We start from the raw sequence: 72089 nt of genomic DNA, 5'->3' as shown, positions 1-72089 counted from the left end.
TCGCGGCACGAAGCCTTTGCGGGATGCGTTGAGCTTCTGATAGAACTTGCGTGTTTCTTGAGAACGGCACAGCTGTTCCAACTCCTCGCACTCCGCTTCTTCCACGCGGCGTTTCTACTCCTGAAAAAGGCGGGTCGGCTGTCTTCGCTTCCGTCTATAACGTTCCACGTTCTGCCGGGTACCTTGCTGCAGCGCGATCGCCCGCGCTACGTCCTTCTCTTCCAGAATTTTTCTGCACTCTTCGTCCCACAAATCATTCCGTCATGCTGAAGTTGAAGAACCGGCTTTTGATCTTCAACCTGCACATTCTCTCGTTGATCAGCCACCACCAGATCACGCGCCTTTGCATATCGCCCATCACTATGAAAGCTGTTCCCAGCTCGTGTATGTTGCCGCAGCTCTAGTAGATGGTATGATTACCTCTAAACGTTAGCACCATTGATTCCTTCCAACAAACCTCCTGCAGCGCTACGATGCCGAATCCACGGTCCTTGAGCACATCGGCGAGTATGCGTGTGCTCCCGATGAAGTTGAGATATTTGCAGTTCCACGAACCGAGTTTCCAATCGCTAGTCCCTTTTCGTCGCGGTGGTCTTCGCCGATGGTTCCGGTCCGTACTCTCTTGTTAATTATTCGTTGCGTAAGTTTTTTTTAAGGCTGGCTTGCATAATCTGACACTAAACTCCCTAAATTTCCGGTGGACCATGGTGCACAGTTTCACTTAGAGTCCCTCGCTGGTACTCGGGAGATAATCAGCCGCCCCTAACATGGAGAACAGACGCTCAGTAAGATTTGCACCTCCGGAGAGGAGCAAATCCCCCTTCCCTATCAGCATACGACAATAGTTCCCACCGGGATTGGTTACCCGATCTTCCCTAAGGTTGCTCGTATCCCGGCCAGCGTCACCAGGAAGTAGGTATAGGAGTTGCTGGATAAGAGGCTCAGGACCACGAGATGGGGTCTATTTTATTCCTTCAGATACGCGAAGTACCAATGCAATGGAACGCTTTGCCCACACACTTAAAAATATCCTTGTAAAATTATGTCATTGAACTAGAAATACTAGAATAAGAGATCGGCGAAGACGCCATCTTGTTTCCAATCGAACCGTCAAAAGCGGTTCCAATTCGACTTGTTTACTTTTTGCCTCCATAAGAAGCAGGCAAAAAGTTCAAGTGCTGCCAGCATTATTTTCGCGATTTCATGCATTTTCATACGTTGCCAATTCGACAGTTTTTCACTCCGCCGGTCTCTGGTTATAGGGTTGCTACATTGAACATGCACATAAAAAGAGCGGTCGATTTAACATAAATTTATGTCAGCCTTTAAAATTACATGGCGACCAAAAGTCAAAAAAATACACGTCATGACGTAAAAGTGAGCTACTGGAGTGATGCTCACTTCTACTTCACGACCTGTAATTTTGTTTTTGTGTTTCTATCATCACGTAGGTTGCTTTCTATAGATCGCAACGTATAATTAATTGTTTTCATATTTCAATACCTGCCAACGATGAAATTGTGTCAGCCACAAATCATAAATGGACTATCTGCGTCGTTTAACGATGTGTCTTTCCGCATTTTCAAACCACTAGTCACTACACTCGAAAGACACTAGAATCGAATGGAATTGGAAGATTAGGGTTGATTCAATGCATGTACTGCTGTTTTCCGTTTTGCACTTGTTTCTTATTAGTCTCAGTTCTAAATCACCTCCAAATAAAGCTGAATCTCGTTCGGCATGTTTATATTTTCAACAGCAGCTTACATCAGTTTGAAAAAACCAGCCGCACAAGCACTTACAAAAGACATCCCCAGCATCACATTGTTTGCGGGTCAAATATTTAAAAATCGCGTGGAACATTAACGAAACAACAAAAAAAAGGTCGACATCGATTAAGTTTTTCGCGACCGCGCACCTACCAAACGATCAGACTACTGACTGCTTGATGTTTACTTCTAGCTCAGTTAAGAAAAAAGAACGATGCATGAAGAGAAACGTAAATTTAAGTCTCGTATTAGATTAAGGGCCGATTTCTTCACCTCCGCTTAGTGCTTAAACCCGGTTTAATCGTATGGGTAAGCACCGCTTAAGAGTTAAGCGAAGGTGAAGAAATTGTCCTTAAGTCTTCAAAAAGTTAAATGCGTTAATGATTCAGTCACATGTATATTTCATGATTTTTTAGTGTGCAGCATTTGTTGTTCCGTTCTCAAGATATTTCTTCGATTATAAAAAGAATTTTAAGAAAATTTTGAACATTTATTCGGAAATTCCTTTACGAATTCTTTAAGGAATTCCTTCAGATTTTTTTAGAAAATCTTTCGGGTTTCCCTTCGGGAATACTAAAAGAAAATTTATTCAGGAATGCTTCCGGAGATTCCTATAGAAGAATTCCTTCTGGAATTTCTCTAAGAATCCCTTAGGAAATTCTTTCAGGATTTTCTTTGCAAAGGTTTGGGATTTTTTCCAAAATATATTTCAGGTATTCTTCCAGTAATTTCTCAAGAAATCCCATCGCATTTTGAATTCATCTAGACTTTCGTTTCGTTAACTATGGCAAATATGATCCGATGCGGTCTATGTCCACGCGTTTTAACAAATTTTACTCACTCTTCAACGGCATCACATCATCTACATTCAGAAATCGAGTTCAACAGGAAATACTGGATCGAGAACAAGGATCTTGGATGTCATTGACCTCCTCTTTAATGTTGTTATATGAGTAGTTTTGTATCCAGTTCTAGATTTTACTTAATTTTATAAGCTTATTTGAAAAGTTTAAATGTCCTGTTATTTTTTAAAAGATATGGGGTTTTTGCACCTTCTCGAACTCGGCAAAATGTGGCTAGTTCAAGTGGGCTTTTTCCCATCACACAAATTCTTCATAGCCGCATATAATAAAATCGATTGAGACCAGCTACGGCAGCTTATGCTTGAACACGGATTTCCAGATAAACTGATAGGGTTGGTCAAGCCGAAGATGGATTGGGTGATGTGCGTAGTACTAGTTTCAGGGGTATCGTCGATTCCTTTTGAAACGCGCAGAAGGTTACGGCAAGGGGATGGACTTTCGTGCCCGTTGTTTAACGTTTCTTTCGAATGGATAATACAAAGGGTAGGGATTGACACGAGTACGTGGTGCGATTTTCACGAGATCCGTTCAGTTGTTTGGTTTCGTCGACGACATTGATATTATGGCGCGTAACTTTGAGAAGATGAAGGAAGACTACATCAGACTGAAAAGGGAATTTAAGAGGATCGGAGTAGTCAATCGTTAGGCGTTAGCTACAATCACGAGTTTGAATCGTTGGTGACGAAATCAAGGCGGTTGAAAAGTTCGTGTACGTTTCCTCGAAAATTCAAAAGAATTTTTGGTTCAGTTTTCAAAAAATTCAAGTTTGACGATGTGTTTTTGGAAAGTTTTAAATTTGCTGAAATAGAAATTATAAATTTGCCAATGCCAAGCTCGAAAATGTAATAAATATAGTGTGTAAAGCCTTTCTGTGCCGCTTGTTTTTACAAAGAATGGAATTCAACATCGTCGATATCTTTCTCTCCCATACAATTGCATCATCATTGAGGTACTGTCGCGCTTAAGTACTTTCGTCAAGATCACACGAAACCCATTTAGACACTGCACAATGCAACTGTAAGCACACGATCCCACCGCCCGTGAAATGCAGCAATTATGCGCATGCCTTATTTTCCACATGGCACAAACTTCACATGCATATTAGATTGCAGCACCGCATCATACGGTTCGATAGTCCGCCTCGGTGGCGAACAGCTGTTGGGCTTGGGCCACTGCTGAAGAAAGCCTATTCACGAGGAAGCGTTTGAACTGGATTTTAATAAAGCAGTAGTTGCTCCATTCATCAGAGTGGACCAACATATATGTGTGATCGATATTTAAATTTTTCGCAAAGACTCACGTGCAGAAAATGTCGACCGAAATTAAAATGGAAAGTGCAGGGGAAAAAAGCATCGTGCAAGCCGATGCAGCAACCCATTACGCAATAGATCTTCACCTATGAAAGGCCCCTTATTGGTGGCTGTTTATGTGCGGACTAGGTAGCGAATTTACGCGATTTGTTGCATAGACCGAATCGACTCGATTCACGGTTGATACGCATTTTCTTACAAATGGTCCCGTCTTGCATCGTCTTGCCGTTGCAGTCAGTTGGAGGAAGTCGAACCGGTGTCGATGGTCGTCTCCCGCTATGTGTATACCCGTAGCCAATGATGGATCAATTGCGTGCTGAATCACAAATTAGGCGTCTTCGCGCGCCAAACGGCTCGACTCTTGGACAGGCGCCTTAGGAAACTAGTTAATGCTTTGAATTGAAAAAAGTTTACCGCACGATCCGTAGTGATTATCGTAGTCGCATTTAGTGATACTCTGATTTGATTAGCGCATTGGTATAATTAGCCTGTGGTGTGTTTCGAAGAGGAAAATATACACCATGCCAACAAGTGTCAGATTTTCTAAATAATCCTGCATAAAAACCGTATTTGCGTATGTAATTGTAGGGCACAAGACAAAATTAGTTTCTCATCATAAAATCTAGGATTTTCATTCTTTCGTTAAATATAAATGGCGAGGAAAATGTCTAGTTGATCATTAAACATTGATGGATATAACAATATCATTAAGATTTTGGTTCTATTTATCGTAGATAATCCAGAAATGACGATTTACTCAGGGATATATTTTGGTAGCTTTTGAATATTGAGCACTCTTCATCTGTCAATCTTCGTATTTTCATGCCAACTGCTAGGCAACAAGCACCAATTTTGGTTGCAGTAACAATCGTAACAATAATAGATTATACCCCATTCCTGGCATAACATGCGTAGAGCTGCATTGTTTAATTGATTTTTCTCGCAGGAGGCAATTAGGAGAGGAAAAAGTTCGACACTCATTGCTCAAGATGAATCCTCTGCATCTCCGTGAGCGCCACAGGAAAAGGATAGTTGGTTAGATGAGAAGGTAATTTATAGAAAGTCGTTGTACGAAGTTATGTCAAACTAATTTACTCACCCGCACAAATCAGAACTAAGCGTTCCGATTATCACGCGATCGTTCTGCGTCCGATAGAAAAGACAAGCACTTACTTTACGCTTATGGATCCTGTACACCTCCGGCGGTGAAAAGGGCCGACTTGAAAGATCTCCATCCTGAGCGATGTCCAGCAATCGCTTTAACCTATAGCCAGGTTAGATTTCGGTCAACTTCTTTTATTTCTTTGAGACTTTGCCCCCATGATCCTCTGGGTCTGCCTCTGCTGCGATGTCCCGCGGCTTCCAGTCTAATTCTTATTTACAGATTTCGATTCCGCCCCTACGTAGAATGTGGCCGACCCAGCCCCACTTTCAATCCCGAATTTCTGTTGCTATCGACCTCTGGTGACAACGACGATGGAGCTCGTTGTTTGAGATCCAGTTGTGTGGCCACCAGGCCCGAATTATATACCACAGGCATCTGTTGATGAACACCTGCAGCCGTTAAGTGTTTTCCACTAATACACACCATGTTTCGCTAGCGTATAACAACACAGGTTTCAAAATTACCATGGCAAGTTAGTATTACTATTTGAGAGTACAAAAACGAAAAATAATATGGGAATATCTAAAAACTTTGTTTTTGACTGTTGGCCAGGATTTGCGCTGAAATATTCTTCAGTGCGTCGTGAGATATCGTAGAGGAGGCGAATCTCCCCGGCTGCTGCGGCTCTCTCTCCTTCGTCGGCCAGAGAGTCCGCCCACGCTCGCATGTCCCGTCAACATGAGCGTTTTACTTCCTTCTCCAGAGTCGAGTATCGTTGTCGGGCTAAGACTTTGGCTCACCTGGTTTTTGGTCGCTCTATCGCGGTTTTGGCTTCTCTTCGTGATTAAAAAGTATACTGCCAAATACTACGGATTAACGGGTACGGCTTCGCATTAAGATCTTCACTTCAGAGTTTGTGTTATACATTCTGATTGATCAAGCAAAGGCATTTTTTTTTATCATACTCGATATAAAAATGACAATCATCCTTTCTGCGTGGTAGGATAGAGGAAGCAATTGGGCTATCAAATTCAGCTGCTGTTCTAGCTCATAATTCGTTTACATGCTAAAAATGAAATTTTTACTCGTTTGCTTAAGAAACTATATCCTAAAAGTGTATCTTATCTACCCGGATGTACCTGGTTGGCTACAGCGTCGATACACCTATGACTGGCGTATTCTAGAGCTCCATAATCGTCGGTCTTGGGCGATGCTCCTCTAGTTTCCCGGAACGTTCAGGGTCCCCAGGTCCGATTCCACTGCGTGCAGCCAGCGTGTTCGTGGCCTTCCACGAAGTCGCCGGCCCCTATCTGGTTCTCTGTTGAATATTGTTTTCGCTATTCTTTCTTACGACATTCGCACTAAGTGACCAGCCCACTGAAATCTGATCTTCTTCTTCTTCTGATTGGCATTACATCCCCACACTGGGACATAGCCGCCTCGCAGCTTAGTATTCATTAAGCACTTCCACAGTTTCGAGGTTTCTAAGCCAGGTTACCATTTTTGCATTCGTATATCATGAGGCTAGCACGATGATACTCTTATGCCCAGGGAAGTCGAGACAATTTCCAATCCGAAAATTGCCTAGACCGGCACCGGGAATCGAACCCAGCCACCCTCAGCATGGTCTTGCTTTGTAGCCGCGCGTCTTACCGCAAGGCTAAGGAGGGCCCCCACTGAAATCTGATACAGCTCATGATTCATGCGTCGGCACCACAAACCATTTTTTAGTTTCCCTCCGAGTATAGTACGCAGCACTTGTCGCTCGAAAACCCCGAAAGCTCTTCGGTCCGCCTCTTTTAACGGGAAACGTCATTGTCACATGTCACAAGCGTTCTAAGGTAAACAAATTCTTCCACAACTTCAAACAGATCCCCATCAAGCACTACCTCAGCACCAACACCACTAGGTCTTCCTCTATCTCTACCTGCCACCATGTACATTGTCTTGGTAGAGTTAATAGTTAAGCCTATCCTCGCCGTCTCTCTCTTCAGTGGGACAAAAGTCTCCACTACTGCTCTGCGATCGATTCCAATAAGGTCAATGTCGTCCGCAAAGCCCAGGAGCATATGTGACCGTGTGATGATAGTGCCGTTTCTCTGCACGCCAGATCTCCTAATAACGTCTTCGAGTGCAATGTTGAACAATAAATTCGAAAATGCATCACCCTGCTTCAATCCGTCTAAGGTCACAAACGAGGTTGACACTTTGTCTGCAATCCGAATACTTGATTTCGAGCCATCCAGCGTTGCACGTATCAGTCTAATCAGTTTCGCCGGAAAACCATGTTCGGGCATTATCTGCCACAGCTCATTTCTTTTCACTGAATCGTACGCTGCTTTGAAATCAATGAACAGATGATGAGTCTGCAAGTTGTACTCCCGGAATTTATCAAGGATCATCCGCAGGTTAAACATCTGTTCCGTCGTTGATCGGCTCTCACGAAAACCTGCCTGGTATTCGCCGACGAAGGACTTCTCAAGCGGTCTCAGTCTTTTAAACAGGATACGCGACAGGGACAGGATACGCCGATCAGAAGGGTGATCCCTCTGTAATTGGCACACTCTAGTCTGTCCTCTTTCTTATTTTTTTAAAATCTTCTTTAAGGTGTTTTTTAATCTACAGACTAAGTTCAACACCGGAACCCCTCTTTCTTATGGATTGTATAGAAATATGCAACTTGATGCTATCCTTGTCCACCTCGATCAGCAGCGATAGGAACGAGAAAATGACGAATATCGGATGTTTCTGCGGCACTTAAGGAAACGTGAACGCGCTAAGTACAGCTTCCTTTCAAACCCGCCGACTTTGTTCAGACAAATCAGACAACGGTCAACCGATAACACTCTTATGAGTGAACATCAAAGATAGCTCTGGATCCTCGTTTTACGACCCTCAAGGTAAATTATTTTTGAAACAATTTAATATATACCTGTTAAATAGTAGCAAAGAATATTTTAACGGCTTCCCACGCTTTTCCCATGGTAGCTTTTTTTCTGCAGCTACCCGGTGACAGATAGTTGTGGGTTGCCCGATACATTATTTTTTCCGTCAGTGTTGCCAAAAATATGAAATGTTGAGGTTTATTTGTTTTTTAATGTTGTTTTGAGAACTTTCGCTGTAAAAATCACAATACAAAGTAACTTCAAAATGAATTAATGTAAGCATTAGACTGAAAAGTTTTACCTAACAAACATTGGAAGTTAATAAAGCACTTATTCAAGGCAAAATAGTTTTCTAGCTAACTTGCTTATTCAGCTAACATTGTTTGTTGGGTAGCTCTCAAAAATACCAAATTTTCCTTACTTTTGAAATGCAATCAGAAAATGTTGGAATCCCAACTTTTTTCGCTCTGTGTACAAAACACGCGCAATGGACTAAACCACGATGACGTCACGCGTCGATTTTCAGTAAGAAGAAAACCTCATCTGAGGGCAAAGTTTACAAAAAATGAACATCAAATGTTCATCGGCCCGCAGCGGATGTCATTTTTACGAGCGAAAAGAAGAAGAATCGTGGAAAAAGAAGACACTTGCGGTTAAGTCCATGATTCGAACGTATCACACTGTGTTTCACGAGCCGGTGACAAGCGTGGTGACATCATCATCAATGGACATAGACCGCTGTCATCATTGAAACGCAGTATGAAAAAAAATTTAAAAAATGATGGCCTGGGGCATCCTGGCTACGATCCGGCGATTGGCTGAACAATAGCATGTCAATAGCCTGGTGTTTAATGACGTTTTTGTGACAAAAAAAATAGCGACACCGAAATTTGTCATATTTTGATTTTAGGTATTAAGTTATAGTCCCAACAGTTTGAGAAAATAAGCTCAAGTATCAAAAAGCATTAGGAAGCCAAAAATGGACAAGCGTGGAAAAAATCTAGGGGCTGTTCACAAATTATATAACGCTATTAAGGTAGAGATGGGGTCAGGATAACTATCGAGCATGTACTGAAAGAAACGGCATAGTAACGCGTACCATACTGAGGGTAAAATTAAATACATTTTACCACTTGATTTCGGTAGAACGTATAACCTATTTGATACTACTATGTTTGTAGTCAACGGTACTATGCTTTTCTGAGCTAGGTACTCTAGGCTCTAGCATGATTGACAATATTAGTTGTTAAATTTACTATGCATGCAATGACATGAACATGGTAAATTGAACTATAACAATGGTTTTCCATAGTATAGGTATGGGATGGTGATAATTTCGGAATTCTTATCAATCAACACTAATTTAATTTTCATTTTAAATGAGATATTTTTTTATTATCTTAATTATTATACATTAAAATACATATTAATTAGATGCCGAGATGGAATAATGCGCGAAGACTTAAAGCATATTGATTTGCCAGTCGTGTTGTGGTTGGAATCAATCAGTATCAATCTTGCCATATAGACTCAAAGTGAAATGCTCGGGATGCAGGAACTTCCGCATGTGTTGTGATTGTCTTGTCCGGTTGAATGTAATTCCAGCAGGTGGAAACTATCCATAATTTCCAACTGCAGGAATGATATTGAGGGTTCCTGCTTCCCGAGCATTTATTTTTGAGTCTACGGCGGGTCTACGCATTGATTCCAACCGCCAGACGACAGGCAAAGCAATATATTTAGCGATCATTGTCAGCAAATTCTTGACGCACCCGAGGACGCACCTTCATCAGAAGCAGCATAATGTATACACACGGGCAAGATAATCGATATGCTCCCGGGAACAAGATTTTTAAACCGTATTTCTTTCCGCACTGAAAATCTGCAAGTAATTCAAAAATACATTAGATTAGATTTGTATATCATTCACTTGTTCGAACTACTTACTGCAATTTATATAAAATATCCGAATAAAAGTTGGGAGCCGGAAAAGAACTACTCGCACAACGAAAAATGGCAAATGAACAATTTCACTTCGGAACAGATAAAAGAAACACAAATGAAATTTGACTATATGTTGCATTGAATATAACCATGAATGGTCATGGTAAAATGGTTGATTCAAAGTGCTATTTATGAAATGTATAGTTGTGATTACTACATGGCGCATGGTAATCGGTCCGATGCCTTTCCATAGTAATGTCAACTAAATCGTAGTCATCTTCACATTAGATTGTCGTTATCCCAACTGCGTTATTGCATGGTAAAGCTAAACAGGTTTGCGTTGTTGAATTTACTGCTAAATTTTTATCAGTGTGACGAGCATGACGTTTCTTTATTAGTTGGAGTGGAAATTTAGGGCTGAGAAGTGAGAAATGAGATATTCAAAATGAGTAATACGTGCATTAATAAGTGAGAAGTGAGTAGTGGGAAGTGAGAAATGAAAATTGAGTATTAAGAGATGAGAAGTAGGAGAAACTTTTGAGAAACACAAAAGCAAGAGGTGAAAAGCGATTTGTTTAGAAGTGAGAAGTGTTTAGAGAGATATAAGACAGATAGAAGATGGAAGAACGTTGAAAGAAAAAGGAAAAAAGGAGAAATAAGATGGAAATGGAAAAATTAAGAGGGAAGAAGAAAAAATGAAGAATTATGAAGAAAGAAGAGAGTAAGAAAAAGTAAGGAAGAAGAAACATAATTAGAAAGAAGGGAGACGAGAAAAGGTAGAAGAAAGAAGTAAGAAGGAATATGGATTAATTTCACAATTTTACATTCTCACATCTCACTTTTCACATCCCACTTCTCACTTGTCACATCTCACTTCTCACTTCTCACTTTTTACTTCTCACTTTTCACTTTCTACATTTTACTTATCACTTTTCCCTATTCTTTTTTCGCTTTTCACTTTTTACTTATCTCTTTTCACTTATCACTTTCCACTTTTCATTTTTAGCTTTTCACTTTCAACTTTTCACTTTTTACTTTTCATTATTCACTTTTCACTTCTTATTTCTCTCTTCTCACCTTTCCCTTCTCATTTCTAACTTTTCACTTTTTGCTTCTTACTTTTCACTTCTCTCTTCTCGCTGCTCACTTCTCACTGCTAAGTTTTATCTTCCCACTTTTTAATTTTCACTTCTCACGTCTTATTTCTTATGAGATGTGTGTAATGTCTCATTCTTCACCTTTCGCTGTACACTTCACGCAATTCTAATTACTCACTTCGCATTGGTCGTGACTTTTCACTACTGTTAACCCGTTAAACATTATTTTAGATAACTGTCTAAGACGAGTTCATTTAATTCCACTACGTTTTGTATTTCGTATTTCGACCTCAACTGTGAGCCTCATTGTCTCGTACTTGACTCGACTTGTCGGAATACGTATCTGGAAAGATAACAAAATGTAGTGGAATTAAATGGAAAGTACTAAGGTCGTCTTAGACAGTTAAAGACATTCCACTAAAAGAACTTAAATATTTTTTCTATTATTTTAGAGTTATTCAAATAAATTTAGTTGAAATTGATTTAGAATGACCACTAAGAGCAAAAGTCCACGTGAACATTTGTCATACCCGTACCGCCTCCCCAAGAACAAGCGTGGACTTCACGGTGCTCCCTCCATCCCCCAAAGTTTTCCACATTTTAGCTCTATTATCCTTTTCTATCTCCAGTCTCCAGTAGCCTTACGAGCAAAGGTGTACACATTCAGTTTTTATTTCTGCAGCTCGGCAAAATCCGCACAGCCGTGTGCCCAGCAAAATAAAAATACTGATATCCCGTCAAAAATGAAGTTTGTTAGCTGGGTTTCGGCAAATTATTTGCTGATTTTCAGTAACTTTGACATATCTCTGGGCGAAAAACATGTTTGCTGGGGCTCGACTGTGCGAATCTCGGTAAAAGTTGAACAAATTGCTGAGACCCCGGTAAAAAATATTAAGTCTGTAGGATTTCCAATCCGGAGCTAGCGAGTTCGATTCTTGGTCCGGACTAGGATGTCTTCGGGTTGGAAACTTTCTCGACACCCTGGGCATAGCGTATCCATTGTAATTATCACACAAGATACATATTCATGCAATGGCGGGCATAGAAAAGCATTCAATTAATAACTGAGGAAATCGAGTCAAGTACGAGACACTGAAGACGACCACATAGTTGCGGTCGAAATACGTATCTGAAAAGATAACAAAACGTAGTGCAATTAAAACTTGTCTTAGATGATCGAATACACTCTACTAAAACGAGCTTAAAATATTTTTTCTCAACTGAGGAACTGCTAATAGAATACTAAGTTGAATAGTAGACCAAGTTCCAGTTGGAATGTAGAGCAGAAAAAGACTCTTATCTGTATTTCAGCTTTTGGAATCAATTTCAAAATAGATTTATATATAAATAGTTTATACATAAAAAAACTCTGATTAATCCACCTAGTGGTGATGGTGCCTTCCACGTTCAAAAAGAAAAATACTGGAAAAAATGAGTGAGTGTTTTTTAGCGTGTTTTGCGCATAGAAAATAGTATTTTGGCCATAACTTATGGTCCCATAGTCCAATCTGGCCAATTTTCAATAGAAAACAATGGGACAGGATTATCAGTCGAATGGAACACATTGCGAGTAATTCGGCCAATGCTAAGTTCCGAAAAGTGTGTCTACAAAATTTTATACACATACACACATACACACACATACATACATACACACAGACATGGGGCTGCGAAATGGTGAGTTGACATCTGGGTAGGAGCGACCTACACAGCTCTTGTCATCACAAGCTCCAATCTCACGCTTCCACGGGTTTCCTGATGACAATCGACCGCCAGCTAATGGTTTTGTACTTAGCTGGTAGTGCAGCCTGGGCATTGTTGTCCTTCTGACATCAGCTAGAGTGAGGGGGTGCGACCAAAGGGACCATCGTCCCTAACCCCTATTCCCAAGGGGTTAAGCGTGCCGAGGGGATGCATGGCCAGGGTGGTGAAATAATGAGCTAGGCCTCTAATGGAGCCTGTGGGGTACCTGGGCACCCTCCACAGTAATTGTCCCTTACCGCGTCATGCTGGGCTCTGGTGTGGTGGACCTCTTTTGCCGATCAACTCGTGGGACCATAATGGAAAACCAAGTCAATTATTCAATTAGTGGTAGTAGTGTAGGCGACAACCCCTTCGCAAGAGGTGGGTTGTTCAGGTCTCCTCCTAGGAGGCCAGAGGCAATAGTCGGCAGCTCAGTGCGCAGCGCCAGCGTGGGTCACTTAACCTTCTCGGCTAAAACAACGCCGGTAGAGGTTATTGACGGTCAATGACTTGTGGAGGCGATGAACCGCAAACGCGATGGGCTTTCGGCCTTCGAGGTGGCGACGGAACAGCTGGACGCCATCATCGACTTTGCGTCATCGAAGCATAACATCAGTAAGGACCTCAAGAGGAGCTTGCTGAAACTTCGAAAGTCGATGTTGGACGCCAAGCTGGAGAGGGCGTTCGGGACGGCCAAGTCTAAACCCGTGAAATCCGTGGAGTCGAGGTCTACCCAGACTGAGGCCCAAGGATTCGCGGACTCGGGCAAGGTCGAATCGACCGAGGGCGTGCCAGCGAAGACGGTGGTGCCAAAGTCTACCTAGACTGAGGCTCAAGTATTCGCGGGCACGTCGGGGGTCACTGCTCCAACGGAGCAGACACAAAAACGGGGGAGACTCCAGGCGATGAGCTTCCTGGGGGCCGCTCCAATACGCGGAGGGTTACTACCCCGAACAAAGGTAGTGGGCTGAGAAGCTGAACCCCGGCCAGGTACCTTCAGAAACGGGGGAGGAAAGACCTGTAAAGCGAATAAGACGTACCCGGATGGGCGAGATGATCCTCGAGCTGAAGCGGGGCGTCTCGCAAAAGGGCGAGCGAATAAGCGAATAAGACGTACCCGGATGGGCGAGATGATCCTCGAGCTGAAGCGGGGCGTCTCGCAAAAGGGCGACGCCTACAAGAAGTTGGCGGAGGAAGTCCTAGGCGAGATGGTCAAAGTGAGGGCATTCACGAAGGAGGTGAATCTAAGGGTTAAAGACCTGGACGAGATCACCGAAGTAGAAGAGCTCGTCACGGCACTGCGGCGACAGTGTGAAGTGGAGACGCCCACCGCAGCCGTTCGGCGAAAGGTCCGGCAGGGACACAGGTAACATTGGTTCGGCTATCTGTAGTGGATGCCCCCAAGGTAGTCAAGTTAGGGAGCGTCAAGGTGGGATGGTCGGTGTGCCCTGTGGGCATATACGAGCAGCCCGAAGTTTGCTTCAAGTGCCTGGAAGCGGGGCACAAGCAATGGGACTGCAAAGGCCCTGACAGAAGCAAGCTCTGTCGACGCTGCGGATTGGAGGGACATAAGGCACAATGCTGCATGAACCCTCCCAATTGTTTGATTTGTTCCAGCAAAGCTGTGAACAGCAAGCACCCCATGGGGGGTTCGAAGTGCCCGACATTTAAGCGTGCTGCAAATTCACAGTGCAGGTAACGTAGCTGGCTTGATCAGCCTCGCCCGAGTGTATGGTGTGCGCAAGTTTAGAGGAAACGGCGGAACACGTGTTGTTCGTGTGCCCACGTTTTCGCGCAATGAGTGACCACATGCTTGCCACATGTGGTCTGGACACTACCCCGGACAGTCTAGTTCGGAGGATGTGTAAAGATGAAGTTGATTGGAACGCCGTTTTATAGGCTATCGTCCAAATCGTCTCGGAGTTACACAGAAAGTGGCGCGTGGACTTAAGGATGGCTAGTTCAGGCGCAAATAAGAGGTGGTCCAAGGGATCGGAGTCGGCTTCATCGGTCATACCTGTGGTCATGCCCTGTGGTCGAACTCGATCCTTTTATCGAACAATCGAACATGTGGCCGCGCGAAGAACAACATGGTATCGTCGTTTTCGCGGCGATGGTCAACCGGGCGGGTTCCGAGTCCGAGGACGGAAAGGGCTCCTCGTCAAGGCTGGGGCAGGCGTAGGCACCGCACCGGCAAGTCCCTCTGTGTGTTGGCGAATAGACCCTATCGCAGAGAGATCAATTTGGGGTGCACGCGGCATCATCATTCTTGATACCAGTCGTGCAGAGGGAAGCAGGCGCGAAGTCGACCCTTCCCACCTTCCGAGGATATAGGGCGTGGTAAGGCCACCTGGAAAGCCGGCAATGTGCTGGTACGATACCATGGTGTTCTTCTAAAAAAGCGAGTCACGATGTTCGATGCTGCAAGGACACGCAGCTAACCTCGAGGGTGCATTGTGCCCCCCTTTGAAGCATTACTTTCTGGTTGTACCGAAGGGACTATGGGCTTGGCAGCAATGGAAACGGTTTAGCGGGTCGGGGATGTAGTCCTGCCTCCCTCGTTTGCCGTTGGAGGTAGTCCCTAACCCCGCACTTCCTGGATAACCCAGGATGTCTGCTGAGCAGATTCCCCCTCCATTGCTTAGGAAGAAAAAAAAACGCAGACATTACTTATTACTCGTTTTTCAATTTGTGATTTTGTCTTTATGGAGGGTCTGAAAACAAAAGTCGAGAAGAAGGCATTATTTTTTTAGTTAAGAATGGAGCTAAGTATGAAAACTGATTCTGCTTATGCACTCAACTTCTCAACTACATGCATTACATAGCATATGGCACGACCTAAGACTAATATGAGAAAATCGATTTACTTGAGTTATAAAATTTGTTTTGAACTGCACATGGAATATTTGGAATTGGCCGGCATGTTACTAAAGATGTAGCTAGAACATAACAATGTATACAGACAGATGCAACTATTTATAGTACAGGGATAGGGTTAGTAGTGAACTCGTGATCATCTGCTTATGAGGCAGAAGCAGAAACTGAAGCTATTCGGCTATCGGTCCTATCACAATCTCACAATAGAATCTAATATTGTCAACGAAAAACTAGAAATTATGTGCCTATATTCAATTTGAGACAGCGTTCAGTTACGCCAACATTGACTATGTTTATCAGTTTCGCAAAAAAAACCTTAATAAATAATCTTTACCGCAATTGGCATGGGACTTTTTCCCTTCCATAATCGTGTGCGAAAACGAGGAAAAAGGAAATTGAGTAAGCCCCCGCGGAGTCCACTCACTTTAGTGGTTTTTCCTTCACAGTTTTACAAGTAGCTTATTAGGCAGACTGATTGAACTGGAATGGAGTGGAAGCGCGTGCTTAAACCGGTAAGTATTTAATGTTTGTCTGCGATCATTCGTGCAACCGATATCGATGGGCACGTGCTTGACGGAGTAAGTGCCCATTGGCTATGCTTGACTGGAGTACCTATCTATGCGTGGCTCATGTTCGTCGTCGTAAGTCAATAATGTATGTACCTGGTGTGAGAATGTTGTGTCATATGAAAATGATATGCAGCACGCACGTTTGACCACAGTGTCAAGTTCAATGCGATTTGTTCTTGGGATAATGCGGTTGGGTCTGATCGGCATTACACTTTGATGATAAGGTCTACTGCAACTATCGATTATGTTCCGGTTGTTCATCTCATAGCTCTCATAATCATCTAATCAAAAACAAATGAATGAGAATTTATTTTATTCTTACTTTTTGTACCATGATCTGATCACGCATGTTATTTTCTTATGAATTGTGATGGATTTGTAACAATGACATGAAAAATGAGACGCTTCTTAACTGTTCCTATTTTTATTCAGCCAATTGATTTGTATTATAAGCAACAGGGAGGGACCTTCATTGCCTAGTGGAAAGATGTGCTGCTATAAAGCAAGATCATGCAACCCAACCACAGGTTCAATTCCCGATCCAGCCCTGGTAGCCTCGAAAATTCACAGTTAATAAGAAAAAAAGCAACAGAAAAGAGCACGTCTTGAAAAATTCAAAGTGTTTTATATAAAGACAACTAACTAATGGAACTTTACATTCCCCTACAAAGGGGATTGAACCACATAAATTTTATAAGTCTAAAGAAGATCAAAATATAATAAAATGACAATCCTGTTAAAAGGTGAACAAGCCCACAGGACATGGACAATGGAAGCATTACACATACTTGAAGTTTCGACTTCAATCCAATCGCGGGCAAAACATTCAAATCTTCAGTTTCTTTCTACTGAATATATGAGATATGAGCAAATGCGAAAGCTCCAGTACTGCGTTCACAATCCCAAACCGAACTCTTTATCCCCTCGCCACAACTAAGCGTTTGTTTTCGAGCAATTTGAACGAAGTAATGTGGCTGCACAACACTAGTGTTAGCGCTAACTGCTACAAGCACTCAGTTATATGGTAAAAGCTTTTGAGCGCTTTAAGCCATTTTTGTAGCGGGTCTCTGCCATCCGAGAGGTCTTCCAGAGCTTTATCGGTTTGGATTATGGCAAAGTTGCGTTATGAGCAATGTGGCCAAAGCTAATATGATATAAACTCATTACGGACGAATCCTTCAGATGGTAGGCTACCATAATCATACAATATCATAAGGCTTTTCATATATTGCAAAAAAAAAAGAATTGCGACGCTAAATAGAACCAATGAGTAAAGGCTTCCAATCACAATCCGGATACTTTCTGAGCATTTTTGGAAGGCCTGAATATTGACTTTCAGTGAGCAAATGCATTCGTTTTCATTTCACCAGCATTTTGTTCAGTGATATAGGTACTGTCACCAGTTTATAAGCCGAATTAGTGCTGTTGTGGATTGTAATTCAATTTCTAGAGTCAAGACCGGGACACTGAAGGCGAAAATAGCTTCATAGCTTCAATGTGAAAATACTTATCGTAAATTTATAATCAAATTGTGGTAATGAACAAATTTGTAGTGCATGATCTTGATTTAATCGTGTGAATTTGACTTTCCCAAACTCGCAAGATACAAAGTATCGTCTCCTGGCTAATGTTGTGTTCAACAAACGTGCTTTTTCCGATGATGTCGTGCTTTTCACAATGCATTGTAATGGCTCAGTTAGTTTGATTTTAAAATCACTGTAGAGCTTGATCTTGTTTTGCCATTTCTGTCATGTTGCAACTACTTTTTACCACTCAGGATAGTACCGATGAAATCAAAAGAATTTATGTCATCTTGTTTAAAAACAGTTTTCCCTAGTTCCTTGTAAAATGTTTCGAAAATATGCAGCTGTGGCTTCTCAAATGATTAATTCAGTATGTATGTATTAAAATAAAGAGGCACGGTAAATGCTTGATAAAGCGTACCATTGGTATTCGTACCTTCGTATACATACTTAGGGTGGCTCAAAAAACACTTCTTCGAATTTTTTTATGGGCCGCCCTCTTATTCGGTTCTATTTGATACCCTGATGCTCTGGACAAAATTTCAGCCAAATCGGTCAACGTTTAGTCAGTGCTAAACTTGTTGAAAGTTTATATGAAAAAATGTATGCAGAAACATCCAAAACAGTGATTTGCAGCTGGATGTCATAATTTACGATCAAGAACCATGATACTCATTCAGTTCTTGAAACATAAACTACGGAATGTTATGTTGAAAACCGCGAGAAGATTAGAGTTTATTACGCAAAGATATTAGCATTTTGTAGGGTGAATTTATTTCTTTTCAAAGGTAAAAGAAACGAAATTTGCTCAAACCCCACTGCAGAGAAATGCTAATAACTTAGCCGGGCAAACTCGAATCTTCTCGCGGTTTTCTGCATAACATTCTGTATTAAATTCTCTAAGATCTGAATAAGTATCATAGTTCTTCATCGTAAGTTGTGTAGTCCAGCTGCAATTTACTGTTTTTGGATGTTTCTGCATACATTTTTTCATATAAACTTCCAACGAGTTTAGCACTGGCCAAACGTTGACCGATTTGGCTGAAATTTTGTTCAGAGCATCAGGGCATCAAATAGAACCGAATAAGAGGGCGGCCCATCACAAAAATTGATCAAAGTTTTTCCCATACTAATTTGAGACACCCTAATACATACCCATACCTTCGCGTACCTAAAGGAATAAAATAGACCCCATCTCGCAATCCTTAGCCTCTTACCCGGCAACTTCTATCCCTACCTCCTCGTGGTGCAGCCCGGGAAACAATTAATATCAGGGAACCGATAGAAACTATGGTCGTATGCTGACTCATATCCAGTGAGGCAAATCCGATAGAGCGTCTGTTATCCATGTTAGGAGCGGCTCACAACAGCGTCTGTTCCTCGTGTCAAGGGCGGCTGATCATCGTCAGATTGCAATGGTCCTCCGGAAATTTAGGGGGTTTGGTGTCAGGCTCTGCAAGTCAGCCTTTAAAAAACCCAGATTATTCCACCTAGCGGTGATGGTGCCTTTCTCGTGCATTATAAAAATAGTATTTTGGCCATTACTCTTGAGCCCATAGTCCGATCTGGCCATACATACATTGCAAAAAAAAATTCAAAATATTGTGCCGCTAAATAGAGCTAATGAGTAAAGGCTTCCAATCACAATCCGGATACTTTATGAGCATTTATATTGACTTTCAGTGTGCGAATGCATTCGTTTCCATTTCTCCAGCATTTTGTTTAGTGATATAGGTACGGCTGGATAATTTTTCCGATGATATCGTGATTTTCACAATACATTGTAATGGCTCAGCTTGATTTTCAAATCACTGTAGAGCTTGATCTTGTTTTGCCATTTCTGTCATGTTTCAACTACTTTTTACCACTCAGGATAGTACCGATGAAATCAAAAGAATTTATGTCATCTTGTTTAAAAACAGTTTTCCCAAGTTCCTTGTACAATTTTTCGAAAATGGGCAACTGTGGTTTCTCAAATGATTATTTCAGTATGTATTATAATAAAGAGGCACTGCAAATGCTGAATAAAGCGTACCATTGGTATTCGTACCTTCGTATATATATTCATACCTTCGCGTACCTAAAGGAATAAAATAGACCCCATCTCGCGATCCTTAGCCTCTTACCCGACAACTCCTATCCCTACCTCCTCGTGGTGCTGGCCGAGATACAAGCAACCTTAGGGAACCAGTGGGAATTATGGTCGTATGCTGACGGAGAAGGAGGGTTTACTCCTCTCCGGGGGTGCAAATCCGATCGAGCGTCTGTTATCTGTTTGGAGCGTTCACAGCAGCATATGTTCCCCATGTCTCAAGGGTGGCTGATCATCGTCCGATTGCCAGCGAGGGACTCTAAGCAAAATTGTGTACCATGGTCCACCGAAAATTTAGGCGCATATAATAAACAAGAGATTACGGACCGGAACAATTGGCTAAGACCACAGCGCTTTAAAATGACTAGCGATTGCGATTGGAAACTCGATTTATGGAACTGCAAATCTCTCAACTTCATCGGGAGCTCAGACATACTTGCCGATGTGCTTAAGAACCGTGGATTTGGCATCATAGCACTACAGGAGGTTTGTTGGAAGGGACTAATGGAGCGAACGTTTAGAGGTAATCAGACCATCTACCAGAGCTGCGGCAACACACACGAGCTGGGATCAGCTTTCAAGCAACCTGGTGTCCTCACTGTATTCGCGCAGCATCTCGAGGCTGCGTTGTCAGAAGAGGGTGAGCTCGATGGGGCCCCTCTTGAGGACTGCTGTAATACAGTTAAAGTAGCCATTACCGGGACAGCGGAGAACAACGTCGGGTATGTGGGAAGAAAGTCGACCGAACGATTGGTTCGACACAGAGTGCTGACAGATGATGGAGGCGAAAGACGTGACAGCAAGGGACCCGGCAGAACGTTATAGATGAAGGCGGGGACAGCAGACCCGTTTTTTTCTGGAGATGAAACGGACTGCGAAGAGATGGAACAGCTGTGTGTAATCTCAAGAAACACAATCACACAAAGTTTTATCAGAAGTTCAACGCATCCCGCCTGAAATGTGAAGCAGCAAAAGTTGGACTGGGGATAAATGCATCGAAGACAAAGTACATGCTAGTGGGTGAAACCGAGCGCGACAGGGCCATCATAGGAAACAGTATTACGATAGACGGGGTTACTTTCGAGGTGGTCGATGAATTCCTCTACCTTGGATCCTTGCTAACGGCTGATAACAATGTTAGTCGTGAAATACGAAGGCGCATCATCTGTGGATGTCGGGCCTACTACGGGCTCCAGAAGAAATTGCGGTCAAAAAAATCTACATCCGCACCAAATTTGTCCTGTACAATACTTTCATAAGATCGGTAATGCTCTACGGACATGAACCTTGGACCATGCTCGAGAAGTACTTGCAAGCACCCGGGAGTATATAAAAGACGGGCGCTCAGGACCATTTTTTGGCGGTGTGGAAGAAGACGGTGTGTGGCGGCGAATGATGAACCACGAGCTCGCCCAGCTCTACGGCGAACCCAGCATCCAGAAGGTAACTAAAGCCGGAAGGGTACGATGGGCAGAGCATGCTGCAAGAATGCCGGACGGCAACTTTGCAAATATGGTGTTCGTTTCTGATTCGGAAGGTACAAGACTGCGTGGAGCGCGGAGAGCGAAGTGGGCTGACCAGGACTTGGCGACTTGGCCAGCGTGGAGCGCATTCAATAATGGAGAGATGCGCCCTTGAACCGTGTAGTGTTATCTGTTTCGATGTAAGCTAAATAAATTGAAAATGTGTAAACTTATGTTGTGTTGCGAAGTGAATTTCAAAAGAATAACTCTGAAATTGAGTGGAAAGCTGTTCACCAAATCCTGTTGCATCGTGATGGATGATGAAATCTACGTCAAGAAATCGCAGAAATCGCTCTCAATTGACTTCTCCAAACCCAGAATCACCAACCCTGATGTAACTGTGTAGGATGTGTAAAATAAAAGTTGGTGGTAATCCAGTAATCCAGTATCACAAACACTTTGAGAGGAATACTGCGGAATCACGCACACTTTTATTCATTTGGAGAAGTCAATAGATAACGAACAACAATAAAAGAGAGGCAAAAACCTCTTCGAATCGTAACAAGTCATGAAAACAAAACTATCGCACTTGTATACAAGTTGGAACAAAACTGATTCGGATAGGCGGCTGAGGGGGTTTGATAAAACGCGTTGTTCTCGCTCATTTCATGTTGGGGACTATACTTTTTTCGCACAGCTGTGTAAAACAAGTTGAAATGCATCATTAGAATCGGTGCCTCCCGCAATTGGTGCTTGAAATGTATCATGGGTTGTAGCCCCCCCGAATCAGTTCATTATCGTAAGTAACAGCTACAGAAAATCTTCTCTCAAGGTATGCTACCTATCGAGAATGTATACGGACATGATAAGTAAGAGATTTTCTCATTCTCCTTTGGATTCGAACCCTGGAATTTAGGATCCTTTAAGCGTTTAATTTTCATAAAAATGTAGAACTGTAAATAGCTTGTGAAAATAGTTATTGGCAAATTTGTCCCAGGACCTCTAAATGTCATTTCCCAACACTAACTTATTCGATTGGCGGCACGTTATCTTCTATCAGCGCTTCTGAGGTTCACTGATCAAGATTCATTGATGTTTTGCATTACTGGTTAGCGGTTCAAGGTTAGGTTACGCTCTTATTAGGCATGGTAATTAACCACACATCGTGAAATAAAGGTAATTCGTGGTGGGCTCTTACCACTGGTCAATTCCTAGTTTTATTCTCCTCGAGACCGGTAAAGAATCAAGTTTATAAACGTTGCATATTTCAGATTCATTCAGGTGCATTTTTATTTATTTTTTATTCAGACTAAGGTCGAGATGGCATGTGCGGTATATAAGAGTCTTCTCCGAATCGGTCCATGTCGAAGAGCCGAATCGGTCCATGGCAACACGTCGCCAACCACGCAGTCTACGGAGGGTCCGCAAGTCATGTTCCACCTGATCGATCCACCTTGCCCGCTGCGCACCTCGTCTTCTTGTGCCCGTCGGATCGTTGTCGAGAACCATTTTCACCGGGTTACTGTCCGACATTCTGGCTATGTGACCGGCCCACCGCAGTCGTCCGATATTCGCGGTGTGAACGATGGATGGTTCACCTAGCAGCTCATACAACTCGTAGTACATTCGCCTCCTCCACGTACCGTCCGCCATCTGCACCCCACCATAGATGGTACGCAGCACTTTCCTTTCGTTCAGGTCTCGTGTCCGTAGAGGACTATAGCTTGATCCATTTAGTATTTGGCCGTTTCTTTCCAATTACTGCGACGCCTTTGGTGGTCGTACCGAGAAGTAAAATACATCACATCGTTGCGGAAGGTTTGTTCAATTTATGGTGAAAGTTTTATCAGTATTGATGTTCACGTTCAAAAGTTATCAAAATGGAACGCAAGAGATGGGAACAAATTTTGCACACTCACGTTGGAAATCCAACATAATCATGAGGAATGATTTCAAAGTAACTAAAATTACCGAAATTGACTGTAAAAACTGTCAAACGTTATTGGGAAACACTATTGCTGGATCGCGTAGAACAAAACAACCGTAGAAATTGAACATACGACCAGAAACTACAAGTGAAAATCTGCAGAGCAGTTGGGCACAATTCTTGGATTTCCTTCGTGATTTATTCAAAAGGTTCACTGCGCCTTACAGCACAGCTCAAATAGTCTGTCGCGCGAAGGCTGCGAGTCGAATGGTGTGAGTAAACATCCCAGTAGGACCCTGAAACAGAACCTGGTTGCCAAACATCACGCAAGAATGCTGGTCAAGCAAGTTCTGACGAAATACAATTGTTGTATTTTGATGGGCGATGACATTAATATTAAAATAAACTTTTAATTGCCGGAACACAAGTTTTACCTTGCCAAACGGAAGGGTAATGACCAAGGAAAATTCAAATATGTCTATGCAGGCAAGATTACCCACAAATTGATGGTATGTCAAAGCATTTGCAGTTGTTGAAAGAAAACTAAAGTTTTCATCACTGGAACGACCATAAATAAGCAAATATACAAGGATGAGGGTTTCTTCAGAAGCGATTTTTGCCATCCATTCAATCACACATCACTGGAATGGTAGAAACCGAATGATAACGACGTTATTGAAAAACTATCAACCCACCAAAATGCCCAAATTTCCGTCTCAACGAAAAATATTAGGAAATTATCAGAGGGAAATGGTGTAAAATAATCAGAAAACCATCTTATATGGAGAAGTGGTGTGAAAAAATGGCAGATCAAGTTGACAGTTCTACTGTGCAAAAAATAACGAGTGGTATTGAGAGAAAAGTCCGAGAATTCATCCGAAATACCAATGAATCATTTTTCGATATTTTTTTCCGTTTACTAAATTCCCTGTATAATAAAACCTGAACCACCTTTTTATGTACTTTTTCGGCAAAGAAATGTCTAATTTCGTGCGGTCAAATACTAAGTGGATCGAGCTTTACCGGTCTAATGAGCGTTTTGTGGATTGTCAGTTTGGTATGGCGGCGAACTCAATTCGATCGGAGCGTCTTGCGGAGTCCAAAGTACGTACGATTTCCAGCTACTTTGCGTCTCCGAATTTCTCTGCTGGTATCGTTATCGGCAGTCACCAGTGAGCCCACCCTAGTAGCACACATGTTCCACATAAGTTACTGCAGCTCATATGTGACCGGGTTCAGTCACAATCAAGTTGCTGCAACCATTTCTGTCTGATTTGTGCTGCTCGGGCAAGTACATACATTCTTCTACCACCTCGATTTCGTCACCACCGATGCAAACTCGTGGTGGGTGGCTCACATTGTCTTCTCTTGAACCTCTTCCTATCATGTACTTCGTCTTCGACGTGTTGATGACTAATCCGATCCGCTTAGCTTCCCTCTTCAGTCTGATGTAAGCTTCCTCCATGTTCTCAAAGTTACGTGCCATAATATCTATGTCGTCGGCGACGCCAAATAGCTGGACGGACTTATTGAAAATTGTACCACTCGTGTTAATCCCTGCTCTGCGTATTACCCCTTCTAAAGCGATGTTGAATAGCAGACACGATAGACCATCACCTTGCCGTAACCCTCTGCCGGTTTCGAAGGGACTCGAGAATGTCCCTGAAACTCGAACTACACACATCACCCGATCCATCGTCGCTCTGATCAACCGTGTCAGTTTATCCAGAAATCCGCGTGCATTAGCTGCCATAGCTGGTCTAGATCGATTGTATCATTTGCGGCTTTGAAGTCGATGAATAGATGATGTGTGGGCACGTTGTATTCGCGGCATTTCTGCAGTACTTGGCGAATGGCGAACACCTGGTCCGTGGTGGAGCGTTCGCCCATAAACCCGCCTGCATACGTCGACGGCATAAAATTTGAAAGAGTACCTTGAAGGCGGCGTTCAGCAATGTGATTGCGCGGTAGCTTATCGCCCTTTTGAAGATGGGACACACGACACCTTCCATCCACTCCTGCGGCAAAAAAATCCTCCTCCCAAATCTTGGTAATGACCCAGTGCAGCGCTCTAGCCAGTGCCTCACCACCGTGTTTAAATAGCTCTCCTGGTAGTTGGTCAACCCCAGGGGCTTTGTTGTTCTTCAGCCGGCCAATCTCCTCCTGGATTTCCTGAAGATCCGGAGCTGGTAAATGTTTGCCCTACACGCGTTCTCCCAGGTCCATCATCATACCGTCATCTTCGTCTGCCACATCGACATTCAGGTGTTCTTCATAGTGCTACCGCCACCTTTGGATCACCTCACGCTCGTTCGTAAGAAGGTTCCCGTTTATGTCCTTACACATATCATGCTTACGTGAACAGTTCAACTTCTCATAGAAATTTTGTGTGTTATTAGCGCGGTACAGTTGCTTCGTCTCTTCACGGTCTCGATCTTCCTGCTGGCGCGTTTTCCTCCGGAAAATCGAGTTTTGTCTGCTCCGCACCCGTTTATATCGTGCCTCGTTCGCCCTCGTGCGGCGTTGCAGCAATCTCACCCATGCTGTATTCTTCTCTTCCACTAACTGCTCACATTCGCCGTCATACCAGTCGTTTCTCTGATCCGGAGCCACCGTGCCTAGTGCAGCGGTTGCGGTGCTTCCAATGGCGGATCGAATATCTCTCCAGCCATCTTCAAGAGATGCTGCGCCTAGCTGCTCTTCCGTTGGGAGTGCCACTTCCAGCTGCTGCGCGTATACTTGGGCTAGTCTACCGTCTTGTAGCCGCCCAATGTTAAGCCGGGGGACGACTCCGACGCGTGTTGAACACCGTCGAGAGTTTTGAGCGCAGACATACTGCAACGAGGTAGTGGTCGGCTTCAATATTCGCAGTGCGGTAAGTGCGCACGTTCGTGATGTCGGAGAAGAATTTACCGTCGATTAGAACGTGGTCGATTTGATTTTCCGTTACTTGATTAGGTGATTTCCATGTGGCCTTGTGGATATTCTTGCGGGGGAAGAAAGTGCTTCGGACTACCATTCCGCGGGAGGCTGCAAAGTTTATGCATCGTTGGCCGTTGTCGTTCGATACGGTATTCAGACTATCTGGTCCGATGACCGGTCCCCATTTCCTCCCTTCCTACCTGTGCGTTCATGTCACCGATGACGATTTTCGTGTGTCTGCATCCATCGTATGTCTGCTCCAGTTGTGCCTAGAACGCTTCTTTCTCGTCGTCGGGTCTCCCTTCGTGTGGGCAGTGCACGTTGATGATGCTATAGTTGAAGAAACGGCCTTTTATCCTAAGCTTTCACATCCTTGCGTTGATTGGCTGCCATCCAATCACCTGTTGGCGCATCTTTCCCAGCACTATGAAGCCGGTTCCTAGCTCGTTGGTGGTGTCACAGCTTTGGTAGAAGGTAGCCGCTCGATGCCCGCTTTTCCACACTTTCAGTCCTGTCCAGCAGATTTCCTGCAGCGCTACGACGTCGAAGTTGCGGGGATGTAATTCATCCTAGTTTATCCTGTCGCAACTTGCGAAGCCTATCAACTTGCATTTCCATGTTCGAAGCTTCCAATCGTGAATCTTTATTCGTCGCCTAGGTCGTTGCCGATTGTATCGAGTCGTATTATCTTCTATGTCGTTCGTAATGGTTGCTTTTAAAGGCGGCTTATTGGGCCTGCGCAAACCTCCTGTCTCGTCGGAGGGCCGTCGTGCCAGGGCTGTTCAGCGTCCCACCTAACACCAGGACTTGGGCTTGTGCGCTTTGAGCGGCACACGGTCGCTTTGGCGGAGCCTACTTGCGGATACATGCAGCTTTTTATAGAGGTTTAATAGGGCCCACTGTCAAACCCTACCACATCCTAGGAAGTGGCGCCATCGCAGGTGGCCTGGGGAGGGATCGCCAAGCCCTTGGACATAGTCCCTGCTGTCCTGGATTAGATTTGAATTGAATTGTGAGTGGATTTGGATTGGATTTGAATTGTATTTGGTTGAAATTTGGAACAGATTTGGATTAGATTCGGATTGGATTTGGATTTGATTTGGATTGTTCGGATTGATTTCGGATTGGATTTGATTCGGTTGGTTTTGAGTAGGGTATAGATTGGAGTTGCATTAAAGTTAAAATGGATTTGGATTGGATGTGGATTTGCTTTGGATTAGATATGGATTGAATTTGGATTGGATTTGGTTTGGATTTAGATTGGATGTGGATTGGATTTGGATTGGATTTGGATTGGATTTGAATTGGTTTTGGATTGGATTCTGATTGATTTTCATTGGATTTGGATTGGAGTCGGATTGACTATGCATTTAAACTTAAATTATCTACTACACCGACGAACGAATAAGTTCATCCAGTTTGACCCGTTGAATTTGCCTGCCTTCGCTGATCGGTGTCGTCTACTCGGGTTGGATACTCTAGCCAAGCGGAGGAATGTTGCTCGGTGTGTTTTTATTGCCAAGATTTTAACATCCGAATACGATGCTCCTGAGTTGCTGTCGAGAATTAGTTTATACGAACTTGTCCGCACGCTTCGAGCGCAAGCAACTAACTATGCTGCTAACAGTTCCATTATCGCCATGATTCATCGATTCAACACATTCCGACGAATTTGATTTCCACATTTCAACATCCAGATTTTGCTGTCGTTTGCTGAGCCGTTTTTGTTTGTGTTATGTTGTTATGTTTTGTTATGTTTTTAATGTTTGACCACAACTAGATTTAGGAATTTCATGCAGACAGCACAGTCTGATGAATAAGTTACAAATACAATGTCAGTTTTCTTCAACTTTAGTAATATGCCGTTTTACATGGAGAAATACAAAAAATCTGATAAATTGATAAAATCTTGCAATCTATCTGAAAAATTGGCATAATATTCTTTGCCTGTATACATTACTATAGACCATAATTATATTTATTTTTTGTCCAAAAGTGTATCAAAATCTGGATTGTAGTTGTTATGCAAGATGGGACAACACAAGTGAGTTTTTTTTTTCAAATATCTTGAACGAAGCATATTATTTTATCAGTTTTTCTTAAAGATGAGGTCCTTTTAAGCTTATGTCTGAAAAAAAAAATCAAAAACGGCAAAAATCGAAATTTTATGCGAATCACGGCAGTTATTTCGTTAGTATGAATGAAGAATATGAGTTGCGATAGCAGGTTATAGACAGCTTCACAACTGCAATATATTAATCAGTTAGTGTAGGTGCTTGTCTGCAAGAACAATATTTCACTCACGTTCGTTTTCTTCTCATTTTTTCCTCTCCGAAACTAGTTCTTTTATGTTCTTCTTATGTGACCTGTTCTGGAATTCCTGCTCCAAATTGTTCTGAACTTTAGTTCAATTGGTCTACCAGGTCAACTCCGCCTGATATCGAACTGAAATCAACCCAGCATGTCCATACAGGTCTCTAGAGTCCTTGCGTATTATGTGCTACTCGATTTAGTTTAATGCAGATGTTTTAGTCTCTCCCATTTGTTCTACAGTATAGATTTAAGTCATTGATGAAAACTAATGAGAATTCAAAAACGGCCATAATCGATCATGGCCCATACCATCGTCGGCAGATGTTATTCACATTTACTATGTACTAGTACACTCAACATAGCTCACGTCGGTTCAGATCAAGTTCAGCCACCTACCCACGTCGTGAGTTGCTTATCATATGTTAACACGTATCAGTCGATTAATTTCTCTTTCGTCTGGCTACCGCCTGATGAGGTGGTTGGCAAGGCTATTTGCACGTTATTGTGCTCTGGCAATTCGCGAAGGATAACGAAAGACCATCTTTTTTTCTTTTTTCACTCCGCTTTGGCCGTTGTCGGGTGCAGAGAAAATAGTTGTCGATTGCAGCTGAAACATTGTTTAAATATTAATCATAACGCGAGCGGCAAGCATTTCGACGTTTAAGTTTGGAATCAGTGCACTTTTTTCCAGCGAAATAGAAATTGCATGGCTCCGCAAGCTCGCTGACGGCCGGCGTAGGTGGGTTTAAATTCCATCCGAAAAGGTATATATTTTTTTTGCTGATGATGTGGTATCGCGTAGAATAATTAGTGCTCAGCCGGGCTTGACCATTTCACTTTCTTCCTCGGCGTCGTTGGCCACGGTAGCGTTTCGGGAAAAATGGCTGAATTCCGAATAGGAAAAGACACCCGGGTTGGCTCACGTGAACAGAAACGTAATCGCTGCACATATTTGTGATTCAAATGAGTTAATCCCCGGATGTAATCGGTGTTTGTTTGGAACTTGGCCGCTAATTACAAGCTTCCTGTCAGCTTTCGTTATGAAGATAATGTTTGCAAACTTGTAGTTTCGCCGATATGCTCTCATGGTCCTAATTCATTCATTGTATAAAATAGTTACTTATGAGCATTACTGTTGGGTCCGTTAACTTGATAAGAATAGCCACTCATGTACAACTTTCGCCCATAAAATGACCGACATAATTTGTTTTCATGTGCTCATGGTTTATGGAAATTGAAATTGGGCATAAGTAGATTGTTCTATATGTCACTGAGTCAATAACGTCCTTATGGTCAACAGAGGGAAGAATAGAAATGTCAGACTGACTCACTTACCTTTAAATACCAAGAATACCTCTGCATTTCCACGATAATCGCGTGAAGTAGTTTTTGCTAGTGGGGAATGGTTGATAGCTACATTACACCTTTAATGAAATACTTAGAAATTACTTTAGTTTGCAGGATTTTTAAATGACCTAAATTTTTCCCAATAATTGCGGGCCACGATAAGAACTTATCTTAAGCTAAAAAGTGTAATCAAAGCACAGCATTTGAATGATTATTGTTCGAACTCATACGTATCATTTTCAAGTACTCACCTGATTATGGGTTTCTTCGGTATGCAATAGCTCCATCAAACAATAGTTAGATGTCGTTTTCATAATACTTGGGAAGTCTCTTTTTATTTCGATAGATTCTGATTGTGTGGTCCAAAGCGGCCTGTTTATGTGCGTAGTCCTAACATTATACAACAGTAGTTAAAAGAACTTCAATAAATTATCAGTAATGGGTTTATAAATAACAGCTAAAATTTGTATCATCAGATTGAGATAACAGGCTCGAGAAGGTCTTACTCATAAGCATTCATAACTTCTAAACCGATGATATTGGGACTGATTTTTTTTAACGAAAACAGTCTCCAAATAAAGACATAATTTAGTGCAAATCGACATTTCTGATTTGACCAAACCGATTCGAAATCATCCCAAAATATATATCGATCCGCACGTCATGATACCTTTATCAATAACCACAATTTTAAATATTACAATCCTAACTATTATATCTACATATCAAAAGACCGCCTACGAATGGGATCTTATTATTCTCTAGAACGCACACCCTTCAGTTCCGCTCACCTCCAGAACTGCTTTCGAAACTCTTCACAACCTCCCTCCCAATTTGAACAACTATCCCTATGCCGGTGGCGGGGGCCTCAGATTTGTATCCAAGCTGGTCTTGGGCTTGGTTGCTGGCACTGGTGGTTTACTGGGCGCACTGTTCCGATCCACCGGTCCGTTCTTTTTCTTCATAACGGGACCCATGTACTGTCCCTGGGGATTCAGAAACACTTCCGGGTTGAACTCCCGATTGGGTCGTCCCAGCTGTTGCTGCTGCTGTAGCTGCGGGTGATAGTGATGGTGCTGATGTTGTTGTTGTTGTTGTTGTTGGAAATGACCAAGCTGGCGATTCTGCCGCGGAGGCTCACCCCAAGATGCGTAGTTCATCGATGTGCTACCGATCGAGTCGATCCCCACCGGTTTGGCTTTGGAGAAATCCTTCATCTTCTGAGGCATCTTGATTTTGAAGTTACTGCTGTCGAAATTGGCGTTATATTTGTAATTATTCGCCTCAGAAGGACCATGGTGGAAGGTCTGCATGTTGGAGTTGAAGATCTGCGAAGGACTAGCCATCGTCGGAAGGGACATCCAGTTGGATCCCTTCAACTTGAGAGTGGGTTCTTGTTGTTTGATTGGTGCCTGGTTCTGCTCTGCTTGTGCTTGGGCTAAGCCTCCCAACATATATCTGTGGAAATAGAGCAGACAAAATATGAAACGATTCCATATTTAGATTCATGTTTTATAGTTTACTTAGCATAATTAGGCTAATGACAAACTGATGTTGCATTTATCAAAATTCAACCTCGACAAAAAACTCACCTCAACGTATTCATATCGATATTGTAGGGATTCGTCACCGGGATACCGTTGATAATTTGGATCGGTGCATCGAGCGCTTCCGGGCCCAGCTTGATGTCATCAGGATGACTCGTGGCCACCTTGTTGGTACCACCGAAACTGATCGAGGCACCGACGTTGGCGGAGCCACCCTTGATCGAAGAGTACGGCGATGAGGACTTCAAGCTGTGGCTGTCCTTCAAGTTTGTCAGCGAGTTGATGTCATGGTACGTTTGTTGGTTGAAGTGAAGTTTGTTCTTTTGCGCTGGGATTTTCACCACAGGCGGACCGTCAAAACTGGCCGTGAGACTTTTGATCGGGGAAGGCGGATCGTAGGTTGGGCCGTGCAAATACGATTGGCCGACATCGATTGCTGACAGGTCTGGTTTGAAGGGAGCTTTCGTACCTTTTATGGTGAGATCCACACTGTTGCCAAGTTGTTCTTGAAGGGTTTCGATAGCTGATTTTAGTGGTTTTCCCGCTGGATAGGTGTTCTTTGGGATTTTCATGTTTGCTACTGATTTGTAGGAGCTGGAACTTGGAACCGTCTTCATAGGTTTGTATTGGCTTGGATTCATCGGAAGATTTGCCGGCTTAACAGATGGATTCAGCTGGAACTTATGTTTTGGATTATTGCCGTTCAACAATGCCTCGATATCTAATTCCTCAAAAGTTTTTTGCGTCTCATCTGTGTCTGGACTTACCACCGGTAGACGTCCTTCGTCCTGTAGCTGTTTCATGTACTTCAGCACAGTATTTTGAACGTGCCTCATGTATTCCTGTTTGGTTATCTCCATTGGACGTACCTGTTTGAAATCTGGATCTACAACTCTTACCGAAGTCTCACTTCCTGCTAAAGCGTTGTCTTTGTACTTGAAGGACGGATGTGCGATATTTGGACGAAAGTTAAGCTTTCCAGCATTCGGATTGATGTAGTGATGCTGAACGTCATCATCCAAATCCTCGATCGTTTCTTCATGATGATAGTTGTAATGTTCGTGTGTTACCTCCGGATCTTCATTTTCCTTTTCACTGTAATGATAGTGAATCTCCTGTTTGACTGGAGGAGGAGTTGGTGCTAGAGTGGTCGTTGGTGGCGTTGGCCTTGGTTTCTTTTTGTTATCTTCGATGTGGTACAGTACAAAGTATTGATGCTTTTTCGATGGTTCAGCACTCATGTCCATGTCTGGCACTTGCTGATCTGGGATAGGTACTTGCTGTTGTTGCAAAGGTAGTTGTTGAGGCTGTTTCTGGTGGTGCAGCTGTTGTTGTTGTAGCTGCTGGTGCTGTAGTTGTTGTTGATGCAATTGCTGCTGTTGCAGTTGTTGCTGCTGCAATTGTTGTTGTTGTTGCGCCAGCTTCAGCATCACCTGAGGGTTATTCAAACCCTGTGGAAGGAAGATTGCATTCTTCTTAGTCGCTTTGTTAGGATCATCCTGAAGAATCACTTCCCCGTTGGCAAAGAAGAAATCCTCATCGTCATCGGTCACCTCACCGCGCTTGTCGCTTATCTGTGGAACATCTGCGCCTTGCTTGAAATAATGGTCGGATGGTTCGAATCCACCTTCCATTTCCGTGTCATCAGCAGAGCGATGTGTGTTCCTATAAATGGTGACCGTCTTAATTGGTTTCAAGGACTTTGAGAACTTCAATGGTGGTTTTGACTTCTGCAATTTAATTCTACCTTCTTTCACAGCGGACTCTGGACTAAGAAAGAAATCCGAATCTCTCGTGGACGACGGAATGCTATCCCAGTTGAACTTCATGGCGAAATCTTCGGCCAACTTGGTTGAATAGTTGGAACTGAAGAACGATGCATCTCCGGGGGTGACACGAAATTCCGGAGGAATTTTAGATGGATCGTTGCCCAATTTAATTTCCGTTCCATTTGCGAAAACGTAATAAGTCGTGTGCTCCGGATTGGTGTAGTATTCTGTTTGAGGATCTTCGGTGGGGGATGGCGAGAACTCGACGGATGTGGTACGGTTTTGAAGCGATTTCATGGAGGTTTCCTTCAGCTCGGGAAATGAAAGTTCCGTTGGTGATGGTTTCATGTAGATTTTGGTGCTGAGGGTTTTGAATGGCTGCTCGGATGGAACGATGGTACCGTAGACCTTGGTGGAAGGAGTTGGCTCACTGTACTTTGAGAAGGATTTGGGAGCTTCGCTCATGTGTGGAAAGTCAAATGTGTCTGGAGTGGGTGATATGGAGTATTTTGGGGTGTATGTGGTCGGTGCCAAGGAGAATACCTTGGGGTACTCAGGCGAAGCACTATAAGATTCCTGAGTAGACGATGGAATGAAGTTGGACAGGGATTCTGCCGATGGGTAGGAGTGACTAAAACTTGCTTTAGGGTCCTCGAGCTCTGGCATTTTGGTTGGGATGTACTTGGGGAAGTTTGGTGCGGTGGGTTTTTGAAATCCATGACTTGCGATAGTAATCTCGGGGGTGGGGCTCGGTTTCAGCTTGTATGGATCTCCTGGTTGTTGTGATTTTACCCGATGGTAGACTTGTTGAGAATTCGATGCTGATTTGGTGGGATAGGTAGTGACTTTGGCATAGCTGGGTGCTGGTGAAGGCTCCTCGTAATATTTCGGCGGAAGCGTAGGTCCGATTTTAACGACTTCTGGATGTTTGTTGGCAAACTCTTCAACCTTCGGCCACGATGGTTTGTATGGTTCGTGTTTTGTGATTTCCATATGATGAGCCTTCAGAAACGATTGAGGGTAGTTGTCATCTTTGGATACATAGTCATTATATTTTGGTTTCGAACTAGGCCTTTCAACATGGTGTGGCTTTGGAGAGGGATTTGAGAATTCGTAGTGGTGAGGTCGAGGTGATGGTTGATGTCGGACAGATTCTTCTTTGATGACATGTTTATCTTCTGTATATGTGCGAACGTGGTGGTATGGCTTGTATGGTTCAGCAGTGCTGGGTATTTCTTTGGTGAACTTGAACTTGCTGGCCTCTTCCGGTGGATAACTCTTGGGAGGTTGATACCTGTAAGATTCAACAGACGGAACAGCTTCTGGTTCTAGTTTTACCTCTTTGACAGTTGCTTTTGGCAGATAATACTTTTCAAAGGGATCAGCGGAGGACTCTTCAATAATCTTCGCTGGCTGTCGTTCGACAGTGTGGCGAATTTTTTCTGGGTAAAACTCAGCCGCTTGCTCTATTTGATGATGGTGATTATGCGTCTTGTGCTTTGGTTTATAACGAATCTCTTCGGATGATATATGCTTGTGTTTGTGCTTTTTCTCGTGGTAGCCTTTGTTCTCTTCATGATGGAAAATGGGCCGTTGATTGGTTGGAGGTTTAACTTTCTGAACATTCAAAATAGAACTTGACCCATATGAATCAGTTAGAGGCAGATGTTGAAACTCTTTGAAGCTACTTCCTGTTTCGTGATGGGTGTTGTAGCTGCTGTAAACAGCATCCATCGGTTTCACTTTCTGAATGTAGAGGGTTGATGCCTGTGTGTCCTGTTGTTTAATAGGATTATGTTTCGGAGATTTAGGTTGATCCTTGGGTTTTTCTTTTCGCAAGGGACTGGTGGTTTCGGCCTCTGGTAACTCAATGTCACTGAATGGTGTCACCGTGTTCACTGGAATTTTAGTTGGTTTCGGTTTGATGTGCTTTGGCCTATAGTTGACCGGTTGCGATTGATGTCCCGATATTGCCGCTACTTGTGCTGGTGCAGGATGATGAGTTTTCGACGGAACAGGTTTGCTATGGTGGGCCGGTGCAGCTGAGGGAGGCGACTTACTTGGTCCAAAGTGATCGTACTTCGTCGTCGTGTACTCGACAAAAGAGCTGGCCGGAACCGGGGTGGATGCTTTTGCGCCGGATCCCTTCATGTAGTGCTCACGGAGCCGTAGCGCTTGCTGAACAAAGTCCTGTGGGGATTGGTCCTGATCCGGCTCCTGGTCGGAGGTACGATCAGATGCGCCCCCATCGTGGATGATAACTTCATCTTCCGGCGAGATGTTGATAACATATTGGGACTGTTTACCATTTTCTGAGTTCGGGGTAGAAAAATCGCATTACATTGTTCTGATTCTGAGACTTATGATTCATTGGTATAATATCGCATGTATTGTACGAGTAACATTAAAAAATTGACTTTGAAAGGTCATTAGTGTGGCAATATGCTCCATGCTTCCCTCTTTACAATAACGATTCCCAGCACGACTCCCACTATTCCGAATTAGTCCCGTTACACTGGGATATGGATACTCTGAAGTAGTGCGTAACGGTGTAAATCCGATCATATCGCCAGGCTCGGTACAACACTGAAGCTGACAATATGACGTCCCTAACCCCGAATCCCAAGGTGTCAGGCGACCCGTACTGAGGGGATGAATGGCCTGGGGGGTGAAACAATTAGCCAGGCACTTAACGGAGCCTGTAATGCTGGAGAGACAATCTTCGTGTTGCATTACGGAGTAAGATCTACCACACTGTGCTCTAGTTCTTACTATTCTTGTTAATACTTATGAGCGTTGGTCGGAAGAGAATGGAACGATTATAATTTGCTTTTAGATGACCCATTTTTTGCTTCTTTTGGATGGAGTCAAAGGAGTAAATTGTAAAAACGTAACTCAACCTTAGGCTGGTTTTCAAAGCCGACGACATGAATCTCCAAGCTCCAGAGCGCTGATTAATTAGGAAAGTAGCGGATACGAATTTGGTGGATCTGGACCCTCTGACTGATTAGAGCTCTGTGTAAAGGTGAGATTCGGAAATGCCAAACCCAATGAAATCAGATCTCTATACAAAAACGAATTCGGAACTCATAAGAAGAAGCAAAAATATGTTTGAACTTCAGTACCGATGCATGGTCAAAATCAGTATTATCCCACTTATTGTTGAGCTGAAACTGATTGAGGAGCGCGCCTTTGAGAGTTGGTATAAGCCATTTTTCGAAGGGTATAAATAGCGGTACCTTAATCTAAACATTAAGCTTGAGAAATATTTGAATAAAAAATGACAACTTCATTTCTTCTCAATAGAAATGGAGCAGAAAGACATGAACTAAACAAATGACACGGGTATACTACAAAAGTTCAATGAAATGGACGCAGTGGATCATCCCGAACAAAAAAAAAAACGATTTACCGGAGATGTCACGATGATCTCACGGAAGAAAAACAGTACCCAAAATTGAGTACTTTTAAACTTACTTTAGAGTTATTTTTTCTCTTCGCTTTCATCCACTCTTTCTTTTGTTGTCAAAAACAAAAGAGCCAAACAATCCAACGACGCCAGTTCAATACGGGAAGCCAATTTTGAGTTTTATTACTTGACGTCGAAATTGAGTGAATTAAACTTAAATTTGGGTCAATAAATTTTCCGTTGGGTTCTTTTTTAACATGGGAGTAAAGGCAAACTACTTCGACCCTTTTTACTCAATTTTGGCTTCCCGTACGGATGTTCGAGGTTGGGTGAATCAAACTCACTATTGGGTAGTTTATTTCTTCCGTGTACTCTGAGATGGAAGACATTCAAAACTCAAAATTGTAAAAAAGAATTATTAGACAGAAGCTGTAAGACCGTAATCAGTTTAAATTCAATTTTATTGGCATATCGGTCTCGATGCTGCTCGTATAGAGGAAGGGAGCAGCGTGTGTGCGAAAGCAGATGGGAAAGAAACGGAATCCGAAAGTTATCGCTAGGCTGCGACAAGTGTGAAAATGGTTTGAAAGGTGTTGAAGTATGCGAGGGCCATTTGAGAATAATTAAATTATCGAAGCGTCCGTCTTTGCCGTACATCCTTTCTGGGGATGGCTCGGGCAGTGAATGAAAGTCACTGTTACCGAGACGCCAGTCGGAGGCAACGATACGTATATTTATTTATTATTGAATTTAAACTGATTACGGTCGTACAGCTTCTGTCTAATAAGAAATGATTTGGCGCGTTAATAAGAATTGTGGTTCCAATAGCATCATATGGTGGCATCGGGAGAGACTCGGTGCAATGTGTACAAACCATACACGACCATCGATGATTCTCCAAATGATGAACATCGATCGCTAGAACTAATTAAGTATTAGCCGAATAAATAAATATGCGTATCGTTGCCTCCGTTTTTGCCAGTCTCGGTAACAGTGACTTTCATTCACTGCCCGAGCCATCCCCAGAAAGGATGTACGGCAAAGACGGACGCTTCGATAATTTAATTATTCTCAAATGGCCCTCGCATACTTCAACACCTTTCAACCCATTTTCACACTTGTCGCTGCCTAGCGATAACATTCGGACTCCGTTTCTTTCCCATCTGCTTTCGCACACACGCTGCTCCCTTCCTCTATACGAGCAGCATCGAGACCGATATGCCAATAAAATTGAATTTGAACTGATTACGGTCGTACAGCTTCTGTTTAATTTATTTAGCTTACTTCTAAACAGATAACACTGAATCACTGAATTTGACGCCACAATACAAGTCGTTCTGTACCTGGTCAGCCCACATCGCTCGCTGTGCTCCACGCCTTCTTGTACCTGCCGTATCGGAAACATTTTGGCAGAGTTGCTGTCCAGCAATCTTGCAACATGCCCTGCCCATCGTACTCCTCCGGCTTTAGCTAACTTATGGATGCTGGGTTCGCCATAAAGCTGGTCGAGTTCGTGGCCCATCCTTCGCCATACACCGTCTTCTGGCACACCATCAAAGATGGTTCGAATCACCCCTCTCTCGAATACTCCGAGCGCTTGCAAGTCCTCCTGGAGCATGGTCTATGTTTCATGTCCGTAGAGGATCACCGGTCTTTTGAGCGTTATGCACATGACACACTTGATGCGGGTGTAAATCTGTTTTTGATCGCAGTTTCTTCTGGAGATGATGCAGCTTCGTATTTCATGACTAACATTATTATCAGCCGATAGCAAGAATCCAAGGAACGGAAGTCCATGAAAGACCATCCCGAAAGTATCCACGTCTATCGTAACACTGGCCCTGTTCGCCCACTAGCATGTACTTTGTCTTCGATGCATTCACCGACCGTCCAGCTTTTGTCGCTTCACGTTTCTGCCGGGTGTACAGTTCTGCCACCTTTGCAAATGTTCGGTCGACAATGTCCATGTCATCTGCGAAACAAATAAATTGAATGGATCTGTTGGAATTCATACCCCGACTGTTACACCCGGCTCTCCGCATGACACCTTCAAGCGCAATGTTGAATAACATGCACGCTAGTCCATCACCTTGTCTTAGTCCTCGGCACGATTCGAAAGAAGTGTTCGTCGAAATCTTAACACAGTTTCACACAGCATCCACCGTTGCTTTCATCGGTCGGGAAAGCTTCCCAGGGAAGTTGATCTCGTCCATAATTTTCCATAGCTCTACGCGGTCTATACTGTCGTATGCCGTCTTGAAATCGACAAACAAATGGTGCGTTGGGACCTGGTATTCACGACATTTTTGGAGGATTTGAGGTACAGTAAAGATCTATTTCGTTGTCAAGCGGCCGTCAACGAAGCCGGCATGATAACTTCCCACAAATTCATTCACTATTGGTGACAGACGACAGATGATCTGGGATATCGCTTTGTAGGCGGCATTAAGGATGGTGATCGCTAGAAAGTTCTCACACTCCATCTTGTCGTCTTTCCTGTAAATGGGGCATATGACCTCTTCCTTCCACTCCTTTTGTAGCTGTTCAGTTTTCCAGATTCTGACAATCAATATAGGACATATCGTGGCGCTAACATCGACTCTGACCACTATCTGGTGATGGTTAAACTGCGCCCAAAACTATCCGTCTTCAACAATGTTCGGTACCGACGACCGCCGCGGTACGACCTAGAGCGACTGAAGCAACCTGATGTCGCCACTGCATACGCGCAGCATCTCGAGGCAGCGTTGCCGGAAGAGGGTGAGCTTATCTACTCCAACCCCGTGAAACAAGCACTAGTTCTTGAAGCCACCGTTTGTTGGTGTGGCGCTAGTGCTGTTCTTGAAGTTTAAAGCTCCGTTCATATTGTACCGTACATATCGCGCGGGTATTTAATTATGTATCGCAAAATGATTTTCAATCTTGAAAATTTTAAATTTCAATAACTTAAGTTATATTGTTCTGTCCTCGTCGCTGTATCGCAAGTCTCATTTGGAAGATATAAGCGGATATTGGGTAGCACTTCCTCTAGGGGTTCAAAATGGAACATTTACCCTAAACTTGAAAGTGCCAGTTCGAAGATTCAAAAAAAAAAAAACAGTCTTAAAAAAGGCTGGTGCACCCCCCAAAACCATTAAAACGTAAAACTATCAAAAGTAATCTTGCTCTGCAAGCGGGGCTATTCGATAATTATTAAACTGCCACTATGAGATATGAGACAGCACCCTACGTTTCAGTTGACGAACTCAATTCATCTATTTGATCTTGACGCATTAACACTTTGGTTACAAACTTGAGCTCATTAAAATGTGGGCGTCGAATTTAAGATAAATTAAACTACTAAGTCATTGTACGTGTCATCGACAGGTGTTTATGAAAAACTGTTGGAACCTTTTTCTATTTTCTGCAGATTGAATCACGAGATTCAAATTTTGTATGTTTTGGCGATTGAACGCGTTACTTTAACTACGGAATTCGGATCAATGTACTTGTAATTACGCTGCATTTCTGAGCAGCAAAATAGATAAATTCAAACATGAACAGAAAACTGCTGGAGATACCAGCGTTTTTGTTTTATTTTGCTTCTGATTCCAACGAAAATAGTGTTCTAAAATTTGGAAGAAAAATAAATCACTTCTGATCACTCAGTTAATTGGTTTGCCTTATTTTTTCTACTTGAAAAAATTTGTTTTTTTTTACAGGACAGAACATTTACAGAACGATGCATTAGAAATTAAAGGCCCTCTCTTTATCACAATGCCAAATATTTGCCAAATTCCTTCACATCTATCACAACTGTTCAGATATCGACATGGGTATCAGCAAATATACTATATTAACAATATGATTCACTCTCACGAAATTTTGGCGACACCACATGTGGCGCCAACTCGCGTCCGAAAGGATCGATACACACGTAAATCGAACTACCCAAAATATGACGATCGTTTCACACACTTCAAAATGTCATCATGAAAAAATAGGATGCTTGATGTTTTTTTGCAAACTTAATCGATTATGTTTAATCGAATGCAACGGGAAAATCAAATGTTGTAGCAGAAGTGTGGTAGGCATATTTTTGTGGAAATGTATAATAAATTTGATATAGCTCGTTGAACTGTATCCGGCGGGACCATGCCGGTGCACCTACTCGCTCTCTGTTTCGCACACCATGTTGCTGTTTGCTCATTTGACTGCAACACTTTTATCAAATGTACTATTGTCGCGCTAAAGCCCACCTTACACCTCGGGAATTTGATCCGCGGATTTTTTCCCCATGTGTTTTTGCATATGCGATGTTTTCGGGATTTGAGCACGGAAAATAAAAATCCCGGCCCCATTTAAAATGCACGGGGACCAAAATCCGGCGGAAAATTTTCCTGAGGTGTAAGGCAGCCTTAATCTTTTCCTAGAATGCTGCGGCGGTCTTACACTCGCAGACTCGGAAGCAGGAAGCCGCAGTATTCTATTTTATCTCGAGATGCATAATATATTAACAATATGATTCACTCTCACGAAATTCTGGCGACCCCACATGTGGCGCCACGATACACGATACACGTTATAATTAAATTACCCAACATATGACGATCGTTATACACACACACTTACGGAGCCGAATTTATTGAATTCAACATTTGGCTAGCAAACATTACCGCTAGGCAATGGTTAAACTCACTGGTATTTTTAACAGCAAGGAAGTGACCCTGATCAATTTACTTATGTTTTGTTACACTTTTGAGTTTAAATGTAAATTAACAAAATTCGTAGAGATTTATAGATTTATGATTTATAGATTTATAGATGCATAAGAGTTTACAAAATGATTGCTTGAGCTCGAAAAACGATGGAATTCTGACATTCAAGACTTAAGGATTTTTGAAAAAGTAACGATTTTTATCACATTTTCAAGGATGATATATTTGCAATATATCAAAATATTTTACCTACTTATGAGATGAGCATTAGTGTGGTTCAAAAAATTGATTTTGATACACAGTGCTCATCTGATTCTTTACCATGTTCTGAGTTTCCCTGAAAATTTGAGCTCATTTGGATTAAAACTGATTTAGCACAAGCCGTTTCAAGTTTGCAATTTAGTATGGAGAAAATTATTTTTCGTTGTACTGTTAATGAAGTTTCCCCATCAAGCACAGGTTAAAAGAAAACCTACATAGCTAAAAGGAATACTCAACAGCTTTCACTCAGTGTAAAACCGCATCTCAATTAATCGTTCCAATATTTCATGATTAGACAATGTTTTCACCACGTAAAATACTTTTTTGGTAGTTGATTTGCATTATAAATATATTAGGGAGAAATATCAATATATTCAAGGGAGATTATATATTGTTGTTACAATTATTTTAAATTGATATTTGAAAACCATCCCTATAGCGGAATAAAACTTGTAATGTTGCTTTGGATATCACCGCGCGCTAAGGAAGGCTTTTATATTACTATGGTAGATTATTGTTTAGCATGATCAATCGTTTTGAATAATTTTATGACACCAGTTAAATTACTCATTCGCATAGCAAGTTTCAATTTTGGCAGGTGTTTAGAAAGAATTGGGTATATTTGAAAAAAAAAGGTATCGAACCAGTGCATAATCTCCATCCAAGCGTTTCTCAGCTATTTTCAGAGGATTTCATACATTTATCGAGTTTGGCTTCGTTATGCTCTTTGACGCTTGAGCTTCAATAATCAAGTTATTTAGACTATAACTTGGTAATAATCGATTCCTCCTTAATTTTTTATATGATGATTGAAAGAAAAAAATCGAGGAAACTCATTTAGTAGTGAAGTGGTAAATATTTGACTGTTTTACAACTAAAAGGTTCCGTTTAAGGGAGAAAAAAAAGTTGTTTGGGACCCTCGGTAGATTTTTTCCAAATAGTCACGAAATGAAAGCTTAAAGGGTCAAACACAATGGACACGTTTGCGTGCGTTTTGACAGTTTTCCCATGTGTTTGGCCCATAAGAGCTATATTTTCACGTAGGGAAAGTATTAGCGATGCTCATTTTTTTTTGTCACACACCGCGTTGAATTATCTTGATTTTATAAAATCAATGATGATTTCTTTTCAAATTAACTCGCATGCATAATCCCATTTTTGAGAATTCCCAAATTGTTATCAATTTGTGAATATGATTTGACAGAGAGAAACGTACTTTTGTGAACAAACTGCCCGATATGAGAGTCTGATATAAATACAATTCAAACATAATTACTAGGGGTGGTGGAAATTCGCGATTTCGCGGAAGCCGCGAAATCCGCGAAATTTAAACATTTTCGCGAAAAACCGCAAAATTAACCTTTCTTGTCAATAATTGTATTCCATTCTATTGCCTCAGTCGATTTCTTGACCTAGTCAATACCAACTCGACAAACAACGCATTTTTTGACGTCTCGAAAATATTTTTTTTTAAAGTGCAAAGTCTGAAATTGGTCGAATGTTGAGCCAAAATTAAATTGAAGAACAATTTTGTTCTTGTCATAAGACGAGTTTGCAGCCTCCCATCAATTCCACCACTTGATTGTACCTTGCCAGATACGTATACGAACCACTGAAGACGACCTTACTGTTGAGGTCGAAATACGTATCTGTCAAGGTAAAATCAAGTGGCGGGACCGAATGGAAGGTACAAACTCGTCTTATGACAAGTGAAGACGTTCCACTAAAAAGCTCAAAATAATTTTCTTGAACAATTTTGTGTTTCTTTCAATTTTTAAAAATAGTTAGAGACTTAAAAATATAATTAAGTAATTAAGCTTAGCCGAAATATCTCACCGTAATGCTACGTTTTGAAAGGGCAAGTGAATTGAACAGCTTAGTTTAATGCAATTTACTTGCCAAGAGTTGAACATGTTCAACTTACTGTCCGTTCAAGTGAGTTGAGCGAAGGTGTTTGGACCCGGTTAATCCAAGCGACTTGTTCAATTCACTTTCCATGTCTAAATGTAACCAAATAATCATACCCATTATGATAAGCGTAACATAACAAAACGCAATCGGATGAGTGTCATTTTCATGGCTTTCCACTCAAGATACATATTCATTCAATCAATGGTGGGCAGCAAAAAGTTTTCAATTCATAATAAGTTGCAACGCAGGTGTTAAGTTACAGTAGGAATTTAGGACACCGAAGAGGAAGAAGAATGATGCATTGGAATAATATCGATAATATTCAGAAAGAATTAATCAAATTTCTTGCTGAAGAAAATGATAGAAATGTTTACAGTGGAACAATCATTTTAATGTTTGCGGAACGGCTTTCACAGTTTGAACGATTGAAGCAAAGGTGTAGTTTGTCTGCTTTGCACTGCTTCATCGAAATATTTACAGTAGTGTTTGCATTTAACAAAGTCGATATTTTGCATTTAACAAAGTCGATAATCGATTTATTGAAAAATGTATGGACATCCCCACACTGTAAAATGTCATCGAACAACTGTATGACTACTCACCGGAAGATGGCAGGAGGGTTTTCCAGCACAAGCTAGAAAAAAACATGTTTAGATTCCTCTTTGCTCGCTAGATGATGTTGTTATCACCGGCAAATTGTTCGCCATTTCGTTGTATGGAAAAACTCGAAGTGAACCATATTGTTAATATAATATATTTGGTATCAGGCAGACTTGACAAATTTGTTATTATTAATAATTTGGTATTTGTTATTGTAACAAATACAGTGCTGATAACTTTTGCGCTATAGCGAAACATGTGTATCTGAAATGAACGATTCAGCTATAGAGATAATTGCAATAAATTTATGAAACATATGTTAGACGGTGCGCTTTTTCTTTTAACAACAGCCTAAAATCGAGCCTAAAATACTGTTTATTTATTTTTTATTCGAATTAAATCTCTCCTCGAGCGATATTGTCGCATGCGTCACTGTGTTCCGTGCTTAAAGCCGAAGCTTGACAGCTAGCACCAAGTTTAGCACCAAGTTTTCGGCTTCAATCATATTGTATGCAGATGACAGCCGTTTCAGGGGGCTGATCTACTCCTGCTTTGTCTTACTGACTGAAAGACACCGTCATAGGCGAAGAGGAGCAGAGAAAAATACAAAACAAAAGAATCACACTCAGCGGGCATTGTTGATAAATTGCACCACTGGCTTCCACCAGGTGGGTGGCACGCCGCCATGTTTTTGCAGCCAACACCTCAGTGTAAAATTCATGATAGTATGTGTTTTGTTTACAAGCATCACATTTGATTCTCATTAGGATACAGAACTGTCAATGGGATACGGTCGCGTAATGTTGGCTGCAAAACAAACCTATTGTGTGAGATAGGGATGCCACCGGGCTGGCTTCCACGTTCTGCCGGGTCCCTTGCTGCGCGACCGCCCGCGGTGCGTTCTTCTCCTCCAGAATCTGTCTGCACTCTTTGTCGAGCGAATCATTCCCTTTGTCCCATATATCCTACGTTGCCCTCCGCTGCGTCATTAATGGCTGCTTTAACTGTTTTCCAGCAGTCCTCAAGAGGGGCCGTTTTTGTTCGGCCGGGAGGGCGCTGAACTTTCCAATAGTCGGTCTAAACTCCTTCTATTGGTCAACCTGAGCGTTCAAATCTCCTATGATGATTTTGACGTCGTGTCTTGGGCAGCTGCCATGCTCTCGTTCCAGCTGCGCGTAGAATGCGTCCTTATTATCAGCAGTGCTTCCGGAGTATGTGCTTTGAACGTTGATTATGCTAAATTTGACGAACTGGCCATCGATCCTCAACCTGCACATTTTCTAATTGATCGGCCACCACCCGGCCACGTGGTTCTTCATATCGCCCATCACCATGAAAGCTGTTCCTAGCTTGTGTGTGTTGTCGCAGCTCTGGTAGATGATATGATTACTTCTAAACTTTCTCACCATTGATCCCTTCCAACAAGCCTTCTGCAGCGGTACGATGCCCAATCCACGGTCCTTGATAAACACATCGGCGAGTATGCGTGTGATCCCGATGAAGTTGAGAGATTTGTAGTTGCTAGTTTCCAATCGCTAGTCCCTTTTCGTCACTGAGATTGTTCTAGTCCGCATTCTCTCGCTGATTATTCGTTGCTGTTTTGTTTTTGCTCACTTGCAGGGCGATGAACCTCCTAAATTTCTGGAGAACCATTCCGCCTAAATTTACGGTGGACCTTGGTGCACAATTTTGCTCCGAGTCCCTCGCTGGTACTAGGACGATGATCAGCCACCCCTGGCATGGGAAACAGAAGCTGTGGTGAGCCGCTGCTAACATGGAGAACAGACGCTCCATCAGAGCTAACAAATATCTATGAGATCATAAGACATAAATTGATCGAGTTTGGAATAAACGCAAACTATTTCAGGATCTCCAAAATGCCCTTGAGTCCAGAACACTCTTGAGTTCAGAACATGCGATCTACCCGATCAACCACGTCCTGAACGATGCACAATGTTTCCTAATTTAGGAATTCGTGATCGAAAATGTGTTGGCCTTGAAAAATTGATTTTAGAGGCCAACTGACTTCGGAGAAGTGTTTCAGTATGTTAAGCTCCATATTTTGTAAAAAAAATTGGATTGTTCTCCCCAAAAGTGAGATGGAAATTCTCTTTCCACCAATTGTTAAGATACATCATTGGTGTTTTCGAGAAAGTTGTAGAAAAAGTTGCTACGAAAAAATTTGCTATGTAACCTAGCTCAATCTGCTATAGATATGCTTCACGATACTTTCGTCAATTTATTTTTTAAATTTTTTTAGATTTTTAGAATGTTCTACAAAGTTGTTCGTCGCAATAAAAAACATGAACCTTTCGACGACAGTTTCTATTTATTTTCAATATTGACAAAGTTATGATTTGACGATTTTTGGTTTAAAAATGAGCATTTTGTCATTAACTGCATACATTTAGGGACAAAGTGGTCAGAATTTTATTCAGGTAATGGAAAGTATAACTCAAGCACTAATGGTTGCATTGCTACATATATGTGACATAGTCTGACGAAAGTGCCGTATGAACATCTTTTTCGTCTTCTTGTTGTTACATATAAAAATGACTTGGTCTGTGTCGCGCATAAGTAAGAAACGGCTGGATGGATTTTCTTCATTTCTTCAGCAAATTTATTCATCAACATGTCCGATGGATTCACAGAATATTTTCTTATGTGAAAGTTCGGGCTAAAATTGAAACAAAAAATTGAAAAATTGTAATTAGAATTTGTATGGAAATTTTGAAAAGGTAGATCACACGCCCATCCTCGCCCACTGTACAGGACAATGTCTGCCGGCTCATCTAGTTCACATTGCAAAAGCCTTGGTTGATCTGCAGGGATTCGACTTTTCGTTTCGATGAGAACAAAGCAAGCATTTTTCGGGCCCAGGGAGAATCTATTTTCGTTGTTTATAGCGAGGAACGTCACTCACCTACCAATCTTTTCTCTGGAGCTAGCCTTGAAAGATAAACGAAAATCGTGCCTATTAGATGAAATTCCTTTTTCGTTTCATCACTTTTACCTCTCACTCACTTTTCGCGAGAATTATCGCAGAACAATTTTAAAAATTGTATGGCCGAGTCGGGACTCGAACCCAGAATATCAACAATAATAGCCAAAGGGATGCGTCCATTCTAGCCACACCACCACGCATCTGCATGTTGGTAACCGGTTATTTGTATCACAAAGGCTACTTACGTTTGCATTGCTGATGGCATCGAAAAAGCTCGGATATGTATGAAAACGAGCAAACCAACTTCCCGCGGCAATCGAAGTGAGCGAAAAATGTTTATCACTCTTCAGACTTTTTCTTTCCCGAAAAGCGATTTCTCCCCGAAAGTTTTCGTCAGGGAGCATCCTGTGCTCCTGAGATTGTGTGAGCATTACGAACCCTGTTGTTCTGGTTGATAACTTGGGTTGAACTTGAGAACGTTTTGGAGTACCTTGAATATCTCGTATTTAAAAAATGGGATTTCATGGTGCGCATATGCTTATGGAATTAGGTTGGGTACATATGTTGAAGACATTGCCAAAGCCTTGGTTGATCTGGTAGATTACCGAAAGCTTGAGAACGTTTTGGAGTACCTTGAACAACTCGTTTTCAAGAAAATTTAGTTTGTATGGTGCGTGTATGCTAATGGAATCAAGTTGTGTACCTATCGATGTAGACGACATTGCAATAGTTTTGATTGTTCCGGTAGATACATTGGGTTGAACTTGAGAACGTTTTGGAGTATCTTGAACATCTTATATTGAAGGAAATTGGATGGACTACACTTATATAAAAAAAAAATCAAATTATTTTTTCGAGTCGTATATCCCCTGAAAATTAAGTTTTTTGTTCCCAGAAGCTACTGTAAAATTTTCAGTCAGATCCGTCAAGTCTAAGTGGATGCTCAACGAGCATGAAATTTAGCACTTTTTTACCTCTATGTGGCGCTGTAGTCATTCAATCCCGATCATTAGTGACATTACCAACCTAAACATTATTACGAAGAGGCTCCCGAAAAACACGAGTGATTTTTTCAAAAAACAAAAAAATATATAGAATCGATCGGATCAATGTGCTTCGATTTACTTAGTTTCTGAGCAGGATTGAATGACTACAGCGCCAGCTAGAGGTAAAAAAGTAGAAAGTATGCATTGTCCCATATAAACTTCATGCTCGTTGACCATCCACTTAGACTTGACGGATCTGGCAGAACTTTTTACAGTAGCTTCTGGGAGCAAAAAAAAATATTTTCAGGGGTATACGTTTCGAAAAAAATGATTATACGTATACGTGTGGTCCACCCAAATGGGAGTCTCGTTTCGGCCTTCTTCCAGTGCGGTTGATTTTTATGCTCTACTTTTGTGCGGTGATTCGCTTGAAATAGAACAATAGAACCAGTGCAGTGACCGCGGTCGAAACAACTGTTTAGTGTAGAAAAAAAGTGCTACGGATCCTGAAGACGCGAGCATGTTCGTGCATGCAAGGGCTGATCGATTGTTATCAAGAACAATGCCCTTGCTAATATAGCGATTAAGCCTATGTAAATGCTCAAACATGTTCAGCGTCAGAATAATTGAGAGGAAGTAAGGTTTTGATAAACTGTAAGTTTATTTGAACTGGCACGTACCCACACCAAAGCACACACACACATTCACACATTCACATATACATTACATATACACAAATATGTACATATATACATAGAGTTCCAGGAAGTTAGAACTGGCTCACCACAAGACTGAGGTGGTTGTTGTTAACAACCAAAAGTCGGAGCAACAAGTGGTGATAAGGGCAGGCAACTGCACGGTCACCTCTGAACGCTCCATCAAACTCGTGGGGGTAATGATCGACGATAAGCTCACCTTTGGTAGCCACGTCAATTACGCCTGCACTAAGGGTAGATGGACACATAGGTTGATACCGGAGATAGGTACGTGGGTCAAGAGGCGCCATGGGTAAATCACTTTCCACCTGACCCAGGTCCTCACAGGCCATGGTTGCTTCAGACAGTACCTACACCGGTTCGGACACTCGGCCTCGCCCGAGTGTCCGGTGTGCGCAGGTTTAGAGGAAACGGCGGAACACGTGTTGTTCGTGTGCTCGCGTTTTCGCACAATGCGTGACCACATGCTTGCCACATGTGGTCTGGACACTACCCCGGACAACCTAGTCCGGAAGATGTGTAAAGATTAAGTTGGCTGGAACGCCGTTTTATCGGCTATCGTCCAAATCGTCTCGGAGCTACACAGAAGGTGGCGCGTGGACTCAAGGATGGCTGATTCAGGCGCAAACAAGAGGTGGTCCAAGGTATCGGAGTCGGCTTCACCGGTGGTCATGCCCTGTGGTTGAACTCGATCCTTTTATCGAACAAGTGGCCGTGCGAAGAACAACATGGTATCGTCGGCGTCGGTCAACCAGGTGGGTTCCGAGCCCAAGGACGGAAAGGGGTACTCGTCAAGGCTGGGGCAGGCGTAGGCACCGCGTCGGCAAGTCCCTCTGTGTGTTGGCAAATAGACCCTACCGCAGAGGGGTCAATTTGGGGTGCCCGCGGCATCATCATTCTTGATACCAGTCGTGCAGAGGGAAGCATGCGCGAAGTCGACCCTTCACCTTCCGAGGACATAGGGCGTGGTAAGGCCACCTGGAAAGCCGGAAATGCGCTGGCACGATACCATGGTGTTCTTCTAAAAAAGCGAGTCACGATGTTCGATGCTGCAAGGACACGCAGCTAACCTCGAGGGTGCGTTGTGCACTGGCCCCCCTTTGAAGCATTACTTTCTGGTTGTACCGAAGGGACGATGGGCTTGGCGGCAATGGAAACGGTCTAGCGGGTCGGGGATGTAGTCCTGCCTCCCTCGTTTGCTGTTGGAGGTGGTCCCTAACCCCGCACTTCCTGGACAACCCAGTATGTCTGTTGAGCAGATTCCCCCTCCATTGCTTTAAGAAGAAAAAAAACACACACACAGACATCACCTCAATTCGTCGAGCTGAGTCGATCGGTATATAACACTATGGGTCTCCGGGCCTCCTATAAAAAGTTCGTTTTTGGAGCGAACATATAGCCTTTACGTACTTTGTATACGAGAAAGGCAAAAAACGTCAAAGATATATTTTTTCCCGTTGGTATCTCGGTAAGTATTAATTGTTTTGAATCGGCGATTATGGATTATGGCGTGATAAGCGTGAAAAACGCCTTGCCTTTCTATATATTTGGTTTTTGGATTTTTTACGAAATTGTTCAAAGGTCGCCCCTTGGGAGCAGAAGCGCAAAAAAAATTGTTTCATTTATAATGCGTTTTCCAACTAGGACTCTTCACTAAAAAATGTATTTAACGTGCCTTGTTTTGACTTGTTTCACGTGAAACCCAATACAGTACATTTTTGTTCTTGGTTGATAACATTCGTCCAATTGCATTCAAATTGCGATCGAATTTTCTCCCATTTCCGGATGTCGCGACTGCATCATGAGTAATGCACATGATGGCGCGCAGGGTTTGCAAAAGTCGCTCTCAATAGATAACGAGCATCGATAAAATAGAGGCAAAAACTGTTCCGAATCATAACAAGCCATGATAACAAATTTATCAAACTTGTATACAAATGCGAAAAAAAAAAAAGAATCGGATAGGCAGCCCCCCTTAGAAAAATTGATATTCTCGCATTGTTTTCGCGCATTTCGTGTTGGTTACTGCACAGCTGTGTAGAACAAGTTAAAATGCATCATCAGAGCCAGAGCTCCCCGCATTTGGTGCTTTCTAAAAGAAATTTATCATGGGGTATATCTTCCCGAATCAGTTCTCTATCATGACAGCTTGCGAAAAAGTATCTCGCGGTAAGCTACATATCGTATATGTATACAGAGATGATAAGTGAGAGACTTGTTCATTCTTTTTAGAATTCAATCCCTGATGGCGCGCATGCTAGTTGAGACATCTGAAAACGAGAGAAAATTCGATTAACGCCAGATCTGACTTCATTTTTAAACTGAGCTGAGCACCGGAATGGGCCGTTCAAAGCAAATCTACGGAATTGATTTTCAAACAATCTGGCATCGCTGTCTGCCAGGAGGGTGAAACGCTTGTCACCCGCAGTACAATAGCACTCTACCCAACATCGGTTTTGGTACTTTGGTTTTTGGTACCCGATTTCTAGGTGGTTTACCCTAATTCAGCTGCTCATGTTGGGTGATAGGCTAGTACGTAGTTAATGCTTATTGTCGGCAATAAACTTTTCGTGGCGAAAACTTGCTATCAGTGGGGATTTATCGAGCCATTTGTGTTTATATACCTATTTTGTGTCGAAAAATAGCACGTCAATACGTCTGAAGTTTTGTTATCATGAATTAAACGGAATAATAACAAAAATATTGTTCGCCATATGTTGCTTAAATAACGGGTAGACGAATAAGCCACCTCTTCAGTCCCCTGCTGTCTGCAGAGTATAACGATTTTCGAACTGCGATAGTTTGTGTATTTCATAAGTAAAACACAAATCATGTCAACATATCACTATCAGATCACCAAACAAGTGAGCGGTTAAAAATAAAATTGGACTTTTAAAGTGTTTTCCACTTAGTTTTAGCTGGGTATGGTCGAAAAAGCATGAATATATTATTTCTAGCACCCCCTCCCTTTAGGGATCGTCCATAAATCTCGTAATTATTTTTTATCATAAATTAGATTAACGTGACAGAACAACTAATTTGGGAAGTTAATGCATATGTTTTCTTACGGTGAAGGAAGGGAGTTGTACAAGTACAGCAATTTAAGGGCATCATGAACCCAACCCCTATCATCATTGTGGACTGTCGTCCATATATTTTTGTATGTTTTTTTTTGCGGAAAGTCATCATTTTTTGTGGGAAGAAAACGCCTCCCCCTACCCATAAATCTTCTCGTGGTTAATGGACGACCACAAAGAAGAGGCATTCAAAATAAGTTAGTGGTTATGGGATGGTTCATTGTTCTATGACAGTTACGTGCAGTGACGGGAAATGTCATTTCGATGTCATGGTAGTTATTCGCAAATATTTTTTTTTCACAAGTTATTTACAATTGTGTTTTTTTTTATATAAACATGTACTACCGTCATACATATTTATTCTACGTTTCCTGGAATTTATGGGACATTTATGCATATAACGGCAGGACCCTATAACTTTTCTTAATAGGTCATTGCTCTAAATCTGAAATTGGCGGCGAGAGAACCGAATTTGTTTCAAATGATATTAATGTCATGACATTCCGTGACATTTTTTAAATTTCGCTCTCATTTCTCACAATTTGTATTTAGAACAATCTGTTTGACAAAGAAATTGGATTTAACCGATTCAATCCAGATGGGTCATATAGTAGCAATCGAGCAGTGCATCAAACCAACAGCTCAGAGGTAGGAAAATGAAAATAAATGTGTTTTATAATTTTGACCCAAGACGAAAATCAGCTGTCAAAAATCAGTTTTAAGAGATAGAGCCTTGCTTTCTTCAGCAAAAATGTTCAAAATTAACTGTTCCATCCAGGAAAAATATTGCCCAGATCAGGTTATGGTCACTAGGATGATCTAGAGTATCCAAACTATCCTTGAGTTCTAATTTTTATGTTCTAAGGAATCAACACCATTTTTTGCCACATTCTGATTAAATAATTGAAATTGAAATGCTTTATGATAATACCCCGCACCTGTCCTGCAGTATAACAGATCTTTTTTAATACCTGAGATACTCCAAACAGTTCTTGAACTCAGATCTTTATATTCAAATCGGTCAACAAAAAGATCTACGATGTCCCCACTATTTTTATGAGTTGAGACAGCTCCACGGTTCTTCATTACACCATTACAGACACACCACAGAATTCGTTCGGCATCTACGGTACTCCAAACTATCCTTGAGTACAGATCCTAATATTCAAATCGATCAACATGCAGATCTTTGATGACCCCACTAATTGTATGAGTTAGAATAGCTCCGGGATACCTCGTAACACCATAACAGGCACTCCACAGAATTAGTTCGACACCTACGACACTCCAAACTATCCTTGAGTACAGATCCTAATATTCAAATCGATCAACATGCAGATCTTCGATGTCCCCACTAGTTTTATGAGTTGGAATAGCTCCAGGATACCTCGTAATATAATTACAGACACACCACAGAATTCGTTCGACATCTACGACACTCCAAACTCTCCTTGAGTACAGATCCTAATGTTCAAATCGATCAACATGCATATCTTCGATGTCCCACTAGTTTTATGAGTTGGAATAGCTCCAGGATACCTCGTAACACCATAACAGACACTCCGCAGAATTAGTTCGACACCTACGACACTACAAACTATCCTTGAGTATAGATCCTAATATTCAAATCGATCAACATGCAGATCTTCGATGTCCCCACTAGTTTTATGAGTTGGAATAGCTCCACGGGATTTCGTGACACCATTATAGACATATCACAGAATTCGTTTGACATCTACGACACTCCAAACTGTCTTTGAGCGCAGATCCTAATATTCAAAACGATCAACATGAAGATCTCCGATGTCTAAACTATTTTTTCGAGATGGAATAGCTCCACGGAACTTCGGTACACAGTAAGATATACACCACAGAATTCGTTGAACATGTACGACACTCCAAACTCCAAACAAGCTCAGATCCCTATTTACAAATCGATCAACTAGAAGATCTTTGATGTCCCCACTATTTTTATGAGTTGGAATAGCTCCATGAGACTTCATTAAACCAATATAAATACATAACAGAATTCGTTGAACATCTGTTATACTCCAAACTATCCATGAGTACAGATCAGAATATTCAAAACGATCCACATAGAGATCTTCGATGTCTCAACTATTTTTATGAGTTGTAATAGCTCCACGGGATTTGGTTACACTATTAGAGATACGCCACAGAATTCGCTCGACATCTACGACACTCCAAACTGTCTTTGAGCTCAGATCCCAATATTCAAATCGGTCAACATGAAGGTCTTTGAGGTCTCCACTATTTCTATGAGTTGAAATAGCTCCACGGGACTTCGATACACCATTATAAATACATTACAGAACTCGTTGAACATCGACGACACTCCAAACTGTCCATGAGTACAGATCTCAATACTCAAATCGATCAACATGAAGATGTACGATGGTCTAGCATGAATTTACCGCCAAAAAATTTTATGGTAAAGGTAAACATCTAGGGAAGATCGATATAGTACGTACAATTACTATTTTCAACACCCCTCTCTCCTTCGCCACTTCTTGTAATGAACCTCTAGTATTTTTTATTATTCGTCACGCAATTTGTGAATAACCACCCTACACAAATTTCATCAATAATGAGAGCATTTCTCGAAAAAAAAAAAAATACAATGACCTGTTACCTGTTAGTCTACTAAATATTTTTTCGATGAAGAAGATTATTATTGAGAAACTTAACTATTGATTCCTTTTTGTACACTGCTTTTAAAAAGTTTACTCCTAGTGTGCTGCATGTTTGCAGCAGTGCACCAGAGCTTAACATGTCGATTCGAAAGTTTTACTGAAACGCCTTCTGTTGACGATCTCGCAGAATCACATCAAATGGTTGCAGAGGAACTGAGAGAGAGATTTTTTTAGCAACATGATTTAGCTATTACATTTAATTCATTTTGGGATAAGTATAGAGAAAAGCATTTGAAATGAAATTTTGTGATATTATTCATACGTAAATAACTTTACTCTTACATATAAATGTTAGTCTTAGTAACATCCACTTCCGTGCAATACTGAAACCAATTATATTGTCGATTGAATGTATTGCGAGCTTTATTCAGTTCTTGGTACGCAATCCTCATTTATTGGTTAGACTATCATCTCATGATACCCCTTGGTGGTTTCAATACGTATAGAAATGGTAAACACTTGGGTAAACATATCGTATAAAATATATAATATGTATAATAAGTATGAAACAAGTAAGTATGAGAGTACCAACGCCTTCAGGGTGCAACTTACTCTAATTCTGATCGATTATGGAGTAGCAATAATTCACATGTATAGCCCAGCCGGTCATCAAGAGACGCCGTGGTACCAAGCTTTATTCTATAACACTTCTTCTTCTTCTTCTTCTTCTTCTTCTTATTGGCATTACATCCCCACACTGGGACAGAGTCGCCTCGCAGCTTAGTATTCATTAAGCACTTCCACAGTTATTAACTGCGAGGTTTCTAAGCCAGGTTACCATTTTTGCATTTGTATATCATGAGGCTAGCACGATGATACTTTTATGCCCAGGGAAGTCGAGACGATTTCCAATCCGAAAATTGTCTAGACCGGCACCGGGAATCGAACCCAGCCACCCTCAGCATGGTCATGCTTTGTAGCCGCGCGTCTTACCGCACGGCTAAGGATTTATTTATTTATCATCAGACTAAGGCCGGAGTGGCCTGTGCTGCACATAAAAGACTTCTCCATTCAGCTTGGTTCATGGCTGCACTTCGCCAACCACGCAGTCTGCGGAGGGTCCGCAAGTCGTCCTCCACCTGATCGATCCACCTTGCCCGCTGTGCACCTCGCCTTCTTGTTCCCGTCGGATCGTTGTCGAGAACCATTTTCACCGGATTACTGTCCGACATTCTGGCTACGTGCCCGGCCCACCGCAGTCTTCCGATTTTCGCGGTGTGAACGATGGATGGTTCTCCCAACAGCTGATGCAACTCGTGATTCATTCGCCTCCTCCACGTACCGTCCGCCATCTGCAACCCACCATAGATGGTACGCAACACTTTCCTTTCAAAAACTCCTAGTGCGCGTTGGTCCTCCACGAGCATCGTCCAGGTCTCGTGTCCGTAGAGAACTACCGGTCGTATAAGCGTTTTGTAGATAGTCAGTTTGGTACGGCGGCGAACTCTATTCGATCGGAGCGTCTTGCGGAGTCCAAAGTACGTACGATTTCCAGCCACTACGCGTCTCTGAATTTCTCTGCTGGTATCGTTTTCGGCGGTCACCAGTGAGCCCAAGTACACGAATGAATTCTTCAACCACCTCGATTTCGTCACCACCGATACAAACTCGTGGTGGGTGGCTCACATTGACCTCTCTTGAGCCTCTTCCTATCATGTACTTCGTCTTCGACGTGTTGATGACTAGTCCAATCCGTTTAGCTTCGCTTTTCAGTCTGATGTAGGCTTCCTCCATCCTCTCAAAGTTACGTGCCATGATATCAATGTCGTCGGCGAAACCAAATAACTGGACGGACTTCGTGAAAATCGTACCACTCGTGTCAATCCCTGCCCTTCGTATTACTCCCTCCAAAGCGATGTTGAATAGCAGACACGAAAGACCATCACCTTGCCGTAACCCTCTACGGGTTTCGAAGGGACTCGAGAATGCCCCAGAAACTCGAACTACGCACATCACCCGATCCATCGTCGCCTTGATCAACCGTATCAGTTTATCCGGAAATCCGTTTTCGTGCATTAGCTGCCATAGCTGGTCCCGATCGATTGTATCATATGCGGCTTTGAAGTCGATAAATAGATGATGTGTGGGCACGTTGTATTCGCGGCATTTCTGCAATACCTGACGTATGGCGAACACCTGGTATGTGGTAGAGCGTTCACCCATAAATCCCGCCTGGTACTGCCCCACGAACTCTCTTGCAATTGGTGTTAGTCGACGGCATAAAATTTGGGAGAGTACCTTGTAGGCGGCGTTCAGCAATGTGATTGCGCGGTAGTTGCTACAATCCAGCTTATCGCCCTTTTTGTAGATGGGACACACGACACCTTCCATCCACTCCTGCGGCAGAACCTCATCCTCCCAAACCTTGGTAATCACCCAGTGCTGCGCTCTAGCCAGTGCTTCACCACCGTGTTTAAACAGCTCTCCTGGTAGTTGGTCAACTCCAGGGGCTTTGTTGTTTTTCAGCCGGCCGATCTCCTCCTGGATTTCCTGGAGATTCGGAGCCAAAAGTCGCATGTCCTGCGCGCGTGCTCCTAGGTTCATTACCATACCGCCACCGTTGTCTGCCATATCGCCATTCAGGTGCTCTTCGTAGTGCTGCCGCCACCTTTGGATCACCTCACGCTCGTTCGTAAGAAGGTTCCCGTTTATGTCCTTACACATATCGGTCTGTGGCACGTGGCCCTGTCGTATTATCTTCTATGTCGTTCGTAATAGTTGTTTTTAAAGGCGGCTTATTGGGCCTGCGCAAACCTCCTGTCTCGTCGGAGGGCCGTCGTGTCAGGGCTGTTTAGCGTCCCATCTAACACCAGGACTTGGGCTTGTGCGCTTTGAGCGGCACACGGTCGCTTTGGCGGAGCCTACTTGCGGATACATGCAGCTTTTTATAGAGGTTTAACAGGGCCCACTGTCAAACCCCACCACATCCTAGGCAGGCGCCACAACTCGCAGATGGCCTGGGGAGGGATCGTCAAGCCCTTGGACATAGTCCCTGCTGCCCCCCTGCTGCACGGCTAAGGAGGGCCCCTCTATAACACTATAGATGATAAAAGGAACGAAAAAACTGTGGATGCGATGTTTGTGATCACAATAACACGTTTGTTTTTTCGTACTTACGTATTGTGTACGTAATGATGTCCATTTGAGCAAATCCAACTAACAAGATTTTTATATAATGGTGTAATGATGTTTCATGATGCTTCTCCAACTAACAAGCTTCAGAATCCATGAATCACTATGTTGGACCTCCAATACCTGAACTCATGTATGGCGCCGTAAATATTCCGGGAATGTTATGATTTGTATATACTGGTATATTGATGTCCCATGGGGTTTCTACAACTGACACACACGCTCAGGGTCCTATGATTCACTCTGTTGGCCTCGTAGATCTCCAATATCTGAACTCGTTTGGAGTACGTTTGGAGTACCGTAGATATTCTTGGAATGTTTAAATTTTCATATACTGGTGTAATGATGTCTCATGGGGTTTTAACAACTAACACATAAGCTGAGTTGCCTTTGAATCACTCTGTTGGTCTTGTAGACCCCCAAGATCTGAATTCAAGAATGATTTGGAGTACCGTAGATACTCTGAGAATATTGTATTTTGTATATACTGGTGTAATGATGTTCCATGAGGCTTCTCCAGCTAACACACAAGCTCGGAAATCAATGAATCACTCTGTTGGTCTTGAAGACCTCCAGTATCTGAACTCAAGAATGACTTGGATTACCCCAGGAACTCTGGGAATGCTGTGATTTGCATATTCTGGTGTAATGATGTCCCAAGGGGTTGCTCCAACTAACGTACAAGCTCAGGACCCTATGAATCACTCTGTTGGTGTTGTAGAACTTCAAGATCTGAACTCAAGAAAGGTTTGGAGTACCGTAGATATTCTGGGAATGTGGATGTTTTTATATATTGACATAATCACGTCCCATGGGATTTTTACAACTAACACACAAGCTCAGGAACCTATCAATCACTCTGTTGGTCTTGTAGGCCTCCAAGATCTGAACTCAAGAATTGTTTGGAGTACCGTAGATATTCTGGGAGTCTTGTATTTTGTATATACTACTGTAATAATCTTCCATGGGGCTCCTCCAACTACTACACAAGCTCGGGAACCTATGAACTGCTCTGTTGATCTTGTAGACCTCCAAGATCTGAACTCAAGAATAGTTTGGAGTACCGTTTATGTTTTGGTAACACTGCGATTTGATTAAAAATAGTTTAATTATGTCTCAAGTAGCAATGCCAACTTCAAATAAGGATTGAGGCCCCGTAAAATGCTTTGTTGTTCATGTAGATCATTAAGATCTGATCTCAAGGAAGGTTTAGAAGCCCTAGAAGATCTCAAAAAAAATTTTTTACCCCATATTTCTACTTTTTCATGGTTTGCATACGTTTTTGAAGCAGAATGTCAAAAATTTATGTTGAAATACGACGAAAAAAAATCCGGTTTGAATCGGTAAAAGGATCCAATGCATTAAATGTTAATAAAAAATCCGAATAGGAAACAAATTTTGAAAAAAGATATTAGCAAATTAGTAATTGCAATCCCATGGCATTTTTTACGTGTATCGGTTATTCAAAAACCCAGATTAATCCGCCTAGCGGTGATAGCACTTTTCTCATGCATTTAAAAAATAGTTCTTTTGGCATTACTTTTGATCCCATAGTCCAATCTAGTTACTTTTCAATAGGAAATAATGGGACAGGATTCTGCATTGAATGCAACTTGCTGCGAGCAAGGTTCCCCTTGGATTATTTTTGCCTGACAGGTTTGAGGGGACAACGATAAAATTTACTGAAAATTTTAACGGTGTTCACAACTTACTTTTACAACTCCAAGGGGTTTTCAGATTTTATTCATTTTAGAATTAATTATTATTATTCCTCCTTGTCCTTTCGGAGACCATTACGACATAACTTTAAATATTTGTAACGGCTTTCCCTCCAAATGTAAACCCATATACCAGGAGCTTACGTATTGTTTACTCAACTTGAAATGTGAGAATATTTGAAAATTCTAATTCATTTTATTTAATAACTAAAAAACGCACCGCATCACCTCACAGAGTGCATAAAGCTTTTCAACTGTCTTAGAGATGAATCAAATATGGCCTGCTGGGGAAATGCATGTATCAAATTCAGACTTAATACAGTGTTCCCGTACAATGTTAATCACTGCTGATTTAACTCACAAATACTCCAATTGAAATTAAAAGCGTCCTTTTAAAAAAAATCCGTAGATTTTCAAATTTCCGTAGTTTTTATCTATGGATCCGTAAATCCATAGAAAGCATTTAATTCCGTTAATCTACGGTAACTTCCGTAGATCTGGCATAGCTGTGTACAAAAGAGGAGAATGGTATTGTCATTGGCATTGTTGTACTATTCCATTCGCTGATTATAATCATCTGTATTACGACTACAAATATATAGGGACACGGCAGGTATTTTCGTCTGTTCGTCATAGTCTCGAAAACCAATAAAAGAGACGCTTTTTTGTAAAACTCATACGTACCAAATCGTAAGCTCAGGAGAAACGTTCTGCTATAGTGGAGTTCTAGCAAATGTACGTTGCTTTCGTTGGTTTTAGCCCCTACGACGATGGACGGAAATACCTGCCGTGTCCCTATGTAATCATCATATACATTATTTCAAGTTCAATTTGGATATTAACTTCTCCAAGTGAATAAAAGTGTGCGTGATTCCTCTGTATTCCTCTCGAAGTGTTTGTGACGTTTTTGCTGCAACGGGATTACCACCCACTTTTATTTTATACATCCTACCCAGTGGCATTAGTGTTGGTGATTCTGGCTTTGGAGAACTCAATACAGACTTTGTAAGTTTTTACACATGACAAACGTTGGTTGTATCACATACTTTCTTCATTTTTCTCAAGGTGGCTTTTCCATTCTTCAATGCAATCTTCATTTGTTTAGAAATTAAGTTCACTCCGATTCTATTCTCACAAAATGCCTTTCTATTCAGTTCACTGCAATATCTTTTTTCACATTACTTAGTAAGCTTTCAACAGTCCATGAATCATAAGTCACGAATCATTAGTTGGTACGCTTATTCTTCCCACATAGGTGACAAAACTTACCGGTGGTCTTGGCGATTATACGATTCGACGTCCAGGGAGATATCTCAGAATCAGATGCTATTTGGTCAACATAGTAAACCTGTTCTGAAGGCCCGTCCTCATCATACCTTTTGGGTCTATGCTTATGGTGGCTGCTGCTACTGCTGCTGCCGCCACTGCTGCTACTTTTACTGCTTTCAGGTTTGGTTCCACACACCAGGGACTTAGGGAATGGAAAACGAAGAAATAATCACTCAATTAGATTTATATTCAGACACACTTTAACACTCATGGGAAAACACCACTGGTGGACTTTTCTTTGCCATCACTTCAGTCCATTGAAGTCCTTTTCAGTCAATTGTTCCACTTCACATATTGATCATCACAAAATCACCAATATCTGCCATTCATCACAGTCCATCATATTTCTTTTGGACACGGAACGAAACACAAGTTTGCACCTTCCCCAGAACTCTAATTAACTCACAATTAGGCTTATCAATAGCGCCACGCGTACGGCGAAATCGTAATTCATCGTGATTATGCTGCTCGGGGCTGCTGCTGTAACAACGCCCAACCGGATTACCGGATTGAAACGGACTGGTAGGACACCGACCAAGGCCACCGGCTTTTATATATAGACTTGTTCGGGGGAATCGGCGCACGGATTCACTCAAGTGTGGCCACAAACGCGCCCATAAGGTACCCGAAGATGGGCTCCCATCAACACCAAATATTGCACCCGTGATAAGGAGTCGGCTTGAGTGGGTGGATGTGTGCGTGCGCGCTGGGTGAAAAAGTGGTAATGAAATGAAAATTTAGGAGGAAAAAAATAGGTTTGATGTAAAGAGCTACTAAGCTTAACATCCCAAACAGTAACATTGAACTTGGATGGTGTACCGTAGGTAGGTATTTGGACGAAATTGTGCAATAGACATTAGTTGATGAGATTCATTTGTGCATGTATGGATTATTTTTGTTGTAGTCTTTTATGATTGTTTTCAAAATCTGGGAGATTATTTTATATTATGTAATAGAACCATATATTTGCTTTTTGTTATATTCTAATAATACCAAGGGTAATAATACTCAGCAAATAATTTTGAAAAGTCAACGACGTGTAAAACTGCAGGTTAGCCCATCAAACGAATTAACATTCGATATTCAATTAAATTTGATTGAATTTTACAAGCAAGCACCGTTTAAATTTATTTCGATTTAAAATAATAGTGAGATCGATTGAATGTTACGTTTATTTGTATGCTCCAAATATGTGCATGAAAATACATTTAAAATCACAACATATTTTTATCTGTGTACACTTTCAAACGACTTCCATCAGTCGGTGCCATCTAGTTCCTCGCCAGAGACAGCAGTAATGGAATCAATTTTCAGTAATGTTGATCAAACTGGAGAACTGGGTATTTCGAAAATGAAAGTTGAAAATCTTTAATCATTTTCTCAACAAACTATATCTGAAAGGATGGATAATTGTTTCTTCCATCAACTGTAGGGAATCTGGATGCGTCAACACTTCCAATAGTATTGTCACATAATTTTTTTGCTACTAGTGTGAGAAAATGGGGACGAACTATTCCCATTCCTTTTTATCTGTGTATATCTTTATTTAAAATACATTCTTTTTCAAAATTTGTTTGAAAAGAATGGTACCGTTAATGGGTCAAATGGGGGTGAGAATGGGTTACTGCTTCAACTTTAACCTTTTGTCTGTGCTCTGGGGTCAATATGACCCCAGGCCACTTTGAGTGGCTGCCATTTTTTTAGTTTTCAACCGATTCTCCTAATTTTTGGTAGTTTGGTAAAACTCGCCGGGATCTGTCTCCTATGTGCAAATTCGCTTGAAAAATCTTGAAAATTAGGGCTACAGTGTCCTTTTTTCAAAAAACTTAAGTACGTTGTCTGTGCTCTGGGGTCAAATTGATTTAAATTGAAATGCTATAACTTTTTTAATGTTTGGCCAATTTTGGATTTTTGGGGCTGTTTCGAAAGATAATTTAATCATCTTTCAGGTCGTTACAAAAGATTGACTATAGGTGGGCGGGTACATCGCGGGGAGGGGTTTTCGTGAAAAAGGGTACAAAAACAGTGATTTTTCATGCTTATTTTCAAAAAGGTTATGCAGGAAGGCGTATGCTTTGACATGAGGCATTGATTAGTTTAGCGCTTGGTCGCTAGGTGGCGGTATATTTGAATTCATTATTTAAGACTACTCAAGTAACCCCGATATATGGAATTTTCCTCATTGTAAATATTCTTATCGCTAAATTTTGAAATTTGTAAAGATGACGTCTGTAACAAAGTTCGTCTGTGGGAATAGACTGCCATGTAACGAAATAAATAATTAGGAAATTTACAAAAGGCGACGCTAGTGTACTTGCAATATTCTTGCATATATGAAATATTGCTTTAGCTTGAGATCCCTCATACCTACACCCAAGTTGAATTCGGCAACATTGTTCAGGATGTCTAGCACTACAAAGCGGTGCTCAATATAATGAGCACTTCTTTCCAATTTTAAATTTGTGCGATAAGAATATTTACACTGAAGAGAATTCTATATACCGGAATATCTTGAGTAGTCTAAAATAATGAATTCAAATATACCACCACCTGGCGGTCGAGTTCTAAACTTATAAACGCCTCATGCCAAAGCACATGCCTTCCTGCATAACCTTTTTAAAAAAGGTGCAGTTCAAAATAGGTAGGATTTTCGGATATAAGTAAAATAATCATAAAAAATCACTGTTTTATACCTTTGATCACTAAAACCCCTCCTCGCGATGTACCCGCCCACCAATAGTCAATCTTTGGTAACGACCTGAAAGATGATTAAATTATCTTTCAAAACAGCCCCAAAAATCCAAAATTGGCCAAACATTAAAAAAGTTATAGCAATTTCAATTTGGGGTCAATTTGACCCCAGAGCACAGACAACGTAAGTTTTTTTGAGCACAGACAGAAGGTTAAATGCTTGTAGAATAGATTGAATGTATCTGAGGGCAAGAAGACTAAAATGAGAGGCCTTTTTGAACGATTTTGCTATCCGACCTCCAGGTTGCTGGTGAGAGCGATGACCCATTCTCACCCTAGACCTATTGTCACCCCGATGGCGGTAGTTGATCATAAAAACTTCTGGAAGCAAATCATAAAAACCTACGAAAAACACAATGAATTACTGATGTAATAAATCCGAATTGCCGCTGAAAGAATTGAATTAGTTTTTTTTTTTCAAATTTTGATGGAGATATAAAATGTTGCGTTACGTGTAGATTTTTGAAAATTGGTAAGTGATGATTTTTAAAAGCGACAGCCTGCTAGTACAAAACTTTCCTTCAGGTAGATTATTTGCATGTAACCTGAACACATATTTATACATATCGTTTTTGAGTTCAATGGTCGATAATTGTGAAAAAGAAATGTGACCATAACAATTTTGGTTTTGGTAATTATGATCATTGCTTCCTGTATGCTCCATCGACAGTACAATCGCATTTCACATTGATTTTTCAGGAAACTAAAGGGCCGAGGTAGTTCCGTATGAATGTAAGTGTTGCATATCGAGTCATTAGTCATGGTCCGGATCATTTAGATTCAAATTTACGCTAGATCATCGTCAATCGACCGACAGCCGCCTTCGAAGACTCTATCTGTCAGACGACTCGGAACACATATGTTCATACATAAAGCATCGAAGTCATAAAAAATAATCGCTCAATTGCCAATATGTTTTAGTGACCGTCATCTAAAGGATATTAAGATGCTCCTTGTAACGTGCAACAGTTCGTTACCCATTGCGTGCGATGCGGCGTATTCAACCGCCACTCAAAGTTAAATTAGCCGACTCCGTTCGCCGATCAAATTTAATGAAGCTGCTCCAACGAGGTGTTCGCTGCTCGTCAATATTATGCACCGCGCTTCGGAAAAACTCTTACCCGGGGGTTTGCCTGTGTGGAAATGTTCAATTTTCCTCTGGCTGCTGCAGTAGCACGCGGGCGTTGATGATCGTGATTGAAAGCGAAAATTCGCAATTCACCAAAGGTAGCTTGAATCGAAATAATCAGCCGCCAACACGCACCGTTTGGGCAGGTGAGCAAGCAAACTGGAGATGCTCGGACGTCTTTGTCGGTCGTCGTCTTCATTCGGTTTTGTGGTAAATGGGGGGAAATTTTCACTTCCAGGATCACGAGACCGCGCACCACCAGATCGGATGGATGTCTATCGATACGAAGAACGAAACGGTACATTCACTGTTGCTTCGATATGGTAGGGGAAAGTAGTACAAAACTGTCCGATGCACGGTTCAAAAAAGGGATTAATGACAAATCACTACACTTATTCAGCCCTGGGTCCAGATCACATAAAGGATATACAGCGCAATCGTAAAAGATCCCCATCCTTGACAGTCCTGGAGTTTGAATCAAATGGTCTATCGAATCAACCAAAGCCTTCATGATGTCCCAAGCCGTGGTATCAACTCAATTATGTACTCCGAGGATTTGTCTTTCACTTGCGTTTCACAACAAGACATATGAAGTGTTGTAAGATCTCCAGCTTGCGAATTGCGTCTCAAATTCCGGCATGCTAGATGTTGTAAGATTTCCCAATCAACCAAGGCTTCCATTATGTCCCCAGACACGATATCAACACAATTATGCCACTAAGTGTATTTAGATTACTTACCAAATGAACAACGACTTGCATGATGTCATTAGCAACGGTATCACCCCAATTGTGTGGCCCAATTCATATGTGACCAAATTTATTTGTGGGCAGGAGGGACTATGTCCAAGGGCTTGACGATCCCTCCCCAGGCCATCTGCGAGTTGTGGCGCCTGCCTAGGATGTGGTGGGGTTTGACAGTGGGCCATGTTAAACCTCTATAAACAGCTGCATGTATCCGCAAGTAGGCTCCGCCAAAGCGACCGTGCGCCGCTCAAAGCGCACAAGCCCAAGTCCTGGTGTCAGGTGGGACGCTAAACAGCCCTGACACGACGACCCTCCGACGAGACAGGAGGTTTGCGCAGGCCCAATAAGCCGCCTTTAAAAACAACTATTACGAACGACATAGAAGATAATACGACTCGATACAATCGGCAACGACCTAGGCGACGAATAAAGGATCACGATTGGAAGCTTGGAACATGGAACTGCAAGTCGCTAGGCTTCGCTTGTTGCGACAGGATAATCTACGATTAATTACATCCCCGCAACTTCGATGTCGTAGCGCTGCAGGAAATCTGCTGGACAGGACAGAAAGTGTGGAAAGCGGGCATCGAGCGGCTACCTTCTACTTAAGCTGTGGCACCACCAACGAGCTGGGAACCGGCTTCATAGTGCTGGGAAAGATGCGCCAACGCGTGATTGGGTGGCAGCCAATCAACGCAAGGATGTGCAAGCTGACCGGCCGTTTTCTTAACTATAGCATCATCAACGTGCACTGCCCACACGAAGGGAGATCCGACGACGAGAAAGAAGCGTTCTATGTACAGCTGGAGCAGACATACGATGGATGCCCACTGTGGGACGTCAAAATCGTCATCGGTGACATGAACGCTCAGGTAGGAAGGGAGGAAATGTATAGACCGGTCATCGGACCGGATAGTCTGCATACCGTATCGAACGACAACGGCCAACGATGCATAAACTTTGCAGCCTCCCGCGGAATGGTAGTCCGAAGCACTTTCTACCCCCGCAAGAATATCCACAAGGCACATGGAAATCACCTAATCAAGTAACGGAAAACCAAATTGACCACGTTCTAATTGACGGTAAATTCTTCTCCGACATCACGAACGTACGCACTTACCGCAGTGCGAATATTGAATCCGACCACTACCTCGTTGCAGTATGTCTGCGCTCAAAACTCTCGACGGTGATCAACACGCGTCGGAGGCGTCCGCCGCGGCTAAACACTGGGCGGCTACAAGACGGTAGACTAGCCCAAGACTACGCGCAGCAGCTGGAAGTGGCATTCCCAACGGAAGAGCAGCTGGGCGCAGCATCTCTTGAAGATGGCTGGAGAGATATCCGATCCGCCATTGGAAGCACCGCAACCGCTGCACTAGGCACGGTGCCCCCGGATCAGAGAAACGACTGGTATGACGGCGAATGTGTGCAGTTAGTTGAGGAGAAGAATGCAGCATGGGCGAGATTGCTGCAACACCGCACGAGGGCGAACGAGGCACGATACAAACGGGCGCGGAACAGACAAAACTCGATTTTCCAGAGGAAAAAGCGCCAGCAGGAAGATCGAAACCGTGAAGAAACGGAGGAACTGTACCGCGCTAATAGCGCACGAAAGTTCTATGACCGTTCACGTAAGGGCCACGTGCCACAGCCCGATATGTGTAAGGACATAAACGGGAACCTTCTTACAAACGAGCGTGAGGTGATCCAAAGGTGGCGGCAGCATTACGAAGAGCACCTGAATGGCGATATGGCAGACAACGGTGGCGGTATGGAAATGAACCTAGGAGCACGCGCGCAGGACATGCGACTTCCGGCTCCGAATCTCCAGGAAATCCAGGAGGAGATCGGCCGACTGAAAACAACAAAGCCCCTGGAGTTGACCAACTACCAGGAGCGCTGTTTAAATACGGTGGTGAAGCACTGGCTAGAGCGCTGCACTGACTGATCACCAAGGTTTGGGAGGATGAGGTTCTGCCGCAGGAGTGGATGGAAGGTGTCGTGTGTCCCATCTACAAAAAGGGCGATGAGCTGGATTGTAGCAACTACCGCGCAATCACATTGCTGAACGTCGCCTACAAGGTACTCTCCCAAATGTTAGCACGTCGACTAACACCAATTGCAAGAGAGTTCGTGGGGCAGTACTAGGCGTGATTTATGGGTGAACGCTCTACCACAGACCAGGTGTTCGCCATACGTCAGGTATTGCTGAAATGCCGCGAATACAACGTGCCCTCACATCATCTATTTATCGACTTCAAAGCCGCATATGATACAATCGATCGGGACCAGCTATGGCAGCTAATGCACGAAAACGGATTTCCGGATAAACTGATACGGTTGATCAAGGCGACGATGGATCGGGTGATGTGCGTAGTTCGAGTTTCAGGGACATTCTCGAGTCCCTTCGAAACGCGTAGAGGGTTACGGCAAGGTGATGGTCTTTCGTGTCTGCTATTCAACATCGCTTTGGAAGAAGTAATACGAAGGGCAGGAATTGACACGAGTGGTACGATTTTCACGAAGTCCGTCCAGTTATTTGGTTTCGCCGACGACATTGATATCATGGCACGTAACTTTGAGAGGATTGAGGAAGCCTACATCAGACTGAAAAGCGAAGCTGAACGGATTGGACTAGTCATCAACACGTCGAAGACGAAGTACATGATAGGAAGAGGCTCAAGAGAGGTCAATTTAAGCCACCCACCACGAGTTTCTATCGGTGGTGACGAAATCGAGGTGGTTGAAGAATTCGTGTACTTGGGCTCACTGGTGACTGCCGATAACGATACCAGCAGAGAAATTCGGAGGCGCATAGTGGCTGGAAATCGTACGTACTTTGGACTCCGCAAGGCGCTCCGATTGAATAGAGTTCGCCGCCGTACCAAACTGACTATCTACAAAACGCTTATACGGTAGTTCTCTACGGACACGAGACCTGAACGATGCTCGTGGAGGACCAACGCGCACTAGGAGTTTTTGAAAGGAAAGTGTTGCGTACCATCTATGGTGGGGTGCAGATGGCGGACGGTACGTGGAGGATGCGAATGAACCACGAGATGCATCAGCTGTCGGGAGAACCATCCATCGTTCACACCGCGAAAATCTGAAGACTGCGGTGGGCCGGGCACGTAGCCAGAATGTCGGACGGTAATCCGGTGAAAATGGTTCTTGACAACGGGAGAGACGGGAACAAGGTGGATCGATCAGGTGGAGGACGATTTGCGGACCCTCCGCAGACTGCGTGGTTGGCGAAGTGCAGCCATGAACCGAGCTGAATGGAGAAGTCTTTTATGTGCAGCACAGGCCACTCCGGCCTTAGCCTGATAATAAATAAATAAATTGAAAGGATGTGGAAGGATGGAGTGGTGACAGATTTTTCGCATCGTCCTCTTTCACAGTGTCACGGTAATTTTGGGGGGAGCGGTCAATCATCTGCTGCTATCATCATTTCCTGAGCATGGTTTTTGTTTCGTATATTTATTGAAAAAAAAAAATAGTTGCGTAAAAAATATCATTCTGATTTTAAATAACTTCTCTATCTCTTCTTTAACTCCACTACCTACATGTATTGCATCCGTTTTTGATGTTTCCTGCAAGTTAAACAAGATACGCTATGATGAGAGGCTAAAGCCTGGAAGGATGGAGTGAGAGTTGGTTCTAACTGAATCTTATTGAAATTCAATTTCGACGGATTTCCACAGATTCTCGGTCTATATTAGATTTCGGTGGTTTCAGCGGACCTGCGAATTCCCAAGAAGGGCACGGTAGTGTGCGAGAATCACTAGATTCAGGAAAATACTTCGATGGAAAGTGATCCATAATTGTGGGTGTTGCTACGCGACCGGATGAAACTTTCGGACCTCTTTGAGACAAACTCGTTTGTTGTGTTGGAGTTAGCTTTAAGCTAAAATCGAATTTAATTAGTTCAGTTTGAGATGCACGTACAATGCCACCTGCTATTTTCTTCGAAACAAGGACCACGGCCCCACTTAGTGGCTTCATCGGCTACGTTCATTCTTGATGGCACTTTTCTCCAATCTTCAACCTTGGTCTCATCCAGGATCTCAGTAATACGGAACGCCACATACTGTTTGTACTTTCTCGGGTCGCTTCGTAGCCAGCTTAAAACTGTAGATGAATCGCTCCACATGATTTTGCGCCGAATCGGTAATGTATGGTTCATTACGATGGATTTCATGAGGCGTGTCCCTATAACAGCTGCTTGAAGCTCCAACCTGGGAATGGACAGAAGCTTAATCGGTGCCACTTTTGTTTTTGCGGAAACTAGACTGCATCGTATTTTGCCCTCATCCACAATTCGAAAATAACCCACGGCAGCATATGATGTACTACTGGCATCTACAAACACGTGCAATTCCAACGAATCATAAGCCTTTTGCCCGTAGCCTGGGAAGTAGCACCTGGATATCTGCACCTTTTCTAACTTTCCGAGAAGCGTAATGTACTGTTCCCATTGAGGCATAATATCAGCTGATAGCTGGTCATCCCAAGCAATGCCCGACCTCCACACATCTTGTACTATAGATTTTCCATGAATCACAAATGGTGCGACCAATCCCAGTGGATCGAACACGCTCATGACAAGACTTAAAATTTGGCGTTTTGTCGGAACTACGAGTGGATCCAGTAAGCCTTGTAGATCTTCTCGAAGTGTCAGGGAGCAGTGTTGTAAAATGTCATTTGCATTCGTTTGTATATTTTTTTCAGAACTTGTTCAGAAGTTAGCTATCGGTTCCTGAGGTATGTCGAACTTATAGCCCTTATATGTGCCTACAACATTGTCTAATAAGACTTTGCTGTAAATATGTAATCTGGGGCGTGGGAGGCAAAATGTCATTCAAATGACATTATGTCAAATGACACGTGACATTTTGGAAAGTTTCCACTCTCCAGCCTCAGATGTTATATTTAGAGCAATGTACTCTTGGACAAAAATATAGCCCTACTCAAGCGTTATGAGTACATCAAGAAATATGAAGTAAATTTGGCTTCTGAAAAAAGTTATGAACAAATTAGTCAAATGACATGCAGATGACATTTTACAAGCCTGTCAGGGAGGATACGAACACATCATCTTGTGGCCGCCAGGCCATTCCAAGTATTCGTTCCAGGTTGCTACCTTTGTCCATGGTGAAACATTTTATCGCCTCCGTATTTTGTTCTCCGATTCGTTCCAGTACTTCTGGAGAGTTCGACATCCAATGCCTGATCATAAATCCTCCTTTCTTGTGTACCTTCTTGACGTCTAACGCCAACTGCACAGCTTCGTCGATAGTGTTGACGCTGTCCAGATAGTCGTCGACATAATGGTTCTCCTTAATCGCTGCAGCAGCTGCTGGAAATTCTGCGGCATGCTCCTCTGCATTCAAATTTTTGGTAAATTGCGTTGAACTTGGTGAGCAGGTTGCCCCAAATATGGCGACGTCCATCACATACACTTGTATAGGGTCGGAAGGGTAATCTCTCCATAGAAACCATTGAGCTGACCTATCCTCACGGATTATCTGGACCTGATGGAACATTTCCATTATATCGCCACTGATGGCGATGTTTTTCTGACGGTAGCGAAATAAAACGGCTTGGAGCGAAGTCAACAGGTCTGGTCCTTTTAGAAGAACGGAGTTCAACGACATTCCATGTACGGATGCAGCTGCATCCCATACGACCCGCACTTTATTGGGCTTTTTTGGGTTCACCACTAGGCCTAGTGGTAAAAACCACGTTCTTTTTGAACTCGTCTCATCCAATTCTTGTGCAGTGACCTTGTGAGCGTACTCTTTCGATACATATTCGGCTATCTGTTGTCTGACATTGGCATACAAATTTGGTGATCGAAGTAGACGGTTCTCTAAACATTTAAGTCTCCGTTCGGCCATCTTTCTGCTACAGGGGAATTCAATCTTGTCAAATTTCCACAAAAGGCCGGTTTCAAATCGACCCGTTGACGTTCTTTTTGTGGTCGTCTGCAGAATCTCCTTCGCTCGTTTATCGTCTGCTGATTCCTGCAACTGCTGAACGGAAACACCCACACTTTCCGTAGAAAAGAAGCTTTTAACGAGTTCGTGAAGCTTGTTGTGGGGTTTGAGTAAGTTACCATAAGCGTGTGATTATACATTAACACCTCAGCGTGTCGACCAGTGCGCAGCAAGCCATGACTCGGCCTCTTCTGGTCAGACCTCCGTGGCGTGCACACGCACCCACGGAGAGCTGCTGTCATAACGATTCGCTCCGGCCATTTGGGGCCGCACATTTTGGCGATCCTGCCAGGTTATTTGTTGGATCCTGACGCTTATTTCAAAAGGTGAGTTGAATTCAATTTGTTTCATTAACTCTTTGGTAATGTGTAACTCATTGCTCATTGCTAATGTGTTAAAATGTTTGATGACACAAGGCAATGGGTTTATATTGCTATAAAGCGCGTGTGGAAGAACGCTGCAAAATGAATTGTGGTTTGTAAAATCACTAAGCGTGTCTGGAAGACCGCTGGAAAATGGATTGTGGTTTGGAAAATCACAAAGCGCGTCTGGAAGACTGCTGGAAAATGAATTGTGGTTTGTAAAATCACAAAGCGCGTCTGGAAGACCGCTGGAAAATGGATTGTGATTTAGAAAATCACAAAGCACGTCTGGAAGACCACTGGAAAATGGATTGTGGTTTGGAATATCGCAAAGCGCGTCTGGAAGACCGCTGGAAAATGAATTGTGGTTTGTAAAATCACAAAGCGCGTCTGGAAGACCGCTGGAAAATGGATTGTGATTTAGAAAATCACAAAGCACGTCTGGAAGACCACTGGAAAATGGATTGTGGTTTGGAATATCGCAAAGCGCGTCTGGAAGACCGCTGGAAAATGAATTGTGGTTTGGAAAATCACAAAGCATGT

The 72089-nt window shown here is 42.5% G+C and overlaps 1 protein-coding gene across 2 annotated transcripts; it reads right to left on the bottom strand.

The window, feature by feature from the left end:
• Positions 1 to 30057: 30057 nt before the first annotated feature.
• On the bottom strand, positions 30058 to 61079 carry LOC134220540 (uncharacterized). 2 transcript variants are annotated; one of them, XM_062699624.1, is made up of 4 exons: positions 60966 to 61079; positions 60500 to 60701; positions 31342 to 35377; positions 30058 to 31207 (listed from the first exon to the last, which is right to left on the bottom strand). In XM_062699624.1, exons 1-4 carry the CDS (start codon positions 61011 to 61013, stop codon positions 30598 to 30600), a joined length of 4896 nt encoding a protein of 1631 aa, XP_062555608.1. In that variant the 5' UTR covers positions 61014 to 61079; the 3' UTR covers positions 30058 to 30597. The 2 variants fall into 2 exon arrangements, with proteins under 2 accessions (XP_062555608.1, XP_062555609.1); XM_062699625.1 differs by having other exon boundaries at positions 31342 to 35332.
• Positions 61080 to 72089: the final 11010 nt, after the last annotated feature.

The sequence above is a fragment of the Armigeres subalbatus genome, chromosome 3, assembly GCF_024139115.2.
Source record: "Armigeres subalbatus isolate Guangzhou_Male chromosome 3, GZ_Asu_2, whole genome shotgun sequence".
Lineage (NCBI taxonomy): Eukaryota > Metazoa > Arthropoda > Insecta > Diptera > Culicidae > Armigeres > Armigeres subalbatus.
This window is presented reverse-complemented; position numbering and strand designations above follow the sequence as displayed.

Excerpts from the sequence above, each read along its gene's own strand:
- LOC134220540 (XM_062699624.1), bottom strand. The coding sequence starts at position 61,013 with ATGAATTACGATTTCGCCGTACGCGTGGCGCTATTGATAAGCCTAATT. Across the intron at positions 35,378-60,499 it reads TATAATCGCCAAGACCACCG|AAAATGGTAAACAGTCCCAA; the intron begins GTAAGTTTTGTC and ends CCCCGAACTCAG. Across the intron at positions 31,208-31,341 it reads ATCGATATGAATACGTTGAG|ATATATGTTGGGAGGCTTAG; the intron begins GTGAGTTTTTTG and ends CTATTTCCACAG.